General features: G+C 37.0%; 3 protein-coding genes, 1 long non-coding RNA gene and 2 other non-coding genes across 6 annotated transcripts; 5 read left to right on the top strand and 1 right to left on the bottom strand.

The window, feature by feature from the left end:
• The first annotated feature begins 1,242 nt into the window (after positions 1-1,242).
• Positions 1,243-1,349, top strand: LOC113750920. The gene has a single exon (XR_003464690.1). It is a non-coding gene; the product is annotated as a small nucleolar RNA R71 (small nucleolar RNA).
• A 9,212-nt stretch (positions 1,350-10,561) lies between these two features.
• Positions 10,562-10,668, top strand: LOC113750948. Its single transcript, XR_003464715.1, has one exon. It is a non-coding gene; the product is annotated as a small nucleolar RNA R71 (small nucleolar RNA).
• Positions 10,669-42,676: 32,008 nt separating this feature from the next.
• Positions 42,677-43,759, bottom strand: LOC113750449. Its single transcript, XM_027294421.1, has one exon. The coding sequence runs from the start codon at positions 43,757-43,759 to the stop codon at positions 42,677-42,679; it is 1,083 nt and encodes a 360-aa protein (XP_027150222.1).
• Positions 43,760-47,167: 3,408 nt separating this feature from the next.
• On the top strand, positions 47,168-47,778 carry LOC113750104. Its single transcript, XR_003464629.1, has 2 exons — positions 47,168-47,238; positions 47,406-47,778. It is a non-coding gene; the product is annotated as an uncharacterized LOC113750104 (long non-coding RNA).
• A 3,617-nt stretch (positions 47,779-51,395) lies between these two features.
• Positions 51,396-57,626, top strand: LOC113750900 (centriolin). The gene is made up of 4 exons (XM_027294843.1): positions 51,396-51,479; positions 51,563-51,750; positions 52,959-53,121; positions 57,183-57,626. The coding sequence occupies exons 1-4, from the start codon at positions 51,402-51,404 to the stop codon at positions 57,387-57,389; spliced, it is 636 nt and encodes a 211-aa protein (XP_027150644.1). The 5' UTR covers positions 51,396-51,401; the 3' UTR covers positions 57,390-57,626.
• A 10,627-nt stretch (positions 57,627-68,253) lies between these two features.
• Positions 68,254-71,469, top strand: LOC113750448 (protein FAR1-RELATED SEQUENCE 5-like). The gene is made up of 7 exons (XM_027294420.1): positions 68,254-68,734; positions 68,927-70,371; positions 70,495-70,575; positions 70,743-70,814; positions 70,980-71,087; positions 71,201-71,269; positions 71,398-71,469. Exons 1-7 carry the CDS (start codon positions 68,254-68,256, stop codon positions 71,467-71,469), a joined length of 2,328 nt encoding a protein of 775 aa, XP_027150221.1.
• Positions 71,470-72,089: the final 620 nt, after the last annotated feature.

Here is a 72,089-nt window from a genome sequence, read left to right as displayed (position 1 = left end):
TCCTAATTGGGGTACCTCCTATTTTACATGGAATTGTAAACATATCTGGGCCTCCACACTTTGGAAGGAGTTTCCTTTGGATAAAAGTCGACACATTTTCTTCTACCGCCACTCTTTCGTTACCCTTTAGCTTCCTCTTGTGGGTGCACAAATCTTTCAAGAATTTGACATATTTCGGTACTTGCTTCAGTGCATCCAACAGGGGGATTTGATCTCCACTTTTCGAAATACGTCTAGAATCTCTTTTTTCTTTTCTGCCTTCTTTGTCTTTTCCAACTTGCAAGAAAAAGGAGATAAATTAGATTTAATAAGAATTGAAGGAGTAAGTGTTACCTTAGGATCTTCGTGAATGTGCCCTTCTTTTTCAATCTCCTTTTCTATCTCTTCTTCACTTTTACTTTTCGAATTCGCCAACTTAGGTCTCTCCACTTCTTTCCCATTTCTCAGTGTCATGGCGCTTATATTTTTGGAATTTGCCTCAGGTTGTGATGGTAATTTTTCAAAAATGTGAGAATCCAGGCGATTAATGACAGTTGTCATTTGGCTCATTTGAGTCTCCATATCTTTCATACCCGATCTAGTTTCCTGTCGGAACTGAGTATTACTTGTGACCAATGATCTAGTTTCCTTTTAGAGCTGAGTAGTACTCGTGGCCAGGCTCTGACAATATCCTCCAAAGAGCCTCTTGAATTGGCGGACGAAAGTTGAGGCTTTGGTTGCCATGGTTGCTGAAATCCTGGTGGACGATTTGAGAATGAATTCTATGGCCTATTCCCATAGTTGAAGTTGGGGTGGTCTCTCCAACTGGGGTTATACGTGTTGGAGTACGGGTCATACTGCCTACGGGGTGTGGACACGCCTCCTGCCATGTTTACATGTTCAGCTCCACATTCTTGCAAGATAGGACATGCATCTGTGGGATAGTCCATACTTGTACAAACTTCACAGACATTCGCTCGCTGCGCATTCTCCATGGCTAATTGCCGAACAAAAAATGTCAGCTCCAATAGTTGTTGCTGAATGGATGACGTCCCCACCTCGTTGACCCTTCGGGTAGGTAGTGGAGGAGGGTTACTCTCACAGAAGCCAAATTACTGAGAGTTTTCTGTCATTGCTTCAATAAACTCCCACGCTTCCCCCGGTGTCTTGTTTGCCAGTGCTCCTCCACTCGTAGCGTCAATGATAATTCTGTCAGTTGATTGGAGCCCTTCATAGAAGTATTGGATCAATAGTTATTCACTAATTTGATGTTGAGGGCATTTAGTGCACAACTTATTAAACCTTTCCCAATAATCATACAAGGACTCCCTGGGGTACTGCTTGATGCTCCATATCTCCTTTCTCAAACTCGCAGCCCGGGATGCAGGGAAGAATTTTTCTAGAAATTTCTTTTTCAACTGTGCCCATGTGGTAATACTACCTGCAGGTAGGTAGTATAACCAATCTTTCGCTGCATCCTTGAGGGAGAAAGGGAATGCTCTAAGTCTGATTTGCTTTTCAGTGACCCCAGAAGGTTTCATGTTAGAACATACCATTTCGAACTCCTAGACATGTTTGTGGGGTTCTTCACCAGAGAGACCATAAAACGAGGGTAAGAGGTGAATTAACCCCAATTTTAGTTCGAAAGAAGTGTTCTCAACTAGAGTTGAGAATGTAATGCACAAAAGTTGGTGGGTCAATCCTGGGACAGCCAGCTCCCTTAGTGTTCGATTGTTGGCCATGCTAAGTTCGTTTTCTACTAACTAGTTTATAGTAGATAATTGCCGTTCTTTTCGTCTTTTGGTCTCTTGCTTTTGCCTACGCGCTGCCTTCTCAACCTCAGAGTCGTATATCAGTTCACCTGTGCGAGAAGAACGGGGCATAAACTAGCAAAAATATCAAGAAGAAACTGAACTCAAAAAGAAATAAATAATTCAAATGTCAGTCCCCGACAACTGTGCCAAAAATTGACAGGTGCCGAACCTGTGCAACAATAATAATGAAACCTAACTACCACAAAAAACAATCAATAATCAATTCTAAATACTGGAGTAGGGACTCTAGATATGCAATGGGTTACTTGATTCACCGTATTCCCGAAGAGTTTGTTTAATCCGATATACCAGAATTAATTATCTAATTAAATTCAATAACTAGTAGACAGTGGCAAGCAGGGTCGTCTCCTTAAGGATTAAGGAGAAATTTATTTCTTTTCGAATCAAGATAAATGGGGGATTTTAGGATTAAATGCTAATGAACTAAATAAATTAAATGCGAAAAATAATTAATTGACAGAAATACTTGGGGAAACTCTAGCCAAGAGTATACTTCAGAAATGGTTCATGCAACTGATCATCGATGTAGATATAATTCCAACAATTATTAATAGATTGGTTATAATTGTCATACACGCGATAAATAACCAGTCTTTCCTTAATTTCTCGATAGTTAATGTACGACTGTTAACTATTTCTCTAACTCGGAAACAATCCTAAGTACGACCGTAAGATTTAATTTCTAGATTGCATTAAACACTCTACGAGGGTTTGTTTAAGTTAGATCGTATGTTTTCCTGACATAAATCCAATTACGCCAGTTGCTACCGGGATAGAGATAATTGAACAATTACGGATCCAACTACCCCTAACTAGCAAAATAGCTTACGTGAATAATTAAGTATTGTGCACTATTCAATCATACACAAAAACTATAAACAATTAAAAGTTGAAAACATATAAATACCAATAAATGGAGAAAGCAATTAAAATAAATTCTATCTCACAGTAATTGTCGAACCAAATCTTTAGTTGTCCCCTTGACTAGAATTGGAGAGTTAGCTCTTCATTAATGGAGAACAAACCATGCGTAAGGAATTTGGGAAAAGTTGTCAATTTTTGCCCTTTCAATTGCGGTCAACCAAGAAAAAAGAGAATAAGGAATTTTTGTTGCTTTTACTCGTCTCCAACCCAAGACATACGAGAGAGTCTGATTGCTCTCTTCAATTTTGTCAAACAAAAGTAAAAAGCAAGAGCCAATAGTCAACAATGGCGGCTTCCTTGTTGCTCTCCTCCTAATAGTTTTTCAAAGCCAAAACGAAAGTCAAAAACAAGTCTTATGAAAGTCCAATCCCACTTTCCGTTGGTAGCCACCCAAAATTGAAGGAATTGATTTCCTCCTAATCGGCCAGGCCCCACCAGAGAGGAAAAACGTATCCTTCCTCGTTTTTCTCCTCTAAAATTGGTATTCAAATACCAAACTCCTAAAAAATAGAGATCCTATTACAAATTACTTTCTTCAGCTCCGGGGTGGCCGCACCGATCTCCAATTTTGTAGCCAACCTCTTTACTCCCTTTTTTAAGTTCCCCACGTGCGACGAATCACGAAAATTCGGTTCTGAGGGTTGGAGTTAGGCGTGGGCACGTCTAACTATTAGGAAGTCCTCTAAAATTTGATTTTCAACACTTTTTTTAGCATCAGTTCCTGCAGTTAACACCAAACACCACATCTGAGTCGAATCCACCCAATTAGTGCAATATTTAGTCAAACAATTATGCAATATTACCCAAAATATCCCACTAAAATGCAACATATCAATAAAGTTTTAAAAAGGTGAGAAAAATTGATTTTTACCCAACTAACAGCTATTAAGACTTCCTAGTTGTCACCCAAAAAGGAGCTGAAAAGTTTGCATCAAGTTGTGAAAGTTGTGCCACTTGGAAATTTTTTCTGCTCAAGTATACGACGCAGTATTCGAAGCAAATTTCACTATCCGATGCCATATATTGCTGAACATCCCTTCTTCTAAAATTCTCTGATGAGTATTTGGCACAATATCTGGCTTGACTTCTTTTATCTGGCATCGTATATTCTCTCTGAAACCAGGTATCTGACGCCGTATATCTTCTTTTCTTGCCACAACCTATTTAACAAATAAATCTTTTCATTTTCACACAATTTTTCATATTTTGCCTACTACATCAACTAATTATCACCTAATCATCAAAATAGTCATTCTTATCATTATTTTAAACCCAATTCTTCCACAATCCATCCAAAATATGTGCAAAATTTTAGGCAAAATATATACTTGTCAACTCCTCCACACTTGAATCATTATTTTTCCTCAAGCAATTCACAAAATTTATCACGCAATGATTCAAGGGTTGAGTTCGCACATATGCCCCATCTAAAATCCTTTCTCGAGTCACCAAAAGCCAACTGTCATGCAATTGCTCAATAACAACTCTAGTACTCATGCTATTATATGGAATAAAGGTACTCATACTTCAAAGTGGACGAACTCAGTTCAAAGATTCTTTTTTAAATGATCACATGAATGTGTGACCTTTATAACTAATGCATGCTTCAACTCCTCTACTCTTTGTTCCTTAGTTTTGTGCAACAAAATTACAAAGGGAAATTCAATCATTCCTTCTTAACGCATTGGAATTGCCTTTTTACGTAAAAATCAACATTTATAGATGCGGGTTCCCGGTTATTCAGCACTTCCTTACTCAAGTATCTTTTGACGCGAGAGCTAACACTTGTAAGTGCTAACGCCCAGTTACTCAATACTCAAGTTATATTTATTTTGCTTTCCCTCTTTGTAACACTTCTTATTTTTCTTTCTTTTTTCTTTTTTTCTTCTTTTTTTTCAAAAGAAGTTACATCTAAACTAAGGAACTACAAGTAGAGAAGTGATGCCCATACTCATCATGTTAATTCCACAATTTCATGTAATCATTTAAAGACAAATCTTCTAACTCAAGTATGAACTTTTAACATGAACACCCTTGTTTTATATAATATACTTTCTTAGATATAATATTTACACAATTGCATAACATTTTACTTCCAGTTCTTCCGGTCATGAATTTTTTTTCAAGAATATGTGCTAAATCAACCAACAAGGGAGTCATTTCCTAGTTTATAAACATAACCATCCCAAAAAAAAAATTCAGCAGTATTTCCCTTATACATGCACAAAAACACTCTACCAACAATTCAAAATATATATTTTATGCATATACAAACCAATCAAAAGTCCAATTACTTCACTCTACCCATCACAACTCACATAACGCACACAAAATTATCCCTCCCTCACTTAAAGTTCACATTGTCCACAATGTGAGGGAAGAAAAATAATAAAGAGAGATAAGGGAAGCAATACACCCCTTGCTTTGGCCGTAGAGTGAGTTGGATGAGTTTGAATCATACTTCCTAGTTTAAACACAATACAAACAAAGAAACACTGAAAGGAAATGAGTAAATTAGTTGGCACAAAAAAAGCATCAAAAGAAACTAGTAGAAAAACAACACAATACAAACAGAGGAACTAATTGAAAGCAAGTAAATATATTCATCATTACAACATCAACAGACATCACAAGCAAAAATGGTCAACATTGGTGGTGCTCGGTGAAATGCTGGATTGTGATTGCTGTGGAACTGAAATATTGAATTTCTCTTCATCCTATTCTATTACAAATTCCAACAGAACCACATGAATCTTATTCCAGAACACAATATTAGAAATTGTCAATCACAATATCACCACCTTCAATCAAATTACATGAAACCCATGAGAAATTCAGTCACTTCCCTTAACTATCCTACAGAGCCCAATAAAAATTTATCAAAAATTTGCAATATATAGGCAAAATTCATCTCACATGAAGTCATTATCACCAATAATATGCATAATACAACAAAAAGGAATCATCAAGCATCAATCTCATGAACCATCGCATGAACATAACATTTCAACTTCGCAACTTCATGAAATATTCTCTATTTAGCATAGGCGAAAATCAAAATTGAAGAATTTGTGAGATAATCATACCTAGAACAAGTGAGTGGATGATTTGTGATGCAAATTATGTGAAAACCCCTAAAAATTAACCACAAAATCTGTCCCAATTGTCGCGAATTCAAAACTGCAACTGCTACGATTCTTGAATGAATCCTCTGATTAAACCATGTTTGTGTGAGTTTGGATCTGTTGGTCTAGGTTAAAAATGCTTGGAATAGGGTTTGGAGGGAAAGGATTGAAGTTGGAATGGTTAAAATTGAAGAATCAAAAAGTGGGAATGGAATGGAGGTGTGGCTAGTGCGAAGAAGAGGAGAGAAGAATGAGATTTTGTTCGTGAAACTTTGTTATATCTAGTGCCCAAACAATATATGGCGTCGTATACTAAAATTCGCACCAAATATTGGAAACAGATACTTCAGTGAATGTACTCAATTTGATCCATGATAAGTATATATTTTAAGTATTTTTAGTGTGTTTTATTAGTTAGTTTTAGTATGTTTAACTACTTTTTTAGCAAATTAGCTAAGTTTCTAGTAAAAATATGCATTTTATGGTTTAAGTGGTAAAAAGTGCATTTCTATGGATTTTAATGGTGAAAACTTCATGTTTTTGTAGGTTTAATGATTCAATCATCAAATGGCATGAATTGAGAAGAGAATTAGATGATTGATAATGGTTTGAAGCGATAAAAAGACAATATGAAGTGCAAAAGAGGAAGTGCAATCAAGAATAAAAGGAAGCAAGTTTCGCAGCTTTGACACCTTATGGTATTCCGACTATAACTTGAGCTACAATGATCGGATTGAGGTGATTCTTGAACCATTTTGAAGTTAAGAGATAGATCTGCATGTGGTATGAAGACATTGAAGTCCAATTCAGTCATTTTCATTGTCAAAATGTCAAAATACAGAAGCGCAACTGTGTTGTCGAAAGCTGAAACAGAGTTCTGACCAGTCGAAGGTATTTTGGTCATTTCTCAGTCGACAGATCTCCAAATGGGATGATTCTTGAGGCATTGAAAACTAACGCAAAGCGCTACAACTTTCATGTTTTGCACAAGAGTTAGTTCGGCCTGCATCATTAAGAAAATATCAGTTGAAGTGGTGCTAAATTCACATAAGTGAAAACGCGACCCTTGAATACGTGGCTTGAAGCCGCATATTCCTCAATTTTGGCTGCAACTTGCTCTGCAACTTGTGTTTTGTTTACACAAGTTTTTTGACCCATTTTCCTGCAAGAATATCAATGGAAACAGCCCAAAACAGGTACAAAAGAAGCTTTACAACTCAAATCTAGCTTGTTTGTGGGCTCAAGATGAATCTTAACATGATTTAACACTTTGTCTTTTGCATGGAATTCCTCTATAAATAGTAGCTTTTGGAGGACATTTGAAAACTTTGGAAGGCTAGAGAACTCACCAAAAATATAGTCTTCACTAGAATTTCTTTAGTTCATTAGTTAGAATAGTATAATATAGGTAGTGCAGTTTATCCATCTTGTATTTGTAGCTAGATTTGGATGAAGATTGAGGAACAAAGATAGAGAGGTTGATCTCATGTGACAAGGGTGATATTTCTTCTACTACTTTCTCTCTTGTATTTGATTTTATGTTTAGTTATAATACAAGTATGGCTTTGTGTTTTTATCATATTTAGTTAAAGTTTATGCCTAAAGTTATGGATGAACTTTCTATATCTTGTTAGTGATGTTTACTTGGTTATTTGATTATATTATTTTGAGCAAGTTATTTATCATTTATGCTTTTCTAATCATGATTAACTGGCCATTTGTTGTGATTATCTAAAAGTGTTAAGTTTGCAATGAGAATTGGAGTTTAACACTAGTTCAATGAAGTGATAAACCTAGGGAGTTCACTCACGAGAGTAAATGTGCACCTATATGGCTTAAGTGACTTGTTTCATGTAATTTCATAGAAAAAATGAGTTTGTAGTTAATTTCAGAACCACGAGAGTATGTATGATTTAGCTACAAGTATAATTGATTTACTGCGAGAATAGGTTTTACATACATTAGGAAATTACGCCATAACTAGTCAAGATAATAGCATTCACTTGACCAGTAATCTTATTAGGGAGAGCAGTAAGAAATTCCATACCTCTAGGAGCTTTTGAGTGTTAATTTTATTACTTTTACTTCATGTTTATAGTCTAACTAATAAAGGAGTTCGAAAATCACCGGTAATTGAAAATCTTCTCTGTGGGATCGACCCTTAATACTCTATACTCATTCACGATCTGTATACTTGCAGAAAAAATCAAGTGTGGAGTATCTAGGATGTTATAAATGTAAATTTTGATTGTGGATAAACTAATTGTTATATGTATACCTCGCGTTCGTCAATCCACTATCTAAGACGGGTATATGGGACGATAACAACTATACGAGGTTGTGCGTTGAAATTTTTAAAAATTCTGAGAAATTGAAAAGTACAGAATCTAACCCCGTTTAGCAATGAAGTGCATCAGATATAAGCCCACCAGTTATTGCCCTGAGAATGTCTATATATTACACCACACCTATGTTGCATTAGCACTATGCTCTTTACTTTCAAAACATTATTTTCAAAAAGATCTCCCACAAAAATTAACACCACAACTCTTCTTTCCCATATATGAAACATGAAATAACTCATGAAACTGAATGGAACTTTCCTGTCTCCTTAACACATGCTACCATCTTTTGCTTTGATTCTTTGATTTGCAACCTACAAACACAAACAAAACTTTTATTAATAACTAAACTGCCATAAAATCTAAACTTCATTGGGCTGCATCCCAACCAGCGCTTTGTTTAAAGTCGTTAAACTTGACTTAATGATTAAACTTCTCAAGTAAAAGAAAGAGGATTAAATCCTTTCCAAGGGTTAAAGTTTCCAAACCATCTCTCCTTGTGATGAGCAGGCCATTGTTCTCCTTTATCTAACAATATCAAAGGCCTAGGATGATTGTTAGTTTGATCAAAATAATACTCATCAACATTGTATGGTTGGGAATTCGTACCCTTTTCAATTTCACTCAATGTTTCACCTTTGACTTTATCAAATGGAGGAAAGTTCTCAACTTCTTTTATAAAATTGTCATGCCTTGAGCCCTTCATGGCTTGATCATGCTTCTCATGATGACAAGGAGTACTTCCTTCTTCTTTTTGTTCCATTTCATGAGTGACCGTAGTCACCTGTGAATCCTCTAAACTGGAGTTAGTCGAGAGAATGCACTTTCCATTGGACAGATTAAAAATCACAGTTTCGCCATTCACTCCAAATAAAAGCTTACCTTCTTGTACATCAATTATTATACTGGCAGTGACAAGAAATGGCCTACCTAATAGTATAGGTATGTTTGCATCTTCCTCTATATTTAGGACAACAAAATCTATAGGTATAACAAAATTTTTAATTTTCATAAGCACATTTTCTAGTACACCTATGGGATATTTGATTGTCCCATCCATGAACTGCAATGTAATATTGGTAGTTTTTAATTCGGTTGACCCCAAGTTTCTAACAATAGATAAAGGGATCAAAGATACACTTGCACCTAAATCATATAAAATATTTGAGAAATCAATATTATCAATAGTGCTTGTTTTGAATGACTGTACTACATTCCTCCATTAATGCAATTACCTCATTATCCACAAGTTTCCTTTTCTTGGACATAAGATCCTTTAAAAATCAAGCATAGAAAGGAATCTGTATAATAGCATCAAGAAGAGGAATATTAATATGTAGTTGCTTGAAAATCTTTAAAAATTTATCAAACTCCCTTTCTTGCTTCTCTTGCTTAAACCTGTGAGGAAAGGGACTGAAAACATTAGTATTAATGCTAGGAGAAACTTTAGAAATAGGTAAATTCACATCAATAACTATATGATCTTTCTCCTTGTTAATTTCTCTTTTTTCACTCTTTCCATCTTCCTTATTCTCACAAGACGGACCAAGGTCAGGATCTTCTAATTGCTTGCCACTTTTAAGCTTATTGTATTAACTCGCTTTCTCGAATTTGTTTCAATTTTGCTAGGTAGTTCCCTTGAATTCCTAGGATTCAAAGAGCTAGCAATTTGATCAATTTGGACCTCAACATTTCTATACATTGTAGTAAGCTGGTCCAAACTTCCTTCAATCGTCTCAAATCTCTCGAAAGTTGCACTCGCTAACCTATCAATTTTGTCATTTGTAGTATTAGCTAGCTTCTCTATCGCAAGCTCCAAAGCAGACTTAGTCTCCATATTCATAGGTCTTGGTTGAAAATTCGGTGGATTTTGTGGTTTTGGTTGGTTGGCTTGGTCCCTCCATCCAAAATTTGGATGATTTCTCCATCCCAAATTGTATGTGTTCAAGTAAAGATTATTTTGTGAAAGCCAATTATAATTGCTAACCAATTGTACCTGTTCATTCGTACAACTAAAATCATCATAATTTCCTCCACTCATAGTACAACAAGCCTTATTAGCATTTGAATTCGAATTAGAACCAACATTCGGCACATGTGCATTTAACATCTTTACCACATTATCTATCTTGGCATTTAATAATTAAGGCTATCAAGTTCAAACATACCTACTGCCTTTCTAGTATTACCTCTTTTGTTAACCCATTAATAATTGTTCGCAGCCATTTCTTCAATCAATTCATGAGTTTGGACGGCTGATTTGCCCATCAATACTCCTCCAGTTACAGCATCCACTTGAGTCTTTGTAGTGAAATTCAATCCATTGTAGAATGTCTGCACAATGAACCAATCTGAAAAACCATGATGTGGACATCTTCGTTGTAACTCCCTAAATCGCTCTCATACCTCATACAAAGATTCTCCCTCTTGTTGACAAAAGTTAGTTATATCCATTCTTAATTTAGCAGTTTTTGTCGATGAAAAATATTTGTTTAAGAATGAGCGAGACAAATCTTCCCAACTTGTGAAAGTGTTAGGTGAATGTGAATTCAACCAAATTTTAGCTTTATCCCTCAATGAAAATGGAAACAACCTTAATCGAATTGCATCTTCACTAACACCATTCAACTTAATGGTATCACAAATTTCAATAAAAGTGTCTAAATGAGAGTTAGGGTCCTCGGTGATATTACGTCTGAATTGAGATTGTTGCACCATTTGTATTAATGCAGGTTTAATTTCAAAATTATTAGCATTTACCGTGGGTCATGTGATGCTTGTTTGTAGACCATTGCCTCCAGGTAATGCAAAATCTCTCAATGCTCTCTTATGAGTTTCTTCTGCTATTTGTTCTATTCGGGGAAGTTCAATATAAAGTGTCCCTCCTTGTTAATCTTCTGTGTCTCCTTGTAGTGCACACCTTGTTCTAACGACACAATTGTCCACAAGACTCGGTGCATACACTACCAACGATCAAAAAGAAAAATCAAGATAATATTTACCCAATATAGATGCAATAACTTCAATAAAAGTAATTTTTTACACCAAAAGTTATATACAAATCACACTACAATCAAAGTTTAGATTAATAAAGACCATTTGGTTCTAATATTGTCATTCTCCCCGGTAACGACGCCAAAAACTTGACGAGACTCCTCTGGCACTCTAGTTTTATTCAATAACTCTGTCGTTAATTGCAAGTATACAAGTCGCTTTGTAATACAAGTTATGGTCAATCCCTCGAGGAGCATCCAGAATTACTAGAATTTAATCCTACTCTATTATCTAGACAAACAACAACAATGAGAGATAAAATCTACTCTAGATGCTAATGTGTAATAGCTACAAGTTAATGCATGAACTCAACCAAAATACAAGCTTTGGGATATGGAATCAACCAAATATCCTTTTCTATAGCTCAAATGGGTGATAAATGTTACACTACTTGTCTTGCTAAGGGTTCATTTACATACGGAAGTCGAAACTCGCTTTCACAATTAATCGAGTGTTACCTATGTGACGACTGGAAAATTCGCTTGTATTTTCTTAAAATTCTCTCTTATTTTGATTAACTTACTTTATAACATCTTTACTACTCATTTACTCCCTCAATAGTTGTAATGAATAAGAGATTTAAGAGTTTTACCCTTAGTTTTATAGTTCGGGTAAACTAGGATTTTTACGTCTTTCGGTAGTGTGATTACTCGGTATGGAGTGTGTACTAAATTTGGTGGTTAAGAGTGAGTTTTAGATAAAAAAAAAAAGTGTGTGATTAGAAGTAATAATAATAAGTGAAAACCCTAGTACGTGCGAGTTAAGGAAAAACGGTGTGAACCGACTTGTACCGTTCACTACCGATTGAATACACCACTTGAACACTACTTTATTACCTTAATATCCTTACTTTTATTTCAGCTAATTAACCCTAAAATATCTCTTAAACCAGCCTCAATCTTTGACCAAAGAAAAGAGGAAAAAAAGAAAAAAATTGAGAGTTAATCCTATGGCAACACTTGATGGCCATCTACCTAACTTTGACCAACCAATTTCCTTTATTTTTATCAACAAATTCACTTCATTTCTGTACATTCTGGCCGAGCTTCAAGAGAGAGAAACACAAGAGAGAAACTAGCAACTTTCACCTTGAATCCATCCTTGTTTGAGTGCAAGCAACCGAACTCAACCGATTAACCTTTCCTTTTGTGCTTGGAAGACTTGGGGTGCTGAAAATTTGGGAAGAAAGTGGTGTGTTTCTCACTTACAAGGGACTTTTGGAAGGTATCACGGCTGCCTTTCCTTTTTCTCTTCCTTAATCTTGTTTAAGTTTCGATAGAATCTTATATTCTTGGCTTGAGATGATTAATTTGTTAGTTTGGCATGATATGTTGGATTGTTGAGCTAGGGTTTGAGATTTTCAGTGTGTTTATTGTTGTTTGCATAGTATATGATGTGGGGGAGCTTGGATAGGGACTTGGGTAGTGAATCAAGACATGAATGTCATTAGTAAGCATTGAATCATTAAATTTCCAGCTTTAGAGAGGAACCTGTCCTGTTTCTGACCTGTTTAATTCGTCCATGTTAGAGGCCGAATTAGGCCTAGGTCAAAACATAAAAGTTGTAGGGAATGGAGTTATATAGTTTTCGGTAAAATTTTAGCTCAATCTGAACACTGTATTATGTGAAATGACAAAATTACCCCTGACAGCCAAAATGCACTGTTTCGTGGACAGTTTTCTATTTTCTCTGAGATTGCACATTTTGACCTTGAAATGAATGAATTGGCTGTCAATGTCTTCATAAGACTTGTATTTTTCTGTCTTAGCTTTGAAATGGTATAAAGTGTACCCCAAACCGATAGGCGTAGCTTCAGTTGTGACCGATACGCCAAGAGATGTCAAACCTGCTATTTTGTTGTTTGTCCTTAAACTTGGTTTCCGGTCGCATTACTAGTATTGTTTTGTAATTGAATGACATTGAGCCTAATTGAAAGGCTATTGTGGTAACATTGCTTGTGTGTGACTTTGGGGCTAAATTGAGGAAAATAATGAAGTCATAAATTGCTGGAAAATAGCTAAATACAAAAGGCATGCCGCCCAAATTTTCACTCAAGAACTAGGCGTGTGTACTTGTGATTCGAGCGAAGAGTTGAGGTTGAATTGAACTTGAATTGTCTAGGTTATTCGAGTCCTCTTTCGTAGAGGTATATAAGCTAGAATTCGGCCGAAACTTGTACCCTTGAAAAAATGAAAGTAACGACTAATAGAAATACGTTTTCCTCGTCTCTTCGACTCAAATGGGGATTTCAAAGTTTAATCGCTTCAAAGTTTCAAAGTTTTAAGAGCGAGCATGAGTTTTCTAGAACATGATAAGTAATACGAATATTCCTCAAATTAGTTTCAATTACTTGATTTTCGTTAAACGAAACATTTAAGTGTCGAACCTTAGTTGATTTCCAAAACTCTTAAACGATTTTTTATCGTAGATTTGGACTCCCAGCAAGGAGTAATACCTGAACATGATCCGTAGAAGCACTACATCTTTGGTGAGTGCTTCCAAATACTTGATTGAACTTGATATTTGTTTTCCATACTTGACCAATGTGATTAAATGATATATGATTGGTTTAATCGGGTAAGAGTGTACTTTATCGCATTTGCCCTAATGTGATATATTCTTATTCATTGATTGCAATTGAATCGATATACATGCATATGATTCGTACCTTGTCTGGAATTCTAGAAATCCTGTGGCTAGTTACTCGAGTCGAGCCGGCAAGGGTTTGGTCGATTGAGCAACGAACTTGGGGTCTCTTGTTTTGTCAAGTGGAGTGATACCTTCTCGACTAATCGGTATACTCGAGTATTACCACCAGTGTTTATTGAGAATTTTGGGCCCAATAGGGGGTTTGGATGGTGGTCAGAGATTGTAGCTAAGTGGTGTTCTACTGAACTGATTACTTTACTTGAAAGTTGACGGAGTGTCAACTACTACTTGATCAAGTTCTGGTAAAGCAATGGGAACATGGCTCTTGAGAGTCACCTATATCCTTATACTTTGATTGTTATTCGTAGTGTTATTGTTTTTTTTAGAAAAGAATTTTACACTCGCTCATTTTGAGATTTGCTACTTGAAGTGTTATTGCTCGTTTTCTTGACTTGTTATGCTTGTCATTTTCCTATTCTGATACTTTCACTTTTAAATAATGGTCAACTTGCTATTTGGAACCTCACTGGGCTTTTAGATCATTCCATGCCATTTGTTTTCCTTACAGGGGGTACGAGCGAGGCGTGAGACTTATACAGACTAGCGTAGTCTAGTTTATTTTTTGAATTTTGTAATTGTACTCGCACTAATTGCTCAATTAGGGTTGAATATATTTAGAACTCCAATCTTTTGATATATTTGGGGTTGTATGGATGTTTGAAACAGAAATGAATGTAATTGTACTTGCCAAACTTGGTAACTGTTATTTCCTTTATTCTTGAGGTTATACCCTATTTTAGTTGAAGTGAGTGAGTGAGTCCTGGCGAGAGTTGGGTAGACGGTACGCTAAACCCTGGGGTACGCCCTAGGGGGAGGTGGGGTCATCACAACCGATACATGCATTTCTCTACTTTTGTGGTGAAATAACAAATACGGTGTCATTAAACTCAAGAATATACTAAGCCCACCTATTATCAACACTAGTTTCATGCGCTAAAATCCTAAGCTCCATCTAAGCCGGTTCCATCATCATCTACCAACTTTCATTGATAAACAACAACTAAAATAATTTGTAAATGATGATAAAGCATTCACAAATGTTCAAGCAAGTTTAAATGGATTAGCAAGTACAAAAGGCAACATGCATCTACTTATTCAAACCAAGATCAAGAAACACTAGACATTATCCACTCCTAGAACAAATATATTAGCTAGACATGAAGAATAAATACATAAAGCTTACATCTTTGATGAATCCCAACATATATCCAACAAAATAAAGAGAAAGGAGAAGAAAATACTTATCCAGTTGAAGGAACAAGGATTTCCAAGTTCCAAATTCTCCTTTGTCTTCAAAATGCCAAGATTACATCAAGAGTTCATCAAAAGTTTTGCTACAAGTCCTATTCTATTCTAGTGAGAGAAAGTGCAAGTTTTAGTCTAAGAAAGTTACTCCTATCTTCTATTCTCCTCTTCTTGATATCTCAACAAAAGTGTCTTTTATCTTTTTCAAGAAGTTTCTTTCCCCTCAAAAGTCTTCATCCACACTTTCTTGACATAAATTAGATATTGTAAAATGACATAAAGTTCCAAAAAGGTGAGAAAAATTGACGTTTTAGACTCAACTAGCAGCTATCAAGACATCCTAGTTGTTATCCGAAAAGGAGCTGAAAAGTTTGCATCAAGTTGTGCAAGTTGCACCACTTGAAATTTTTTTCCGCTCAAGTATACAACGCAGTATTCGAAGCAAATTTCACTATCCGTATACTGCTAAACATCCCTTCTTCTAAAATTCTTTGATGAGTATCTAGTACAGTATCTGGCTTGACCCCTTCTATTTGGCATCGCATATTTTCTCTGAAACCAGGTATCCGATGTAGTATATCTTGTCTTCCTATCACAACCAATTTAACAAATAAATCTTTCCATTTTCACACAATTTTTCATACTTTTTCTACTACATCAACTAGTTATTGCCTAATCATCAAAATAGTCATTCTCATCATCATTTTAAGCCCAATTCCACCACAATCCATCCAAAATATGTACAAAACATTAAGCAAAATATATACCAATGTTGTCTTCTTTTTGTCTGACAATTTCAGGGAGTTTTTATTCTAATGGGATAAAGAAAAGAAGAAGTAAAATATGCTTGATCAACACCAATGTTGTCTTCTTCTTTTCTGACAACTTCAAGGAGTTTTTGTTCTAATGGGATAAAGAAAATAAGAAGTAAAATAGTTTTCCCTCTTGATTGATCAGATAAATGATGATAATCCTTGTAACTATCCAACAACTTCCTCTCCATTTACTAACCCATTAATAAGTATGTTGCGTAGTTGAAAGTTTTTTTTAATGGATCACTATCTTATTTGTCCCTTAATATCTCATTACCCCAAATAACTTCCCTTGTATTTAGTATTTATCTTTACACTTTTACTGTTATGAAATTAATACCAATTAATGATTAGGAAAAATTAGTGGGTATTTTAGCAATATAGCGCTATATCCATAAAAATGCATTATGAATAACTAATACTATTGACTTCAACTAGGAGTACTTATTTCAAGACTTCAGAAATTAGGTTTTCATGAATGATGAGCCTGCATGCTGTAGGTGGGTGGCACATTCAAATAGTATAGGAAGTTGCCCAGTCGTAGGGTTACTGCGATGTACAAGTAGTAGCTACCAACCTGTTCTATATTGTGCATATCTTTCTCATCAGTACATGACATTGGAAACAATTAATGGAAAAAGGCAAACTAATCATTGTCACTTTACAGTTCAGCAAACGAATGGCAGTCTGAACACCAAGTTCACTAACTCCGGCGTAACACTGTAGCAGCAAACCAAACATCTCAAGATAATATAACAATCACATAATAATATTACAAACATATAGTACACAATTATGATGCTCTTAATATACAAATTCTCATGTAGAGGGCAACAAAGTGGTTCTAACTAGATTGCATGTAACTGATAAGTGTGTATTTTATATGTTTTAAGTGTGTTTTATTATTTAGTTTTGGTGTGTTTTAATTATTTTTATAGTTAATTAATTAGATTTCTATTGAAAATATGCATTTTATGGTTTAAATGTTAAAAATTGTATTGCTATGGATTTTAATAGTGAAAACTTCATGTTTTGTAAGTTTAATGATTCAATCAATAATTGGAGTGAATTGAGAGGATAATTGGATGATTGTTGATAATTTAAAGTGATTTAAAGAAGACATGAAGTGCAAACATGATCAAGGAATGAAATGCAAGTTAAGACAGATTTGATACCTTTTGGTATATCAGCTATATCTTGAGCTACACACATAGAATTGAGGTGATCCTTGATTCATTTTGAAGCTAACACATAGCTCTACATTTCTTATAGAGACATCGAAATCCAGTTCATGAGTTTTTCTTTTCAAAAAGTTGAAATACAGTCAGTCATATTTGTTGTCAAAAGCTGAAATGGAGTTTTGATCAGTCAAGGGTATTTTAGTTATTTCTCAATCTACAGCTCCAAATTAAATGATTCTTGATGCATTGAAAAGTTAACTCAAAGAGTTACAACTTTTATTTCAGGCTTTTATCATCAAGAAAATATCAGTTGAAGTGGTGCTAAAGTCACAGAAGTGAAAACGTGAGCTTTGAATATGTGGCACTAGGTTGCGTATTCAAAGCCTGCATATTCTCCCATGTTTTCTGCAACTTGTTTATTAACTTACCCTGCTTTCACAAAACTTTTATAACTCAATTCTGGTGACAAGTGTCGAACTTGTACAACAATAAATACCTACTCAAGAAAAAAATATAATTTTTGTATATAACGGTGAGCATGGTCGAATTCACAGCGACTGGAGATAATTCGTTTCTTCTAGAATTCAGAGAATGGGGGACTTTTATAAAAATAACTAATTAACTAAATAAAAGCAATTCACGAAAATAAATATGAATTAATCAACAATACATACGACTTTAGTCAAAGGTACAACTTTTTAGACATGGTTCATTCAACTAACCATCGATGCAGAGATAATTCAATTACTTATTAATAGATTGGTTATAGCCATCAACAAGATCTAATAGCCAACTTTTTCTTACTTTAACCCTAGGTACGACTGTAGGATTTTATTTCTCAATTGCATTAAATATTAGAAAAACCTAATCCTAACCAACAAACACGCTAGGAAGGTTTGTTTAAATTAGATCATACGTTTTCCTAACATGGGACCAATCACGCTAGTCACCACTGATATTAATCGATTAAACAATTACAGATTCAATCAATTAATCTAGCAATAGATTATTAGGTTAATTCAAATATCGGGTCCTTGACATTCAAATAACAAAACAATCATAAGAAATTAAACTAGAAAATGTACAAATATCAATGAATAAAAGAAATAAATAAAATTAATTCGATCTCACAGATGTTTGGAACCGCACCTTCAAGTTGACCATTGACTAGAAAAGAAAACTAGTTACTCTCCATTGAGAGTAACCCATGCAATTCCATTGAAAGAAATTGCATAAACGTTCAACAAAAGAAGAAAAACAAAGAAAAGAAAAGACGAAGAGAAAAGCCAACAGGCCGTTTCTCCTCTAACACGAGACTCGTAGTTTTTTTCTTGCCCAGTTGTTTTGCTTCTCGGAGTATTAATCAAGCGAACCAGCCGCTACCTCAATTTCCATCTTTTCCTACTTTTTAGCTTTCCAAATAAAATAAAACTTCCTAATTTCCCTAAGAAGAAGATATTCCCTAATAATCTAAATTGTCTCCTAATACAATTTGGAAACATACCCCTTAGGACTGACTTGAATTGGAAAACTGCCACGCACGAATCCCGTGTCTTCAGATTTAATAGCGATTCTTGGAAAATCACCTCTTTTTATTACTTTTTACTCTACCTCCCAACAATTAACACCAAATACCAAATATGAATAAAATCAATCCAATAATGCAATATTTGGCAAATATCAAGGGAAAAATAATTATAAATTTAGCAACAAATTGTAACATATCATCTAGCTAATAATTTTGGTTGTATGTACTCAAGAAGAGTGTAGAGATTTCACGAAACAACCTTTGGAGATTTCAAAAGCCAAATTTGCCAGCACTAAACAACTCATTTGTGGATTAAATTCCTCTATAAATAGGGACTTTAGAGAGCTAGTTTGATAACTTTGGAAGGCTAGAGACATTATCAAAATGTAGTATCCACTAGTTTTTCTTAGTTTATTAATTTAGTTCATTAGAGTAGTATAATAAGTATAGTTTTTCTTTTTATACTTGTAGCTAAACTTGGATGAAGATTAAGGAGCAAGATGGAGAGTTTGATCTCATGTGACAAAAGTGATATCTTTTCTATTACTTTCTTTTTTGTATTTGAGTTCATGTTTAATTATAATATAAGTTTGGATCTTTGGAAGGCGAGAAATAGAGCAATTTTTGAGGGAGTTCAGGTGCAGGGCCGAGATGTCTGCCAAGCGATCTTCAAGGATGTAAAAGCAGCATTCAAGATTGAGTTTCAACAGCTGTTGGATGCTCGCACGTTTCCGGAGATGTATGACACCATCGCCATGGCTGGCCCCCAGAGGTATGGTTTTCTCATTGTAAGATGGAAGCCTAGTTCAGCTGACTGATTGACGTTGAACACGGATGGATGCTCCAAAGGCAATTCGGGACTAAGCGGTGGTGGCGGAGTGCTTTGAAACTCCAACGGTGATTTCGTGGTGGGGTTCTCAGTTTTCCTAGGCAACCAGACTAGCTTACGGGCAGAGGCTTTAGCGTTGTTGGCAGGCCTCCGATTGTGCAAAGAAAGGGGGTGGTCTCACCCTTTATTCAGTCGGATTCTGCGACTTTAGTGGGCATCCTTCAGCGACGGTTCCAGTGTCCTTAGCATGTTCGAATGGAGGTTGAAGAGATATGGCAACTGGTGGCGGGAGAGCACTGTTTCTCACATTGCCTTCGAGAGACGAACAAAGTGGCGGACGCCTTGGCCAACGTGGGAGTCACACAGGCCCACGAATCGCTTCGAACCTATGACAGCCTTCCAACAACTCCTATGTTGGCGAGATGGGAAATTCGACTTGACAAATAGAGAATTCCTGCTATTAGGAGAGTGAAGAGGACATAAGAGGGCAAAATTTGTCATGTGCCTAGAAGATTGTGTTGCTTTTTCCTGTTCCTGGTTTTATTATGAATAAAAGTTGCAACTTTATCTAAAAAAAAAAATAAGTTTGGATCTTGTTTTCAGTTTTAATATGTTTTGCTAAAATTTATGTTTAAAGTTATGGATGAATTTTTGTATATCTTGTTTGTGATATTTATTTAGTTATTTAATAATATTATTTTTAGCAAGTTATTTATCACTTTTGTTTTTCTAATCATGATTAATCCGCCATTAATTGTGATAATGTTAAGGTATTAAGTTTGCAATAAAAATTGGGATTTAATACTAGTTCAAGAAAGTGATAAATTTAGGGAATTCAATCACGAAAATAAAGGTGCACCAATGTGACTTTAGTGACTTGTTTCATGTAATTTTATAGAAGAAATGAGTTTGTAACTAATTTCATAACCACGAGAGTAGGTATGATTTAGTTAGAAGTATAGTTAATTCACTACGAGAGTAGGTTTCATATACATGACAGGTGTCGAGCCTGTGCAATAATAAAAACCTAACTACCACCAAAATTGGTCAACAATCAATTCCAAGTACTGAAGTAGGGACTCTGGATGTGCAATGGGTTACATGATTCACCCTGGCTCCGAAAAGTTTACTTAATCCGATATACCAGAATTAATCAACTGACAAAATTTACTAACTAGTAGACAGTGGCAAGCAGGATTGTCTCATCAGGGACTAGGAAAAAGTTCGTTTCTTTTTAAGTCAAGACAAACAAAGGGTTTGAGAATTAAATGCTAATGAATTGTTAACTAAATAAACTAGCTGCAAAAAATAATTAATTGAGAGAAATAATTGGAAAAACTCTAGTCAAGGTTACACTTGAGAGATGGTTCATGCAACTGATCATTTATTCAAATATAATCTCAACATTCACTAATAAGCAGGTTTTTAACTGCCGATACGATCTGATAGTCAGTCTCTCCTTACTGTTTCGATAGTCAAGGTACGACCATTGACTATTTTCCTAATTTAGGAATAACCCTAAGTACGACCGTAGGATTTAATTCCTCAATTGCATTAGAAACTAGAGAAACCCTACTCTAATCAATAAACACGGTACAAGAATTTATTTAAATTAGATTGTACGACTCCCTAACATAAACCCAATTATGCCAGCTGCTACCGGGACGAGAGCAATAGAACAATTACAAATGCAACTACTCCTAATTAGCTAATAAACTACGTGAATAATTAAATATTGCGCAACTATTCAATCATACACAATAGCTATAACCACTAAAAATAGAAAACATACAAATACCAATATATGAAGGAAGCAATTAAAATAATTTAGATCTCACAGTTATTATTGAACCAAATCTTCAGTTGTCCCCTTAGATAGAAATAAGAAGTTAGTTCTCCATTGATGGAGAACAAACCATGCAGAAAAGCTATTCGAAGCTTACAATTGTTGTCTCCCAAAATCGGTCAAGAAAAAGAAAAAATAAAAACAAAAGCAATTGTCCTCTTGTTTCTCCAAAAGTCGGCCAAAGGAACAAAAAAGTCAAGACCAAGTACAATGCTCTGTTTGCCTCCCGTGAAAGAAGAAGAAAGATGTCCCCTCAATCCCTATTTTCTAGGAATAAATTAACTAATCTCAAGGAATGGTTTCCTATTACAAGTCAACTTCTTCAGCCTCTTCTTTTTCTTGAGGATGACGTGGACTACCCAAAAGGTAAGAAATCTCCATCAGTAGTCAATTGTTTTGGAATTTGATTTGAACTAGGAAATTGCCTAAACTTTTTCCCAATCTTCTGGCCCATGTGCAAATCACTAGAAATTCCTAATTTTAAGCACTTTCCATTCCAATCCCTGAAATTAACACCAAATGCCAATTTTGAGTAAAATCAATCAAGTAAAGCGATCTTTGGTATAAATAAAAAGGAAAAATATAGGCAAATATACTATCTAAATACACTCTATCAACTCCCCCACGCCTAAGTTATGCTTGTCCTCAAGCATAATCAACTCAGAAGTGAAATCAAGATACCAATCAATTCATAGCAGTTCATACCAATAAAGGCATCCCACATTCCCCAACAACTTCATCAAATTCAGAATATACCAAACTGATAATCCTCACATGTAATATGCACTCATTCACTCCAAAGTGTATAGGGTATACGACTACTCTCAAATCGAAACAATGAGATGACATTACCATAAGTTTGCTCATATATCATATCTCCACCACTTAACTACGAATTAAATACATAAATCAAAGGGACTTCACAAGGTTGTAATGGAGCTCGGGTAAAGAGGTAGGATAAAAAGGAATTTAAAAATGTAAAAATGTCAAAGAAAATATCTAAAAATTCATTGCACAGGTTCTTATAAATTTGCACAAAGCATAGCAACAACCTAACAAGTAAAAGTAATTGTCGGCACTTGTCACAGCATAAGAATTATGCACGAAAGCACATTGCAACATACTTTGTTTTCAGAATTTTTCTCTTTTTTTTTTCTTTTTCTCATCTCTCTTTTTTTTTCAATACCGACACCTTAGAAATCAACTTCACTTGTCATACTTGCATTTCTAATTTAATGCCTCTCAAATAATATCCCGAATTTTCATGCAATGAAATCAAAGCATTTCTTTAACACAAGATTCAAAGAGAAGATCTAAAAAGAAGTTTTTTCGGCTAACAATTGGGGCTATCAAACAAAGAAATTTGTTAAAGGCTCAGATTAGCTTACTAAAGGACAATGAAATAGGGCTAATTTGTTTTACAAAAGTCAAAACTGGTTAATCCTAAATGCTCTCGTCATTTTAATGCATCAAATTCAATTAAATGTGGCCTTGACATGTATAACCAAGCAAGTTCTAGAATGACAAACCATGTGCAATAACCACTCAACAAACGAAAAAAAATAAGCCCAAAAATCTCACTAGTGATCAAAATTATGTCAAGTTCAGCATATTCATCAATTAATTCCATCATCGAGAAAAATAGAAAATCCCATGGTGTGAACTCACTATTCGTACTCGTATCTCAATTGCATTCATCATTGTTTAAAACAAAGAAGTAATGAGGAAAAGAAAATGCAAAACAATCACTTAAAAGCATAGTTAACTCTCCCCCACACCTAAACCTTACATTGTCCTCAATGTAAGCAATAAAGAATAAGAAAAGAAGTAAAGAGAACAATGACACTTCCCTGAACATGGAGGAGAGTAGAAATGGACTAAGACTCGGGAGGAAAGGGTGGACGGAAGCCCACTTGATTGAAATACTAAATGAAATTATGTGCCATACAGGATACCTGGCGCTCGATCCGCTCCGCTCCAGTCAAAAATCCATCTGATGTAACTGGAAGCGGAAATCGGATGATTGCCTCTCTTCAGAAGATGATGGTAGTGGAGTGCTTTTTAGCATGCTTTTTTGCCATTTGTGGCAACAAGGGATCGAGAATAATCAGATAATCAAAAAATCAGTGTAACACCAAACTTAGAGAAGGTGAATAAGTATGGTTGTGGTGCTTAAGTGCACAACTTAGAACCCTATGTTGTCCTTATCACTCAAAATATGTCAATATCCAAATGTAACAACAAAGACCCCAATCACAATCAATATTGATATGAAATTAAACAGACAGTAAGGCAGAGCAAAACATAAATTCAGAGCATCCCAAATAGGCACAATTTATCTGTCATCTGCTAAGAAATAAATTGTCTGTTCCCAGCTAAGAAAAAGAGAAAAATTAAGGAAAGGAGTAACCGAAATTTGAGAACAGACAGTGAGACTGAGGATGGGACAAGGGGCAGCCGTGAGGAGAGAGAAGGCTCCGGCGAAGGACTACGGCACCGGCGGCGGCAACGGCAGTGGAGGTGGTAAGGACGGCTGGCGTGCAAGCGGTGGCGCGCAATTGGCGTGAGAGGAGGTCGACGACAGCACGCGAACGGAGAACGGCGGACGGTCGTGCGGTGATGCGGGCGGTGCAGTGGCACTCAACAATGAGAGGCTAGCGGCGTCGAAGGAGAAGGTAGCAGCCGGGGGGGAAGAAAAAAGAAGAAAGAAAGAAGAAAAAAGAAAGAAAAAGAAAGTAGGGCACCGCCCTTTTTTTGGATAAGAAGTAAGAAAGGACAATTTCATCCTTTCATTTTTTCTTCTTCTCTCTTTTTTTTTAATTATACGAAGGTACCCCTGTGTTAGGTTTGGGCACACCTAACTGCCTACGAATCTTCTGGCCAACTGCCCGAAATTAAGATCCTTAAGCGTGACCACTTGGCATAGGCACGCCTAACTACTAGAGAGTCTTCTGATCAATTTTCGAAAATTCAGTTCCTTAAGCATGTCCACGCTAGGTGTTAGGTTTGGGCACGCTAACTGCCTTCTAGTCTTCTGGCCAACTACTCGAAATTAAGATCCTTAAGTGTGACCACTTCGCATAGGCATGCCTAGCTATTAGAGAGTTTTTTGACCAATTTTCGAAAATTAAGTTCCTTAAGCGTGACCACCTAGCGTGGACACGCTTAACTAATGGAGAGTCTTCTACCCGCAGACGCGAATTACCTTCCTTAGGCGTGACCACCTAGCGTGGACACGTCTAACTACTAGGTAGTATTCTATCCGCCAAATTAAAACTTCCTTCCTTAGGCGTGACCACTTGGCGTGGGTACGTCTAACTGCCAGCTTCCTACCACAAAAATAACAAATCTCTAAATGCAACTAACATTTAACAAAAACTTCATAAACATAAGAAAACTAAAACAAATAGCTCTGGTTACCTCTCAAGCAGCGCCTATTTTTAACGTCTTTGGCTAGACGTTAAACACCACTCGTCAATCTAGATGTAATTCAAATTTTCTTGGATTCAATGATATTTTTCCGGGATCCCAATAGCTATTGAGTGAACCATCTTCTTTAATTTTCTACTCATTTTCACCTCATGAATTGCTTTCATTCTGGGATATTTGTTCGCAGCAATTTTGAATTTACCCCTACAAGCAAACTCAGAAAATTCTTGCATAGAGGAATTAGTAGCATGAACGGCAAACACAGAATGAGAGTTAATAGGATGTTTCATTGTATCAAAAATATCAAAGTGGACTATTTCTCTATCAAATTTCATTGTGAGAGCACCCTTACTAACATCAATCTTAATTTGGGCAGTACTCAAGAATCACCTTTCTAATATAATGGGTGATGGATTTGGAACACTTTTATCATCCATGTAAAACACATAAAAATCAGCAGGAAAAATTAATCTATCTACTTGCACTAAAACATCCTCAATTACCCCATTCGGGTAAGCAAATGTACGATCAGTTAATTGAATTATTATCCCTATTTTTTTCGAATGTCCTAAATTTAGGGAACCATAAATTGATTCAGGCATCACGTCAATAGAAGCCCCTAAATCTAGCATGGCATTTTTGATATTAGACTGGCCAATCTTACAGGGGATAGTAAATATATCTGGATCCCACATTTAGGTGGTAGTTTCCTTTGTAAGATCGCTGAAACGTTCTCACCTACAACAATCTGTTCGTCCCCCCTCAACTTCTTCTTGTTGATGCACAAATTTTTCAAGAATTTAGCATATTTCGGCACTTGTCTGATTGCTTTCAACAAAGGGATATTGATTGCCACCTTCCGGAACACGTCCAGGATCTCTTTTTCCTTCTCTGCCTTTTTTGTCTTTTCCAACCTGCAAGGAAAATGAGTTATATTAGATTTAATAGGAATTGGAGGAGTAAATGTTACTTTAGGGCTTTCGCAAATGCGTCATTCTTCTTCAATCTCGGGCCTGTTTGGAACCTGAGTTTTTTGGAAGTTTGTCTAAAACTTTACTGTAGTGCACTGTAGAAGTTGTTGAAAAAATTTTATAGAAGTTTTTGTAAGGTGAAAAATTTTTTTGTAGAAGTTTTTTGTAAGATAAAAAATTTTGTAAGGTGAATTTTTTTTTCCTTTTCTTTTTTTTCTTTCTTTCTTTTTTTCTTTCTCTTTCTTTTTCTTTTTTTCCTTTTTCTTTTCTTTCCTCTGTTTCTTCTTCTTCTTCTTCTTCTTCCTTTCCCCTCCCGCCACCCTCTCTTCTCCCTTTCCCCTTCTCCTCTCCTCTGCATTTCCCCCGCCACCCCCTTCCCCGCCAGCCCCCTCTCCCCGCTGCCACGCCACCCCCTCCCCCCGCCACCTTCTCTGCCCCTTCCCCCTCCCCTCTGCCCCGCCACCCCCTCCCCCCGCCAGCCCTTCCCTCGCTGTCCCGCCACCCCTCTGCCCTGCCCCTTCCCCCGCTGCCCGCCACCCCCTCCCCCCGCCATTTTCTCTGCCCCTTCCCCCTCCCCTCTGCACGCCACCCCCTCTGCCCCGCCACCCCTTCCCCTCTGCCCCTTCTCCCGCTACCCCGCCACCCCTCTCCCCCTGCCCCTTCCCCCTCTGGCCCACCACCCCTTCCCCCGCCACCCCCGCTGCCCCTTCCTCCTTCCCTCACCAGCTCAGAGGAAGACGTCCCATACGGATTGCGGGCGGATAGGCTCAGTGAATCAGCCCCGCCCGCCACCAGTGGAAGCAAGCTGCCCATTCCCCCTCTGCCCCGCCACCCCTTCCCCTCTGCCTAATTTCTTGGGAGAGAACCAGTTTGCTGATCTCCATGACTTATCCCCACCAACATCTGGCTATGTGAAGATATGGCATGCTCCAATTTTGCATTTGTTAACTTCTGGCCATGTGATGGAAGGGGCAACAGTGGTTATGGTAAGGCTTCTTGATCGGCAGTGGTTATTGAACAGGGTTTTTAAAAGAAGGGGAGGTTTTCAAGGAAGGAGAGACGGAGGGAGAAAGGAAGGGAAAAAAAAAGGAACGCCAGCGCCGGAATAGGTGGCCGGCGCCGGAAATGGCGGCGGAGTTGGTGGCCGGCGATGAAGGTATGGTGGATGGGGTGGGGGAGAAAGAAGAAGAAAAGATAGGTAGTTTTTTGTGTATTAAATATTTTGAAGTGTGTAGGTTAAAAAATTTGATAAGTTTTTTTGGGTTCCTGTAGCTAAAGTTGTTAAAAAACTAGTAGCTAAAAAACTTGGCCAAAAAACTCACTTCCAAACAGGCCCCTCCTTTTCTATCTTCTCCTCGCTTTTGCTTTTTGGATTCGTTAACTTAGGCCCCTCCACTTCCTTGCCACTTCTCAGTGTCATGGCACTTATATTTTTGAGATTTGCCTCAGGTTGCTATGACAATTTTTCAAAAACGTGAGACTCCAGTCGATTGATTGCAGCTGCCATGTGACTTATTTGAGCCTCCAGATTTTTCATGTGCGATCTAGTTTCCAACATGCCTGATCTAGTTTTTTTTTTTAAATTGAGTAGTACTTGTGGCCAGGTTCTTGACAATGTCTTCCAAAAAGTCTCCTGAATCTGCAGACGAAGGCTGAGGCTTTGCTTGCCATAGTTGATGAAATCCTGGAGGACGATTCACAAATGAATTCTGCGGCTTGTTCTCGTAGTTGAAGTTGGGATGGTCTCTCTGTAGACACCAAATTTTGGTGTAATTTCATTTACTATTTATTTTTTTAGTCTGTGCTTGTTTTTTCACTTTTTAGTTTTTAGTTTTTTAGTTTTTTGTGTTATTATTATTATTTTTAAGTTTTTAACATAGAATTTCTCGAAAAGAAAAAAAAGAATTCAAAAAGAACATGCTTTAATTGTTTTTGACTCAAATTCAATATTTTATTGAAAAAGAAAAAAAAGGAAAAATGATGAAAATGGAAAATAAAAAAGGGAAAAAGTGGAATTTGCATTTTTTTTTGTGGTTTCTAGTTCATTTACTTTTCCATCCAATGTTAATTAAGGTGTTGTCATTTTTTTTATTCTTATTATTTTAATTTTGTTTAAGTTTATTTAAAATAAAAAAAAAACGTGCTCGCGGCATTCAAGCTGCATTTTGCCGCAGCTTGCAAAGAAGCATCGGGCAGCTCCTTAGCTGCAAATATATCAGAAAGGGCTGGGGTTTAGGTTTTGGAAGTTCCCATATAAATAGCAAAAAGGATGGACAGCCGCAAGGAGAGCTAGGGCTGACGGGAGAGAAAAGAAAAAACAGCGAAAGAAAAGCTAAGGGTAACAGCTGAGGGATAGAAAGGAAACAGCGAGAGAAAGAGAGGGAAGCGGGATTGAGAAGGCAGAAACTAAGGGAGTCTGGGGAGTTGAGAGGGTCGGCTGTGAGAAGGGGCGACGGGAGAGATAGAGGGAGAGAGCAAGCTGACGGCTGGAAACAAAAAGAAAAAACAGAGAAGTTCTTGGAAGATACGGGAGAGAGGAGATTAGGGGGAGGAACGGCCAAAAGAAAAACCAGCAGGAGAAGGCAGAAAGTGTCCAAGAGAGAGCAAAGGGACCATCCATTAGAAGCGAGAGCGAGGGAGATTCTGGGATAAGAAAAGAAAGGAACCAGAGGAAAGCTTTGGAGGAAGAACTGAAAACAACTGAAAGGAAGCAGCCGACAGCAAGGGAGGAGACTTCGGGGCCAAAGCTTCGGGCTTCACAGCCCTGTGCTGAACTTTGTGACCTGGGTTCGGTGGATCTTGCTAACCCCAGCATCCCCCACGGTGATTCGTTTCCGAAAAGGCAGTAAAGGAGGTAGCTTTAAACCCCATTCTTGTTTGCCTCTTCTAAAACTGGATGCGGATTCCTTGTTGATTAGCACGGTAATCGTCTGAATGCTTTGTTTGTTGGCAGAATGCTTTGTTGGTTAGTATAATTTCGGTAGTTGTGTTTTGAATTTGTTTGAGTGAGAATTCCTGAACAAAAGTCACTAGTTCACGTTCCCTCGCGAAACAGGAAGGTCGTGACTGAAATTTTGCAGCAAGTGTTCATATCATTTAGTGGTGTTTTGTCCTTTCCCTCTCCCTTCCCCAAGTTTGTGCCTCTAGATTCTTGCATTTGGTTTGTCCTACCTGAATTCGTTTAGGCTGAGCAAGGGAGTTGCTGCAATAGAAAATTTCAGCAAGTTTCACTCTCGGTTTGCTGAAAATTTTCATTCATAGGCAATGGTTTCAGTTTTTGTTTATTCGTTGGAGTGTTAAAGGTTCTTGATTGGAGATGATTAGAAGGTTTTGCATGAATTTTGTTTGCCAAAAGATTGCATTTGATGGTCGAAGTTTGTGGACAAAAATGCAGCTGGCTGTTTTCTTTAAGTTGCAGAAGCAACATTGACCAGAAAATTGCAGAAATGCATGAGTTTCTTTGCATCTTTGGCATGAGGTTCCTTTATGTTTTTTGCTTGTTTAGGTGTTAAGATTCTATACTCGTTTGTTTGGTCTAGAGTTTGATGTTTGGTAGGTGAAGTTCTCCTCAAATTTGAACCTGTGAATGGAACTTTGTGTTTGGAATTTGAATTTGCAGCAGAAAAATGGAAATGAAATCTGTTTTGCCGAGAGCCTAGTCTGCATTCTTGTTTGCATGAAAATCTTCCTCACTTTGTTTTCTGCCATTTCCTTTTATGAATGATAAGTTTAACAAGAACATGAGGTTAGGTTTTAGTTTGAGATGATTGTGTGAATGTACGGGCAAGGTTTTTGAAGTTGAGAGTATAAGAATTGTTGCAGAAATCTGTCTTCCTGCGATACATTGCATTGCATGCATGAAATAACTTTTAAAATTTGCACTTTAGCCCCCCAAGTCCCCTTTTATTTCACTATGACCCAATCAATTAGAGAATTTCATCATTTTGGTCCTTGTTAATTTTAATTTGTGCAACTTCATTGCTTGTTTGTTTCAATTAACTACTATGCTTAGTTTAAATTGCACTTAAGTTATGACTTTAGGGACTTTATGGCTAAGTGCGCTTTGTTTTGCCCATTTCTTTTAATTTTTCTTAAATAAAGTGGTGCCTTGACCCTTTTATTATTTTGGAGGGTAATTGAATAATTTCACTTCATTGGGGCGTCAATTCAAGGGAGGTACACTCTATCCCTCATTTGCACTTCATTTGACCCTACGTGCTCCTACGTGTTATGTGAATATGCATGTCTACATCGCTTTCCTTACCTCCTTGCATCCATTTGCTTGTTTTTTTACTTTTATTTAAGTTTTATGGGGTATGTGTACACCTCTTGGCTTGTAATAGATAGGGCTCGGAGAGCATCTGGTCCATTTCCCCTTCCCCTTTATGTTTTATGGGGTATGTGTACACCTCTTGGCTTGTAATAGATAGGGCTCGGAGAGCATCTGGTCCACTTCCCCTTCCCCCTTGGTTGCTTGCTTTCGTTGCTACATGTTTAATTGCTTTATTAGGCTCTTGCATCTAGTCGAGCATGCTAAGTGTTACGTGCTATGTGTTTACGAGCGTTTTGGCATGTCTACTTGCTTTCATAACTATGGATGAATGGAATGGATGAATGTACGTTTCCGCTAGTCCAACGCTAGTCGGAATTCATAGAATGGGCTAGTCCAACGCTAGACCCTTAGGGATTTCCCCTCATTAGCATATCATTTGCTTGTTCACTACATATCATGCATTTTTCCTTAGTTTTATCATCTGGCATGCTCCTCGAGCCCCTTTTCCCCTCATTTTAGGATTTTTGCATCTCATACTAGTTATAGGGTACATTTGCGTGAGAGTCCCCTTCCGATAAGGGAAACGAGCGAGTGTGGCTACTCGATAGCCTTAGCACGCTAGTTTCGCCTTCTAATCAAAGGGAAAATCAAGTCACGATTTAGGTCCCCCCGTACCCAATATGCATGAATTCCCTAGACTCATGCATTCTCAATCCATTCTATCATTACACTTTCACTTTTGTCTCATTTGCACACATGCACCTTTTTATCACTTTCACTTGCACACGAACACTTTTTTATCTCCACTTGCACACGAACCATTTTATCTCCACTTGCACACGAACCCTTTTATCTTCACTTGCACACGAACAACTTTATCTTCACTCGCACACGAGTACTTTCATCTACATTTGCACACCTTCACTCTTACCTTATTACTTTTATCATTTTTTTACTTCACACAAACTCACACTTTCACATGGCATGCATCCCACTCATTTTTCACGTCATTTAGGTTTAGGTGTGACCTCTCCAAAAGGATCATTATTGGGCTTCACAATTAATGTGATTAGCACCACTCAACCTTTGAAGAGAAATTTCCCCCAATACCCCTAGGTCTAGGTTTTTGCATTCATATAGACATATCCAATATGCGATACATACCTTGGGTAGAAAACTAGGAAAGGTAAGGTTAAGTCGCGCAACTAGCCTTGGCTAGGTCAAAGGGGTGCCTTGGATTCTATCCTTGCCTTCCCCTTTGTCAAACGTGACCCCCGAACCTTTTTTTTTTGGTTTACGTGGACTAGGAGTCGTTCAAAAGGGGTTTCTTTCTATCTTTCCTTTAGAAAATTTCTTTTTTGGGTGACTTGGTACACCCTAACTCTATACCAAGTGGCGACTCCATTTTTCATTAAAAACCCCCTTTTGAACTTTGTTTGGCCAAATCGTCGCTTTCTCAAGTCCCATGGCCTTTTACGTTTCATTTACACACGTTCACACATTACACACCACACATCATCACACATTCACAATCGAAAAGTGGGGCGCGACAGTTGGCGACTCCACTGGGGACTTCCTAAGTGGGTCCGAGCATTTGATTTGGCCATTCTTTTCCCTTTTCTACCCTTTTTATGCATAGCGTTTGGATATTAGGGTTGCATTTTTTCTTTTTAGGACTTTTTGCCTCGCGCGCGTATCAAACTACTCTCTCACTCACGTATGTATGATTGATTGTTTTGATGTATGTTTACTTGTTGTCTCGCGCTTGCATTGCATTTGGGTGGGGGGACATATCCTAGAGCCTCGCGTTGGTTCTTGATCCCTCCCCTCCAAACGAGCACTAGCATACGCGCATACGCTTTAATTATTTTTACCCCTCATTTATTTTTCTTTTAGTGGCTTGTCACGCCACTCCACCCTATTAGGATTTTAGGCGACCCACTTGGACATGTGATCGTATCACGACGTGTGCGTAGCATGATCCGAGGGGTCACTCGATCTTCCGCTTTAAACTTTAGGTTGATAACCTATTAGTTTTTAGTCGAAGGTTGAGGATTTTTTTTAGATTCGCCCAGACGGGTAGCCGTAACACGACGTGTGCGTAGCAACGTCTGGGGAATCGCTCGAGCCACCGACAAGGAACCTTGGGAGTGATGACCCTTGGTTTCCAAGTCTGAAGGCTCGGGGACCTATGACTTATCGAGTCTAGATGCATTAGTGAACCCTAACCTCATGCATCCATTTTAGTTTTACCTAGGATAGCGTCTGCCTTATCCTATTAGGGATACTATTCACGAGGGGAGGGGTCCAACCCCTTTCTCCTTTTATCGCTTTATTTCTTTGTGCTGATTTCGTTGCCACAATGTGTTATGTGTATTTATCTGGCTGAGCTAACCTTTCTTGGTTTTGTGTCCCCATTGCATTCACAAACCCTAGCAAATAAGAGGTCTGGTATGACCTTCTTTTAGAACCTACCCTCGTAGATAGGTTATTGCACGTTTAAAGATTTTGGTATATTGCATTCATAGATTAATAATTGCATGGCATTTTAAGCCTACCTTGGCGTATAAAATGTCCTTTTAGGTCATGATTTCATTTCAAATTGCATGTTTTACTGCTTTAATAAATGGCATCATGCATAAACCATAGAAAGGGAATGCCACATAGGGAATCCCGTGTTTAGGAATAAGCCACCTTGTGTCTCGGATACTTAATCCAGTGAGACTTGCACGTTTACATTTTTGTACCATCCAAAGGGGTAGTGCACAAGGTAAGGTAGGATCCGATCATTTTCATAGAGTGATCTTTGGAATATGAGCATCTAATAATTACTTTTTGGCCATTTTATCAAAAATTGGTAAAAATCCCTTGCGTGAAGGACATTAATTTGAAGAAATTCACAAATTATTCCTCCTGTTGAGACGATAAATGAATTGAGGCCAAAATTTGATTTTTAGAAGGTCATAGACCAATGCACTTCAATAATTTTGGAATAACCAATGGCCGGACAATTCAACCAATCCATTTTGCCAATTCATTCAATAAGTCATCAATTCGTTTGACCAGGTTACCCTTTTTAGGGTTACCTGGTCGATTTTCAATAAATTATCAATTCAATTGACCAAATTACCCTTTTTAGGGTCTTTTGACCAATTTACCCTTTTAGGGTCATTCGGTCGCTTTTGAATAAATTAACAATTCAATTGACCAAATTACCCTTTTTAGGGTCTGTTGACCAATTTACCCTTTTTTAGGGTCATTCGGCCGATTTTTGAATAAATCCCTAATTCAATTTCATTCATTTGACCAATTTACCCTTTTAGGGCGATCTGGTCAATTTTGAATAAATTCTCGATTTCATTCAATTCATTTGATCAAGTTCCTTTTTAGGATGATCCGATCCATTTTTGAATAAAATTTTCAATTTCATTCGATCAAGTTCCTTTTTAGGGATGATTCGGTCAATTTTGAGTAAGTTTTTAAATTTTACTCAATTCATTTGACCCGTTTCCCTTTTTAGGGTAATGCGGTCGATTTTAAATAAATTTCATTCAACCCGTTTGACCAATTAGAGTTTCAATGTCGAATTCCAAATTAGGAAATCTAGTCGATTTTTTTTGAAAAAAACCATCCATTGCATCCAGCCATTTGATCAGTTGGGGTTTTGACCCGCGCTTTACTGAGGAAATTTTGTCAACGAATTCCAATCTCTTCGATAGGAAGTTCGTCAAGGTCAAACACGTGCGTCTTTGCAAATTCTTGTATCGATCAAAAGTGATCAATCCCTTCGGACGATGTCCTCATTTTGACAAACGTCTCTTCTCATTCCAATTGACCAAATTTTTCAAAATTATTTCTCACTCAATGAGTTGATCGGATCCGTCAGGTATGGTATAGTGCCTACCCTAGAGGATTGCATTTTCATGCTAGGCCTACCCTTGGCATAAAAGGGTTCCCCCATAGGACATGCATACCGATTTTATAATCTTGCTTGCTAATTCAGGGTATTTTTCTTTTGTTTTCCCCCTTCCCTGCATTCATAAAAATACTTCAATAAAGGGAAAATATTTTTCTATATCTGATGGCACTTCCGATCTAATAAAGTGTCAAAACTGCAAGTGTTATTTGATTCTTGGGCAGATCCTACAATGAAAACATAAATGATCTATCTGGAAGCTCTACGCTAAAGCCTCTGAGAGATTTTGTAATTGTTTCAAAGGAAAATTCTGTTTTGTTAATGCATTTTTCTTTCCAAAAGAGAAGGGAGTCAAAAGTGTATATATGTGGAGCTGTTAGAAGTTTTTATCTTCTCATTTGTATTGTATTTGAATGAGAAAGGTTGTTTTAAACTTTTTCACCAATAAAGTTTTGGACAGTTATTGTTTAGTATATTCATGTACATTTCATTCTTTATCCTTTACTCATTGGAGATTTCATGATGAATTTTAAGAAACAAGACTCAAATTGGGATTTTTTCAACCTTTCCGATCCTGTACAAGATTCACAATAAGAGTGTTCAGAGTTAAAAGAGGTCATTCAGAAGGCCCAATGAGATATCTTTTCTCCTTCACTGAACCCCAAAATAAAATCAGTCACATTGATTGATAAATCGCAAATTGGGGCAACTTTTGCTTGAAAATGTTCAAGGTGTCCAATCTGGTTCAATCACGTCTAAGTGAAAGCAAAAATGTGCATTGTTCTTATTTGTTTGGGAAATTTGGAATGATACTTTGAGCATTTGTTTCACTACCTATACAGATTTTTATCACTTGCTCTCCCATGAGCCTATGAAAGAATAATTTCGTTTCAGATAAAAGCCCTAATGATCACTACCCTTCATTGAAAAATTTTCAAATATCAAAAGAAGAATGGATTTTCAATAACCGTTTCGTTACTTTGGTTGTCATGAGGTGTAAGAATGATGCTTTGGCCGTCGTTTCTACAACCTAAACACTGATCACCCCTTGCATCCCCATTTTGAGCTAAAATTGGTGGTTCTTTTCTAATGCACTCATGGTCGTACCCCACATTGGGGAGGGAGATTGGAGAATTTTCAAAAAAAAACAAAAAAAGAAGGAAAAAAGGGAAAAAGCAAAAATGCTAGAATAAGGAGGGAACTGCAAATTGGGGAAATTTGATTCCACTTGGGTTCCAAGTTTGAAAAAAGAAAAGGAAGGGTTTTTGTCCATGTGAATCGCCTATGTTTCACAAATATGGATGAGCAAGGGTCTTCCTCAGTCAATTAATTCAGGTACATGCAAGAAATTTCGCATTAATGAAAGTTTCCTTTCAGAGTTATTGTAAGGAACGGAATACAAGTCGGGCCATCTTCTTTTCCAATCGAACATTTTATCCCTAGTTATCCTTTTTGAGCCTTCAGAATAAAATATTTCGTTTGGTAACCCCTGAGAATCGCAAACCCCACACTGAGGGCGAGTTTGAGTTGAAAAGAAAGTTTCAAAAGGTGAAAAGTGAAAAGCCACAAAATCAAAAGGCAAAGGAAGAAAAGAGAACCTCAGTTCAAAAGTAAACTGGGGCAAATTTTGTGAAATTTCAAAGAATGGCAAAAAGGCCGAAAAGTCAAAAGAAAAAAGGAAATGAAAGTGAAAAGCCTCAATTGAGCAAAAACTGAGGCAAATTCTGATTTTACCCTAAAATAGGGTTTGGCGCAACAATGCGATCTCAGATTCTTCAAACCACTTTTGAAATCCGTTTTCAAGCCTTAACTTTTCTAAGCACCCCACCTGACCCCATTACAAAGCTGAAAGTCCTGACTTCTGTTCTTTGCACTGGCCTTGTCAAGGAAATCTCTGATGTCGAAAATTTTAGCTGTATTTCTGAATTGATTAGGTGTGAGGTTGACACTGCTCTTCATGTGAAACCCCGCGAGGGTATTTTTGAAAAGGGGGAAAAAGAAGAGAAAAACGAGCAAAATGAATGCAAAAGAAAGATGCAAAAAGATTTGATGCTGAAAGACCCTGTTGGGTGATGATAAAAAGTCAAACAAAGTCCAAGAATCTGGAGTCCAGATGGGGGCAATGTTGAAATGCGATCTTCGGCGCAATGTCCTTTGGAAATTATTTCTTTAGCTATCGTTCTCAAGCCAAATTACAAGCTAATAAAGTCCATCGTTGACTTATTCATTCATGACAATCCAAAGTGAGGATTATGCTCATAAAAATCTATCATAAGGGTATAACCAGATTTCACATGTTTAGCTATCATTTCTACCCAAAATTTTGCAAGCCCATGAAGCTTATACGTCGACTAAGTTTTCTTAAGAAATAAGGGTGACAAACTCTTTGCTTTCACTAAGATGTGGTATTGAAGGGATTACATACCGTTTGGGCACAAAGAATAGGACAAATCTTTACCTCCCATTTCCAAATCAGACATAACACCCATTACCCAAAGCATCAATGCTAAAGTGAAGAAGGAATCGCTTGTAATTTGGCATTATTTTGAGAAATTCATCACGAAATTTTCTATGTGATTTTAAGCAAGACGTTCAGATTTCTTCACATTTTATAGGAAACACAGTTTCTTGCTTTGTTCAAATAAATGGAGGGGCATCCAAACCAATTTTTTACATTCAAATGGGCCCATGCTGGGGCAAAATTTTTATTGGCAAGATTTCGCAAAATAAGCCCACACTGGGGCAAAATTTTTTATAAGTTCATTTGAGGATTTCGTCAAAGAGCCAAGTAATATACTTTCAAATCAATCACACTGCTCTTTCTATGAATAGTAGTTGCAATATTTTGAAATTCAAGTGCATGTCATGCTTTGTTAAGCCCCCTGTGCAGGTATTCATGGGTCCAAACAATGGAGAAACGTCAATTGAGATGGAAGGCCGATGCCGGAAAAGTGAAGCAAGAAGAAAGAAGAAGAAAAGGGCCGACACTAAGGCAATGTATTTTTGGAAAAGATTCTCTCGAAAATAAAAAATCCAAAAGTCCAAAAAATCATCAATCAAAAATCAATCAGAAAAATCAAGGAAAATCAAATTCAATTTTTTTTGTTTCTTGAAAAATCAATTCTTGTTGGCGATGTCTTGGCATATGCCGCGCACTCTTCTATTTCCCCCTTTCCTTGACAATCACGCTTAATTTCTTGACCAATTGGATGGCAGGATTAGGTCTTATCCCACTGGCCATTCACTTTATCACGTTGGGCCTGGACTTGGTGCCGCCAACATCACTTTATCACGTTGGGCCTGGACTTGGTGCCGCCAACATCACTTTATCACGTTGGGACCGGGTTTTATCCCGCCAATCTCGGCAGGACCGGGTATAATCCCGCTGACCGTTTTTATCAAATTGGGACCGGGTTTTATCCCGCCAATCTCGGCAGGACCGGGTATAATCCCGCTGACCGTTTTTATCAAATTGGGACCGGGTTTTATCCCGCCAATCTCGGCAGGACCGGGTTTAATCCCGCTGACCGCTTTTATCACATTGGGACCGGGTTTTATCCCGCCAATCTCGGCAGGACCGGGTTTTATCCCGCTGACCGTCCACACCCCGTCAGGCTCAGATGTCGTCTCACTGACCAATTCATCATACTGGGGCAAATTTTGAAAAGGTTCCCTCAAAAAAAAATCAAAAAATCAAAAAATCAAAAAAATCCAAAAATCCAAAAATCCAAAAATCAAAAATCAAATCAAGTTCATCACGGCAGGCTCGGGTTTGATCCCACTGTCCGATTGTCGAGACATTTCATTTTCACAGCCACTGGAACGTGGATCAGTCCCATTAACACTTCATTTCGCTTCTTTCATTTGCATCACCAATAAACATGGGTCAACCCCACCAATACTCCATCTCACTTCAATTCATCCCATTTAAATTTCTGTTCGGGTCTATCCCGTGGGTCTATCCCAATTTTAAATTTCTGTCCGGGTTAATCCCTTGGGTCTATCCCAATTTTACATTTCTGTCCGGGTCTATCCCGTGGGTCTATCCCAATTTTAAATTTCTGTCCGGGTTAATCCCTTGGGTCTATCCCAATTTTAGATTTCTGTTCGGGTCTATCCCAATTTTAAATTTCTGTTCGGGTCTATCCCGTGGGTCTATCCCATTTATTTTACATTTCTGTCCGGGTCTATCCCGTGGGTCTATCCCAATTTTAGATTTCTGTTCGGGTCTATCCCGTGGGTCTATCCCAATTTTACATTTCTGTCCGGGTGGGGTCTATCCCAATTTTACGTTTCTGTTCGGGTCTATCCCGTGGGTCTATCCCAATTTTACATTTCTGTTCGGGTCTATCCCGTGGGTCTATCCCTATTCGGGTCTATCCCATTTTACATTTCTGTCCGGGTCTATCCCGTGGGTCTATCCCCGTTTTAAATTTCTGTTCGGGTCAATCCCGATTTTAAATTTTCTGTTTGGATCAATCCCATTTTAAATTTTTGTCAAAGGGGTCAGTCCCCATTTCTAAAGCGTCCATCGTTCGAGACGCTCGTAGCCGAATAACACAGGTGAGCATTTGGTGTCTACTTCTTTGTCTCAAGTTTTTCCAAAACTCAGACAAAGAGGGGCAAACTGTAGACACCAAATTTTGGTGTAATTTCATTTACTATTTATTTTTTTAGTCTGTGCTTGTTTTTTCACTTTTTAGTTTTTAGTTTTTTAGTTTTTTGTGTTATTATTATTATTTTTAAGTTTTTAACATAGAATTTCTCGAAAAGAAAAAAAAGAATTCAAAAAGAACATGCTTTAATTGTTTTTGACTCAAATTCAATATTTTATTGAAAAAGAAAAAAAAGGAAAAATGATGAAAATGGAAAATAAAAAAGGGAAAAAGTGGAATTTGCATTTTTTTTTGTGGTTTCTAGTTCATTTACTTTTCCATCCAATGTTAATTAAGGTGTTGTCATTTTTTTTATTCTTATTATTTTAATTTTGTTTAAGTTTATTTAAAATAAAAAAAAAACGTGCTCGCGGCATTCAAGCTGCATTTTGCCGCAGCTTGCAAAGAAGCATCGGGCAGCTCCTTAGCTGCAAATATATCAGAAAGGGCTGGGGTTTAGGTTTTGGAAGTTCCCATATAAATAGCAAAAAGGATGGACAGCCGCAAGGAGAGCTAGGGCTGACGGGAGAGAAAAGAAAAAACAGCGAAAGAAAAGCTAAGGGTAACAGCTGAGGGATAGAAAGGAAACAGCGAGAGAAAGAGAGGGAAGCGGGATTGAGAAGGCAGAAACTAAGGGAGTCTGGGGAGTTGAGAGGGTCGGCTGTGAGAAGGGGCGACGGGAGAGATAGAGGGAGAGAGCAAGCTGACGGCTGGAAACAAAAAGAAAAAACAGAGAAGTTCTTGGAAGATACGGGAGAGAGGAGATTAGGGGGAGGAACGGCCAAAAGAAAAACCAGCAGGAGAAGGCAGAAAGTGTCCAAGAGAGAGCAAAGGGACCATCCATTAGAAGCGAGAGCGAGGGAGATTCTGGGATAAGAAAAGAAAGGAACCAGAGGAAAGCTTTGGAGGAAGAACTGAAAACAACTGAAAGGAAGCAGCCGACAGCAAGGGAGGAGACTTCGGGGCCAAAGCTTCGGGCTTCACAGCCCTGTGCTGAACTTTGTGACCTGGGTTCGGTGGATCTTGCTAACCCCAGCATCCCCCACGGTGATTCGTTTCCGAAAAGGCAGTAAAGGAGGTAGCTTTAAACCCCATTCTTGTTTGCCTCTTCTAAAACTGGATGCGGATTCCTTGTTGATTAGCACGGTAATCGTCTGAATGCTTTGTTTGTTGGCAGAATGCTTTGTTGGTTAGTATAATTTCGGTAGTTGTGTTTTGAATTTGTTTGAGTGAGAATTCCTGAACAAAAGTCACTAGTTCACGTTCCCTCGCGAAACAGGAAGGTCGTGACTGAAATTTTGCAGCAAGTGTTCATATCATTTAGTGGTGTTTTGTCCTTTCCCTCTCCCTTCCCCAAGTTTGTGCCTCTAGATTCTTGCATTTGGTTTGTCCTACCTGAATTCGTTTAGGCTGAGCAAGGGAGTTGCTGCAATAGAAAATTTCAGCAAGTTTCACTCTCGGTTTGCTGAAAATTTTCATTCATAGGCAATGGTTTCAGTTTTTGTTTATTCGTTGGAGTGTTAAAGGTTCTTGATTGGAGATGATTAGAAGGTTTTGCATGAATTTTGTTTGCCAAAAGATTGCATTTGATGGTCGAAGTTTGTGGACAAAAATGCAGCTGGCTGTTTTCTTTAAGTTGCAGAAGCAACATTGACCAGAAAATTGCAGAAATGCATGAGTTTCTTTGCATCTTTGGCATGAGGTTCCTTTATGTTTTTTGCTTGTTTAGGTGTTAAGATTCTATACTCGTTTGTTTGGTCTAGAGTTTGATGTTTGGTAGGTGAAGTTCTCCTCAAATTTGAACCTGTGAATGGAACTTTGTGTTTGGAATTTGAATTTGCAGCAGAAAAATGGAAATGAAATCTGTTTTGCCGAGAGCCTAGTCTGCATTCTTGTTTGCATGAAAATCTTCCTCACTTTGTTTTCTGCCATTTCCTTTTATGAATGATAAGTTTAACAAGAACATGAGGTTAGGTTTTAGTTTGAGATGATTGTGTGAATGTACGGGCAAGGTTTTTGAAGTTGAGAGTATAAGAATTGTTGCAGAAATCTGTCTTCCTGCGATACATTGCATTGCATGCATGAAATAACTTTTAAAATTTGCACTTTAGCCCCCCAAGTCCCCTTTTATTTCACTATGACCCAATCAATTAGAGAATTTCATCATTTTGGTCCTTGTTAATTTTAATTTGTGCAACTTCATTGCTTGTTTGTTTCAATTAACTACTATGCTTAGTTTAAATTGCACTTAAGTTATGACTTTAGGGACTTTATGGCTAAGTGCGCTTTGTTTTGCCCATTTCTTTTAATTTTTCTTAAATAAAGTGGTGCCTTGACCCTTTTATTATTTTGGAGGGTAATTGAATAATTTCACTTCATTGGGGCGTCAATTCAAGGGAGGTACACTCTATCCCTCATTTGCACTTCATTTGACCCTACGTGCTCCTACGTGTTATGTGAATATGCATGTCTACATCGCTTTCCTTACCTCCTTGCATCCATTTGCTTGTTTTTTTACTTTTATTTAAGTTTTATGGGGTATGTGTACACCTCTTGGCTTGTAATAGATAGGGCTCGGAGAGCATCTGGTCCATTTCCCCTTCCCCTTTATGTTTTATGGGGTATGTGTACACCTCTTGGCTTGTAATAGATAGGGCTCGGAGAGCATCTGGTCCACTTCCCCTTCCCCCTTGGTTGCTTGCTTTCGTTGCTACATGTTTAATTGCTTTATTAGGCTCTTGCATCTAGTCGAGCATGCTAAGTGTTACGTGCTATGTGTTTACGAGCGTTTTGGCATGTCTACTTGCTTTCATAACTATGGATGAATGGAATGGATGAATGTACGTTTCCGCTAGTCCAACGCTAGTCGGAATACATAGAATGGGCTAGTCCAACGCTAGACCCTTAGGGATTTCCCCTCATTAGCATATCATTTGTTTGTTCACTACATATCATGCATTTTTCCTTAGTTTTATCATCTGGCATGCTCCTCGAGCCCCTTTTCCCCTCATTTTAGGATTTTTGCATCTCATACTAGTTATAGGGTACATTTGCGTGAGAGTCCCCTTCCGATAAGGGAAACGAGCGAGTGTGGCTACTCGATAGCCTTAGCACGCTAGTTTCGCCTTCTAATCAAAGGGAAAATCAAGTCACGATTTAGGTCCCCCCGTACCCAATATGCATGAATTCCCTAGACTCATGCATTCTCAATCCATTCTATCATTACACTTTCACTTTTGTCTCATTTGCACACATGCACCTTTTTATCACTTTCAATTGCACACGAACACTTTTTTATCTCCACTTGCACACGAACCCTTTTATCTCCACTTGCACACGAACCCTTTTATCTTCACTTGCACACGAACAACTTTATCTTCACTCGCACACGAGTACTTTCATCTACATTTGCACACCTTCACTCTTACCTTATTACTTTTATCATTTTTTTACTTCACACAAACTCACACTTTCACATGGCATGCATCCCACTCATTTTTCACGTCATTTAGGTTTAGGTGTGACCTCTCCAAAAGGATCATTATTGGGCTTCACAATTAATGTGATTAGCACCACTCAACCTTTGAAGAGAAATTTCCCCCAATACCCCTAGGTCTAGGTTTTTGCATTCATATAGACATATCCAATATGCGATACATACCTTGGGTAGAAAACTAGGAAAGGTAAGGTTAAGTCGCGCAACTAGCCTTGGCTAGGTCAAAGGGGTGCCTTGGATTCTATCCTTGCCTTCCCCTTTGTCAAACGTGACCCCCGAACCTTTTTTTTTTGGTTTACGTGGACTAGGAGTCGTTCAAAAGGGGTTTCTTTCTATCTTTCCTTTAGAAAATTTCTTTTTTGGGTGACTTGGTACACCCTAACTCTATACCAAGTGGCGACTCCATTTTTCATTAAAAACCCCCTTTTGAACTTTGTTTGGCCAAAACGTCGCTTTCTCAAGTCCCATGGCCTTTTACGTTTCATTTACACACGTTCACACATTACACACCACACATCATCACACATTCACAATCGAAAAGTGGGGCGCGACACTCTCCAACCAAGATTGTACGTGCTTGAGTACGGGTCATACTGCCTACGGGGTGCAGGCACGCCTCCAGCTATATTTATTTGTTCAGCTCCATCTTCTTGTAAAATGGGACATGCGTCTGTGGTGTGGTCCACATTTGTACAAATTTCACAGACCCTCGCTCGCTGCACATTCCCCACGGCTAGTTGCAGAACAAAAGATGTCAACTCCGACAGCTGTTGCTGAATGGATGACGACGTCTCCACCTCGTTGACCCTACGGGTAGGGTTACTCTCACGGAATCCAAATTGTTGAGAATTTTCTGCCATTACTTCAATAAGCTCACATGCTTCTCTCGGTATCTTATTTGCTAGTGCTCCTCCACTCGCAGCGTCGATAATACTTCTGTCAGATGACTGCAGCCCCTCATAGAAATACCGGATCAATAGTTGTTCACTAATTTGATGCTGCGGGCATCTAGTGCACAACTTATTGAATCTTTCCCAATAATCATATAAAGACTTCTCGAGGTATTGCTTGATGCTGCATATCTCTTTCCTCAGACTTATAGCCCGGGATGCAGGAAAGAATTTTTCTAAAAATTTCTTTTTCAACTGTGCCCATATCGTGATACTACCTGCGGGCAGGTAGTATAGCCAATCTTTCGCTGCATCCTTAAGAGAGAAAGAGAATGCTCTAAGTTTAATTTGCTCTTCAGTAACCACAAGAGGTTTCATACTAGAACATACCACTTCAAACTCCTGGATGTATTCATGGGGTTCCTCACTAGAAAGGCCATGGAATGAGGGTAAGAGGTGAATTAACCCTGATTTTAGCTCGAATGAAGTATTTTCAGCCAGAGTTGGGAATGTAATGCACAAAGGCTGGTGGGTCAATTTCGGGGCAGCCAACTCCCTTAGTGTTTGGTTGTTGGCCATGCTAATTTCGTCTTCTTCAGAATCGTTTGCAATAGATGACTGTCCCTCTTTGCATTTCTTGGTCTCTTGTCTTCGCCTACATGCTGCCTTCTCAACTTCAGGGTCGTATATGAATTTACCTGTGCGAGAAGAACGAGACATAAACAAGCAAAAATGTCAAAAATAAAATGAATTCAAAAATAAAAAAATAATTCAAGCACCAGTTCCCGGCAACGGCACCAAAAATCGACAAGTGTCGAGTCTGTACAATAATAAAAACCTAACTACTGCCAAAATTAGTTAACAATCAATTCCAGATATTGGAGTAGGGACTCTGGATGTGCAATAGGCTACTTGATTCACCCTAATTCCGAAGAGTTTGCTTAATTCGATATACCAGAATTAATCAACTGACAAAATTTACTAACTAGTAGACAGTGACAAGTAAGGTCATCTTCTCAGGAACTGGGGGAAAGTTCGTTTCTTTTTAAGTCAAGACAAATAGGGGGTTTGAGAATTAAATGCTAATGAATTGTTAACTAAATAAACTAATTGCGAAAATTAATTAATTGAGAGAAATAATTGGAAAAACTCTAGCCAGGGTTACACTTCAGAGATGGTTCATGCAACTGATCATTTATTCAAATATAATCCCAACATTCATTAATAAGCAAGTTTTTAACTGCCGATACGATCTGACAGTCAGTCTCTCCTTACTATTTCGATAGTCAAGGTACGACCATTGATTATTTCCCTAATTTAGAAATAACCCTAGGTACGACCGTAGGATTTAAATTTTCAATTGCATTAGAAACTAGAGAAATGCTACTCTAATCAATAAACACGCTACGAGAGTTTATTTAAATTAGATTGTACGTTTCCCTGACATAAATCCAATTATGCCAGTTGCTACTGGGATGAGAGCAATAGAACAATTAAGGATTCAACTACTCCCAATTAGCTAATAGATTATGTGAATAATTAAATATTGCGTAACTATTCAATCATACACAATAGTTATAACCATTGAAAACAGAAAATATACAAATACCAATAAATGACGGAAGCAATTAAAATAATTTAGATCTCACAGTTATTATTAAACCAAATCTTCAGTTGTCCCCTTGGCTAGAAATAAGAAGTTAGTTCTCCATTGATCGAGAACAAGCCATGCGATGCGGAAAAGCTATTCGAAGCTTACAATTGTTGTCTCCCAAAATCGGTCAAGAAAAAGAAAAAATGAAAACAAAAGCAATTGTCCTCTTGTTTCTCCAAAAGTCGGCCAAAGGAACAAAAAAGTCAAGACCAAGTACAATGCTCTTTTTGCCTCCCGTGAAAGAAGAAGAAAGATGTCCCCTCAATCCCTATTTTCTAGAAATAAATTAACTAATCTCAAGGGATGGTTTCCTATTACAAGTCAACTTCTTCAACCTATCCTTTTTCTTGAGGATGACGTGAACTGCCCAAAAGGTAGGAAATCTCCATCCGCAGTCAATTGTTTTGGAATTTGATTTGAACTAGGAAACTGCCTAAACTTTTTCCCAATCTTCTAGCCCATGTGCAAATCACTAGAAATTCCTAATTTTAAGCACTTTCCATTCCAATCCCTGAAAGAAACACCAAATACCAATTTTGAGTAAAATCAACCAAGTAAAGCGATATTTGGTATAAATAAAAAGGAAAAATATAGACAAATATACCATCTAAATGCACTCTATCAATACATTAGGAAATTACGCCATAACTAACCAAGATAATAGCATTCACTTAACCGATAATTTCATTTGCAAGAGTAGAAAGGAATTTCACACCTCTAGGAGATTTCTATTGTTATTTTTATTACTTTTATTTGATGTTTATAGTGTAGGTTTATTCTCTTGCATTTGTGATAGTTTAAATAGTAAAGGAGTTTAAAAAACCATCGGTAATTGGACAATTTTTCTTTTGGATTCAACCCTTAATACCCTATATTCAATCTCAATTTGTACACTTGCAAAAAATCGCATGTGAGGTACTTAAAAATTTATAAATATAAAACTTGATTGTTGAATGAGTTTAATTTTTATATGCATACCCCGCACTCGTCAATAACAATCACAAAACTGTTTGCCCAAGAACACGGTTTTAACCAATATACTAAGGATGACAAGAAATCAGTAAAAACCTTCTCATTGAAACAGTGTTTTCAAAGGCGAATTCCAGGCAAGTCTTGGGGTCGAGCAAGCCTCAAATCACCTAGGGCAATTGAATGGGGCATAAGTATTGTTAGGTGTTCACCTCATACTAGGGAGTGTATGCTGAGTGTTTAAAGCATTGGGCGTTCAAGCGTTTGGGGTATTTTTTTCTTTAAAATATGAACTTTGTTTTTGCCTTTCTTTTTTCCTATCTCATTATTGTTCTTTATTAATCCTGAAAAAAGATTTCATTTGTTTCCTCTTCAAAATTTGTTGGGAAAAAATATAAAGTAGAAGCAATTATGACTTTGTTTCTTATACCTTTTTTTTCCCTTTTCGGTGATGCCAAGATATATATAGTTATTTTCTACTAACCTGACTAGATGACTAAGGTATGGTTTAGACTTTAAATTTTGATATTTCATGATTTTGTTTTTGAAGAAACATAGGCTGTAGCTTCAAGCAAGCAATTGAGCATTAGCCTTATAATTTGAACACCCACTAAGGGAAAAAAAATTCGGTTTTCTAGAAAATTGTAGTTACAGTTTGATTCTTGGTTCGTTAATTAGGATTCCAAAATCGAACGGTAGCATATCTTACTATCCTAAGCTGCTATCGTACAAAATTGATAGCATCAAATTCTACGATTTTAAGTAGAATATTCTGCTTTAGAAGATTTGCACCAACTTATAATTGTCCCAGATTCAATGGTTTTAATAAACTCCCTCTTTTTTTTTTACTAGCTCTTTTTATTTTTTTAAAGTAAGTGAGGGTCTCAAATCCAAAATCTCTCACTTACACTTTTTCTTTTCATACTACCCAACCCATCCTTCCCCCAATAAACTTCCTCAATTAGTTTGTCTTAGATCAAATATAGAACAGTTTTAAGATTTTGTATAGCCATAAATCCAATTATGTTCTAACTTGCTTTTTTGTAGATTTGTAGATTATATTTTTACTAATGTGGCTTTCTTAGTTGTCTTTAGGTATGGCAAATATACGAAGACTTGCCATAGCATGGAAGGGGGTAACAAGCACAGTTGGGCAGCACAATACAACGTTACTCCCATCAAAATGTTTTTTTTTTTTTTTTTTGGTCAATCAATAACATCTATCTATCCTATTCTATAGAGAAGGGAGTTTGTCAATCAATAACATCTATCTATCCTATTCCATAGAGAAGGGAGAACCAAACTACGTTGCATTATGAATAACTGATACTATTGACTTCAACAAATTGAGTGCAGTTGCCAAAGTAGAAAAAAGTTAGTCTAGTCAACAAACGTGGCTTAAGAAAAAATAGCACCTAATAGCAATTCAGGCACGACTCTCACTGCTTACTCTTCTTCAGTCCCTATAAATACATGGGCATAAGCCTAAGCAGTTTCAAATCAAAGCAAGGTTTTGGAAGACAAGGAATCATGGCAATCAACAGGATGAATGGTGTAATGGCTATTCTTTTGTGCGGTATGTACAATTCTATTCTTTTACATACGAGTTAATTAAACTGTGGGGGCAATGTAAAAAAAAATATAAAAAAAAGGTGTATTCATCCCATCTAAACAAGTTCCAGCATTTTTCATCTATTACAAGGATGATATATATAAATAATGTGATTTGGTTATGGGAAACAGGAATGATTCTTCTGGGAGCAAATGTGGAGGTTGAGGCCTGCCCACAATATTGCTTAGATGTTGAGTAAATGACCTGCGGTAACTCGGGAACGAAGCAGTACCCCAGCTGCATCAATTGTTGCTTGGCCCCAAAAGGCTGCACTCTTCATCTTGCTGATGGAACTTCACAATATTGCGGCTAAATCAATTCCATGATTGGAGTTTGTACGCTAGACTGCTAATATCATGCTAGACTGGTACAATATAATTTCAGCTTCCACGAGGGTTGAAGATATCCATGTAGTATATCAGTGATTCAAGAGACAGTTGAGTCATATTCAATCACTGATCTTATACACTAAATAAAGGTATACAAATAGAGTAACTTTTGTTACTAGAGCGATCTGCCATATATAACCAAATTCGTGATAAATACCTGGAATTATTCATTATAGCTCAAAAAATTGTAATTCTCCACAAAAATATGTAATTAAATAGGAGGGGGAAAGAGAGAGTGTGTGTGAGATCAGTGCTAAAAGTTTCAAGTACTTCACGGTCGATTCTTTCTTCCTTTCTTTCTTTTTGGATCCATCAATTTCAGGTGTGTCATTTGTCCAATACTGGCTAGAGTAATATTATGGAGCCTTTGGAATATAGCCGTCATTGATAATGTTCAGATATGCCTTCATAAGATCAATATTCTAATCTCTTTCACTTGGACGCTACTTACTCCAAAAATCAACCCCAACAGATAAAGGTCACAATCTCTCACTTCAACCTTTCCACTTTGACCAATTCTCCAAGACCAAAAAAAAAAAAAAGATCTCATTTCGCATTGGATGTGGTTTTCAAATGAAAATCAAAAACCATTTATGGCTCTAAGTGAAATTTTACTTGATTTGTCTCTAAATTAACATTAGAAGAATATGAGGAAGAAAGTTAGCTTTCTTTAGTATAATAACCATATAGGAGGGGTTCATGCATAACTTTTTACTAAGTTAATTCCAAAAATGTAATTATTAAAAAAAAAAGAAAAATATATTTATTTATTTATACACAAATTTTTTAACCCCACCATTCCCACCCCCCCACCCCCTTCTCCCAACCAAAAGAAAACCAAAAAAAAATAGAGAGAAAGAGATACCCGCACAATTTGCTCTGTCTTAGGAAATCTACTGTCTATTTTATTTGGGAAGGCGATGGCCGGCAACAGATTCTTTTTTTTTTTTTTTTTTCCTCCCCCGTGACAAACTTGGACAGGGAAATATTATCACCATCAAACAGATAGTAACATTATTGTATTGACCAAGTAAGCCTAAGTAAAATTATTGGATTGACCAAGTAAGCCTAACCGTCTCTCTGGTGTAGGCAATTACTGGGAATTATTTGCCTAGAACAGAACCACTAATCGCCTATAAGTAATGCTACTTCACTTCGTGTTAGCATTAGGTTAACGTTAAGCAAAGGCAAGAACTCATGGCTTTCAACGAAATGGTAGCACTGCTTCTTCTCATCTGTGGTATGCTTAGTTTCTGTTTTCCAAACAAGCTAGTTTTCTTTCTTTGTCTACTTTTTTTTCCCTCCCTTTTATTAAAAAATAAAAAAATCAATTTTATTAACCTCATAAAAAGTATATCAATATGTGTTAAGATATTCTTTTTCCCTATTCTTCGTTAAAATTGGACCATGAATTGACCGGAGTTATAATTAGTTTTGGTCATTTGGCTCCGGCTTTGCGTTTCCTTGAAGGATTGGCCAATCTAGTACGTACCATTAAATTCTGTTTGGGTATCTATATCCATTTCCATGGTCCAATCAACAAACAGGAGAGGAATTCCCATCTAATACTTCTACCTGTTAATACTTGTTGCTCTAACTAACTAAATTAATTATGATCTCATAACAGCCGGTTGAATCATGAATGTGCAGGGATGTTTGTTCTTCAAGAAATGGAGATGATAAAAGTCAAAGCTTGTGAGCATATTTGCTTTGATGTGGCATACATGACTTGCAATGGTACATTTGTTAGTCCACCAAGTTGCAACTGTTGCCAAGCTTCCAGAGGCTGCAGACTTCACCTTGCCAACGGAGCGTCCTTGTATTGCGACTAAGGTTAATACTTGTGGCTAAATAAATTAGTAGAAATCATCTCAACCAAAGTTAATATTTGTGTGTCTATATATAATAGACACACACACACAGTTTGAGATCATATTTTGATAACGGTTTGCAACCATTTCATTTTGAATTTTATGAAATATATTTTTCTCAATATAAGTAACTAGACAATCATTCATCCAAGTGTGTCTTCCATTCTATTTCGTAACCGATTCTTCACTATATTCATAACTAAAAAAACCCTTTCTACAGTAGCTATAATAATAGGTAAAATCAAAGACAACTTTAGAAACATATAAACCAATAGATACACAAAACTCCAGGGGACACGCTTGAAATTATATCAAATTTTTATGGGTATTATAGAAATTTAAGGGGGACAGTGGGAGCCCGTGACCCCGGTGGCCCTAGTGTAAATCCGCCCCTGCTGGCAATAGACATGGATATGGTAATTCAAGGATGGCCCAAGCTTGGGTTGATGGATTATGCATGATTGAAGAATGCGCCAAACTTGGATTAAGACCCCATTTGATAACCCAATTCAACACTTAAACTAAATGGTTCCATATCTTAATATGTTCAGAGGCGTTTGATAACAAAAAATTGAACATCTGAATTAATTAAGTGGCGCTAAATTTTCTAAGCAAAACTTACTCATAAAAATAAGTGATAAGTTATTCACTTATCACTGAATGTGATATACACTTAAACGTATTTGATTTAATATTTAACAATTCAATAATTTAGTGGATTTGTCAGAATTCAGTTTTATCAAACGCACTCTAAGTTAGTGGATTCGGACCTGTGCTACGTATTTAAAACCTAAGCTATGACCCATTCTACATATTTAAAACCTAAAAGTTTTTTTTAATGACTAATTTTATACATTTTCCAAGACTTTTATGGAAATATTTACATCCAACTGAGAAAAATTTCTAATAGCAATTAACATTATTTTCATGTCAAATACTTAAACTTCTGGTTTGTTTAATTACTAGATTTATTTTTGTTAATATTTTTTTCTAGGTACAAATTAGTACTTCATTCTACGAAAACGTTACTATACTGATATCTCATATATCTGTTAAAAGATCAAATTACTAGTCTAAATCATATGGTGTAATGTAGGAATAGATGTAGACACTAATATTACAATATATAAAAAAATTTGAAACTCTTTAAAAATTTAAAAATTGTGTCCTACAATTAAGAAAAATTGCAGTTTTGGTACCAAATAATTGCAGCATCAGTGGTTTTAGTCCTTAAATTTGGTCAAAAGCAAATCTAGTTCTAAATGTTTCAATTTTTAAGTACATTTAGTCTCATTGACTGGTTTTGGTAAATTGTTACTAGAATTCGCTCACTTAAGTAGCACGTGCCAAAGGCTAAATTTTGAAAAAAATTAGAATAAAAAGAAAAAATGTTTGTAACTCATAATATGTAATTAAAGGAAACTAATTACTTGTATACACAGTGGTCATGTAGCTGCAAAGTAAAGATAACTACTCAACTTGCGACTAATTAGTGCCCTTTAATTACAAACTATGACCACCAACATTTTTTCCTTTTTTCAAATTTTTTTTTTTTCAAAATTTAGCTGCCGGAACTTACTACTGACATAACCGAACTTTAAGGACTAAAACTGCCAATGTCCCAAACATTTGGTACCAAAACTAATAATTTTCTCTACAATTAATTTCTTCCGTTCAATTTCAAATCAAACTCATTCTCACAATCAACTGCGCGTTACCCACTACGATCTAAACTGTGATTGTAAGAGCCCAATCCGGCCGAAAGGCCCAAAGCCCCTTTCACCTCAGTGCATAGGAAGCAGAAGCACCCCGTTATAAAACCCTGCATTTTGAATTTGTTCCCCCCCAGACCTTCCAGAATTCAAAAATGGCGCTTCAATCTGCATTTCGTGAAAGACTGGAGCATATGGAAGTCACCCGAAACCAACGACTCTCTCTCCTCCAGGTTCACTTTCTTGTTCTCTTGGATTGTAAATTTCGGTTTTTAACTTGATTTCCTGTGCCCTAAATTGCAATGTTTCTCTACAGTCGGAGAAAGAGCTTCAGACAATCAAATCTCGAGATTTAGCGTCAAAGTTGTCTAATATCAGATCAATGGAGCAGCGCTGCTTAAAGCTTGATTGTAAAATCGCTTCGCAACACCTGGCCATTTCCTCCCTCGAATCAGAGCTCCACCGCCTGGACTCCGTTTATGCTGAAATTCTTCAAAAAATTAGGTAGGTTTATTTTGTTCTACATTTTGGCTGTAATCTGGTTAATTTCTTATATATGTTTGACAGGTCGAATGAGGGAAAAATGGCAATTTGCACATAAAAATAATTAGGGGTATTGTTATTAGTACTCCCTTATTTGTTAATGGCGCTCCCCCCTGACTTTATTTGCCATGTTTAATTAGACAAAAATATTTCTATACTTCGTTGCATTCAAAACCACTCTGTTGTAATTGAGTTGTGAGTAAAATAAAACAAAGAGGTAGAAAAGCTTTATCTTTCGGTCTGTCTGATCAGTGGACACTCGTTAAGATGTAGTTCATGTGTTAAATTTTTGAAAAGGTAAAGGTAACTAGGAAGAGTGTATAAATGCAAGGGAGTGTAATAATTGTTAGTGTGTATTCACATGGCAGGTTAAATGTGATTTTGGTGTGTTAAAAAACCCTTTATTCTTTTTACATGAGTACAAAAGTCAAGGGGATTGGGATTTCCAAATGTGGGAGTGATAACAATAATTTCCAAATAATAATATCACAATCTTTACCACTTAAAGTAAAATCCTCAATTTTTATTTCTTGGTTTTTATAAAAAGCAGGTATATCTGAGACTGTCAAGAACAGAGAAGAAAGCCGGAAGGTTTTGAGTTTTGTTGGACAGTTTCCTTCAAAAGCAAGCGAAACTTGCCTTAAGTAGGAAAATTCTTTAGATATTAGTTTTTTTCAAAGATGTCATCAATAGTGGTGTTTGTCCATACTAATTTGTACTAATTTAGTTGCATTATTTGTATGCATGAGGTAAAGGAGTGGTTGCAACTGTCTCACATTTTAGATTTTTCTCTAAAAAGAGAAAAGTTCTTTCCTTTTTCGGTTTAGAAATTGAATTCAGTGTATTTGTAACTTTCTATAAAAGATTAGCTTCTAACTTTATGTTTCTCTTAAATTTTTATTTAGTCGATGGCATACTTTGGATTTCATGAGCTTCGACAAGTAATCGAAATGACTCGTATTGCTAAGTGGAAGCAACATTAACTTCATTATTTTCAATGATAAAAATATTTGCCTTTGTTTATATAGGTTCTGGTATTATAGGTAACTACGTGTTTGATATACATTTATTTTTGGGGACATTTGTAATTCCAGGTAACAGTCTTTGATCTTTAGCTTGTTTCCTTTGCTTTAACTAGAATAGTAAAACTTTTTTGATTGTACTCATAGAACCTTAAAACTTGAGGTGGAAGAGATGGAGGAGTTAGAGAAAGAGAAAGAAAGCTATTATAACTCACAAAGTCAGGAGCTGGAGGAGTTTAAGGCAGAAGTGGATAGTCACATAGGCAATTGTCAATTACAAATCCAGGAACTGAGAACTCAGGCTAATGAGGTGCAGAGATATCTGTCTTGATATTTCTTATTTTATATGTTGTTACTTCATCTGTTTGTTTTTTCTTGTTTGATGTGTGAGAAACACCATGCTCTTATTACTTGCAGTTAATGCAACTGATTTTAGTAAGTTATGATGTTCCTGTTGGATCACAGTATCTATTTCTTTTACACGGGGGAAAGCATTGTGTGTTTTCATGCTTGAAATAATGCCAGATTCAATCAAGTAATGAATCATTGGGTGTTCGTATACTTAAATGAATCGTGAACTCGATGTGAGCAGTGAAACTTGCAAATAGGCTAGCTTAAACTCAATACTTAGTCTAAACATGCCTCTATTGTTGCATTCTGGATAAACCTGCTTGCTTTGGCACATGGAAAATGTAGTAACATTTATTGATGTGTGTGTTCTTAACAGACAAATAACGATGCTAGCAAATAAGTGCTTCACAACAATCGTCATTTGATCAAGGTGGAAACTTATTCTGTGCTCTTTGTGTTGATCATATTGCATATTAGTGCTATAAGGGGATGGTGATAGGGTACAAACCTAGAATCTTTCCCCAGATGTGAAAATAATGTGTCATTGATCCTGGGAAAGTATCAGTGTGAGTTTACAAGCCAAATAACTGTAAAAGCTGGTGGTTGTTGTATTTACTTGACGTGACAATGCATTAATATCAATTGTAGAAGGAACCTCACAAGCTACTTTTATAGGATAATCTATGCAGTGTTTTATTTTTTGATAACTTTTTGGTAATAGGCACCTTATTAAGCAATTGTGGAGTCGGTTTTAACTACTATAACTATATAGTTGCAACAGAGTATCCACCAAGCTTGCATAGAGCTTTATACATCTCTATGAAGAGAAAAGTTTGATATGAATTATTTTACAAAATGAAAATGCCTTAAGGAGCATTATGTAACTAAGCCTGCAACTTTTATGTCTGTCCATCCTCAGCTTTTCTTAAAAGAAATTTGTTCTAATAAATTGCATGATGCACCAGTTGCTTCATTTAGTCCAATGCAAAGGAATACCTGAGAAAGTTTTGGGAAATGATGGTAGGGGAAAACTTGATTTCCAAATCCATTGAGGTCGTCTTTGGGAGTATTCTGATCTGGAAGTCCACAATTTGAAACTTAGCCTTCTTTTGCTGTTTTGACTATGTTCTATACTTAGGCTAGGAAGCAATTTTGTCCATTTTCTGCACCAAAGGTTTGCCGGGTAGTCTATCAAAGAGACTGCTTAACTATTCATTGAAGCCAAATGGAAGAAAATGCAAAAAGAGAACTTTTCCACACAAAGGCTCACAGATGGAGGAAGATAAGGTTTTACACATTCATGCTAATGGAAAAATGTGCAAAAGTTTACATCTTCTACAATGTTATAGTTGTTTAATGAATCTTTTCAGCAACAAAATTGAATTGAGTGATGTTGGTTATGTCTGACATCTTCCTTGTGCAATTTTACTTTTCCTCTGTCTGCATATCCATTTTGCACAACTATTAGGAAGATAAGCTAATAGTAACAATGAATCTTGTTCAGGGACATTATTTTCTTTTCTTTGCAACCTAACTATCCTTCCCCGTCCTTGGACTCCAGATTTAGGCGACCCAAAGTAATTATCTAAGATTCAGAATATTTTTTTAAAGAAAATGTATATATTAGGGTATATCTACTGCAGCGTTCTTTAGGGTTATGCATTTGAAGCCACAACCAGGCACAGGAAAGCATTACCTTTATTAAATGTCATCTCCAGGCCTCCAGTTTCAGATTGGGTCAACCTTAGATTGCAACATATCATTCCGTACAACGGTTGTCATGCTCTTAAGCATGATGTTAAATGGCACCCAGCCCCTTTCATGCTAGTGACAAACTTTGCGCCATCTCTTGTTAAACTCCAGATTTGTGGGTATTTGTAGATGAATTGTACCTCTTCTTTCAAGTTACTGCGCTCAAAATGTTATGACAAAGATGCCCGCTCCTAGCTATTTTCAAATCCTGAGAAGTACTACTGACATGTTATAGATAAACCTTCCTGAAGATACTCGATGCTAAGACATCCAAACTGCTCAATACTTGAAAATTGTCAGAACTATGAATGATAAAGTGGGCATTGACATTGTAAAACAGGATTCATCTTATTAGGAGAATCTGACTTGCAAATACAATTATACTTGCACAGTTATAGCTTGAGTATAAGGAATGGACTTAATCCGGAACACATCATAAATTAATAAAATCCCATAAAGTTCTATTGCTTTGTACAAGAGACATTAACCAGATATCATATTGTCAACTCTTGTGTGCTCATTTAGTAAAATGCATATTGCGCTGCTTGAAGTCTCATATGGTATGTCAGGTGATCCGCTAAAACAACCAATTATAACTATCACAGTTTGACTGAATGCAACCATGTTTTGTGGATATTGTTGAAGAAACTGTAAAACTATATATGATCTGCATGTCCAACAGTTCTTGAACTACTTTTTTGCGGTAAAGCTATACATGTTCTGCATCTCCAAGAGTTACTGAACAACTTTTTTGAACAGTAATGAGACCCTCATGGATGATAAAGAGTTTTTCAATTGAATTTGTTAAAGTTTGAAAGAGGGAATGATAAAGAAATTTTCATCTGTAGGAAAAAATGGAAGCTTGTAAACTATTAAAAGATCTGTAACAATGACACGCATTATTTTGATTGATGTCATTGATTGCTCTTTGTCCGTAACAAGTGGTTATTTGATTTATATAGGTGCAGAATTCCTTTCCATGGATAACTGTATAGCCACAGATATTAAGTTGGATTACAACTTGGCATTACTTTAACTATGCATGGCAATGATGCCTTAAATATGATATCTGATAGATAAACTTATCATGTCAATTTTTTTTAAGTACGGGTATGGCCATCTGCTATGTCATGTGACTTATGTTCTTCTTTTGCTGGAAAAACATTGGAGATTTTGAGCAATATCATTTTGGAAGCTTGGATTATGCTAAGGATATCTGTAACTAAGCAAAGTGATACGTGGCACATTCTGTAATTACAGAAGTAGAAGAGACAAAAGCTCTGTTTGCCTCTGCAAATTAACCTGAGAGAGGGAGGGGATTTGTGGAGTCCAATTATCTTGCAGTTTGTTTTTTCTAAGGCAGATAACTTGAATTAGTAAAGCCCAGTGAAATAGGGCGTAATAGTTCCAATACTGACTCTTCATAGTACCCATCCAACATTTTTCCTAGTGCCATATTTCCACAAACTAGTACCAATTTGTATTGAAAGTAAGAATTGGTTTTACTTAGCAGAAGCTGGTTTGACGTTTAAAAACTACATGGTTATGGACCTTTCAGTTATGTTGAAAATGTTCCAAGTATTCTAGGGTACTGATCTTAAGCAGTTCATGGTGTTCAGGCCAATATGATTGACACAAAGGACCAAGGTTAAAAGATTGTCAGAACCTATCAGGAGATGCTTCTTTAGGATCCCTATCCTCTTTGGCCTATATCTTGTCATCATTGACACAATCTCTTCATCTGGTGGGAAAAAAAAGAAATAAGAAAAGGAAAAGGAGACAAGTTTGGTGGATAGATTCAGATCTTAATTATCAAGCAGAAGACTGTTAGCTTTCCTTTTAATTCCACAATGCTACTAGCCCTGTCTACAGTGACTCACTGGGAGTATGTAACAAAAGAGTCATAGTACGTCTTAGCATTCTTGAACAGACAGAAGGACAAGAAAATGGAGAGATGATCGGAACTGGTGCAGTGACATGGTACTAAGGTCCATAATGCTTTCCAAAGTGTTTCAACCATGTCATTTGTTCAGACAGTTCGAAGTGTTCCCATCCTCTTTTTCTCCTAGTTTCTGCTGCGCCCTCATTGGCTATGCCTCATAATTGTGTTTTCCTTTCATAGAGGCACCTTATGTTACGAGTCTATAACAAAAGCCTACTTCTGGTGTTTGTGTATGGGGAAAAATGCCAAATGTAACTAAATCTGTTTCATTAGCAGTTCAATGTTGACAATGACGGAAATCTAATCCGTTGCTTGCTCTCTTTCAGCTGAAGTCAAGCTTCTCAAAACTTCAAGGCAGTCTTAACTATTCAACTAATTCAGAGATTTCCCAAGCTGAGACCAAGAAAGCTGAACTTTTGGGTGAGAAAGAGCGCTTGGACAAAATTTTGGCTTCAAATTATCCAGTAAGAGACCAGCTGAGGAAACAACTTCAGAACATATTGGCAGACCAAGAACAGAAGAGGAAGCCATGAATAAATCCATTTCGAAAGAACAATGTTATGGGAGTAAACTAGATATTCCAATTGTATATTCCAATCCCATCTACCATCATTTAGAAAAAGAGTGAGACATAAATAAATAGTTTATATAAGGATACAACTAAATGCTAACTAGAATAACATTGAAGGCAAAGAAATGGAAAGAATCAATAAGCCCTCTTTAATTACTTTTGTCTTGCTTGTGGTTCCCCTTAAATCCCCAACCACCATCCATCGTACACTTGTTAGTATTCAGTACACAGGAATCATTAAGTTTATCGTATTTATACGTAGACATTGGTGCTTCGCATCAAAAATTTCCCCTTTATTTTCTTTCGTCATGTTCACCATTGACCTTCTGTTCTTATATCTACAGAATTGTTTCCTTGGTTTTTTATTTTTCAATCCCTATGGAGAGTTTTCAGTACGTGAGTATTGGAGTTCAACAGGTAAAGGCGAAGGTATAAAAATTTTAGTAAACTTAATGTGGGAGTTTTGATGCTTTGATATTCAAAATTTTTTTAGTTCAGGATTGGAGTTTAATGTGGAAATATGACACATCATGAGTTCACATCTGCATTCCACGTTGGTGGAGATACATTGGTGAAAGGAATATCATTTCTACCTTTTTTTAAAAAAAAAAAATCATTGATGTTCAATATTTTGCTTATAACAATCGATCCTACCCCTTATTTGAGCGATACATGGAGCAATGCTATTAGCACTGTCACGAAATTAAGGAATGAGTCGTACCTTCTTTAAGAATCCAAAGAACTAAGAAGGATTAGAGTTTCTCTGGATACTAGTAATTGATTGAAGATAATTCAAAAGGTTAGACTATAATTTACTCAAACCATAGGATTTGTTTTCTCATTCAAACAAATCTCAAGCAAGGTAAATGTAATTAACCCTTTGCAATTGCTAAATATGTAAATCCAAGTAAACAATTGGTTACTTATTTGCAGTTCGATGTTTAATTGGTGATTGAGCACCAAATATGTAAATTGGTGATTTAGCATCTTTAATTGCTAAATATATAAATGCAAGCTAAGGCTTAAGAGTTGTTATGTGAAATACTAAAATCGAGCTGCTAAAGTTTTTTTATCCATTTTCTACAGTGGTTTTAAAGGACGAACTTCATAACAAATCTCAACGTTGGCGACCACAAGTAAGACTTCATGGTTTCATTGTTTCCATTACTTTGCTTAAGCCCATCTCTTTTAGTTTCAAACTCAGTAGGCTATGTTAACAGGAAGATAAGTGTTGGGTTACGCTGAGCAATAAATGCAAGAAACAATGCAAGGGACGTGGTTTAACCAATGCGGACTCTCGCGTAACGGTTGCGGGTTCCCTTGTCAACAAAAAATAAATAAATGCAAGAAACAATTTGAAGTTTGATTACAATTTTGAAAATCTCATATTTCTTGTCTCACTTGGGTCCTTAAACTCCAAAATCATTGATGGAAGCAAGACAAATTGTATCCCAATGTGAAACAAACTTTGCACGGTAAGGATTCAAGTGGGACAAATTTTATACATTGGAGACTAAAGTGAGACAAATTCTATACTTCAGGAACTATAGTGAGACGTATTTTATACTTTAAAGACTAAAGTGTCCTATTTTAAAAGTTAGGGACTAAGTTAAAAATTTAAGTATACTTGAAAGCCGCAATTAATCCATTATTATATGCAGACGACCTATGAGAGTTCAATACACACCTCTAAAGCATGCACATTTCAAAATCTTAGAGACTAAAGCTGCAATTAAAACTGCATGAGGCATAACTCTAAAATGCGTTGTTAAAACTTCATGGCCGCACAATAAGTAAATGGTAAATATGCTTAATGTTTATGTTTTTAGTTCGAAACTTGAAAAGAATGATGGGCCTGTTTGGAACCCTAGTTTTTTGGGAGTTTGTCTAAAACTTTACTGTAGTGCACTGTAGAAGTTTTTGAAAAAATTTTGTAGAAGTTTTTTGTAAAGAGAAAAATTTTGTAGAAGTTTTTGTAGGGTTAAAAACTTTTTTTTCTTTTCTTTTTTTTTTTCTTTCTTTTTCTTTTTCTTTTTCTTTCTTTCCTTTCTCTTTTCTTTCTTCTTCTTCTTCTTCTTCTTCCCCGTTACCTCTGCCTCCAGCAGTGCCACCTCCCGCTACCCCCTGCTTTGCTTCTCCCCTCCTGCCCTGCCACCCCCTTCCTCCGCCACCCCTCTGCCCGCCTTCCCCTTCCCGCCATCCCCTCACCCCGCTTCCCCCCTGCTTTCGGCCATCCCCTCTTCCCCCGCCACTCCCTCCCCCTCCTTCCCCCTGCTTTGCTTCTCCCCCTCTGCCGGCTTTCTCCCTCCCCCCGCCACCCCTTCCCTGCCCTCCCTCTGCCCTTCTCCGCCACCCCTCCCCCCCAACTTCCAAACAGGCCCACCTTCCCCCTCTACCCCGCCACCACTGCCCCACCCCCTCGCCACCTTCCCCTCCTCCCGTCACCCCCTTGGCCCCTTCCCCCTCCCCTATTCCCCTTCCCGTTTACCACCCCTGAATCCCGCACCCGTTAATTTTTTTTTTTTGGGCAAAGCCCCCCTTTCCCTCTGTCCTCCCCTTTCCCCGCCACCCTCACCCTCCCTCGGTGCGATCTGGTCTCGCGACCAGATCGGCCAGAGGGGAAGGGGAAGGGTGGTGGGGGAGAAGGGGGGGAGACGCAGAGAGAAAAAAAAACTTGCGGGGGAAGAGGGAAAAAAGAAAAAAAAAGGGGAGAGGGAAAAAGGAAAAAAAAAATTGGCACCGGAAAAGGTGATCGGCACTGGAACCGGTGGCGGAGGTGGTGGCCGGTGACGGAGCAGTTGACGGAGGTAGTGGTGGGGGAGGAAGAAGAAGAAAAGGGGAAGGGAGTTTTTTTTTTGTGTTTTGGATATTTTAAGTGTGTAGGTTAAAAAATTTTGATAAGTTTTTGAGGTTCCTGTAGCACAAGTTGTTAAAAAACTAGTATAATAAAAACTTGGTAAAAACTTGGACTTCCAAACAAGCCCATCATTTGTCATAAAAAAAAATGTGGATTGTGCCTTTATAGTTGCAAGGATTGGATCCTTCAGATTCTCAATCTTAGAGACTAAAGCTGTAATCTTTTTTTTTTTTTTTTGTCGACACAGGGGTGTCCAGGTCAATCCTTACGGAGCCCGACTAATCCCCTGCGGCCCGGGCTCGGCGCCCCAACCCGACCCGAACACGATAAGTGCGCGGAGGAATCCAGCAAAGCGGAGACTCGAACTTGGGACCTCAAGAGTCATCGATGAGAGGCGCTACCGCTGGACCATTCACGCGGGGCTGACTAAAGCTGTAATCACTAATCAGTTTGTTGAGGGGTGCAGAGAAATCGAGTAGCTTGAATCGAGCTCGCGAGTAGCTTGGTTAGCTACTCGACTCGAGCTCGATCTAATTCGAGTTCGAGTCGATCTCGATCTACTTGCTACAGTATATCGAGTCGATCTCGAGTAGTTAGGAGTAAGAAATTCGAGCTCGTCGAGTAGCTTGAGCTCGATAGCATATATATATTGTATTTTATTTTATATATCAATTTACTCTTTCAGGTTTGTTAGCTAGAATATTTACGGGCTTAACCAGTTATGTTGTAGTAATAATGAAGGGTGAATAAGTAATTTTGGCTTGGAAAATATGATGAAATGATGAAAACTAAAAACGAAAAATGAAAAAGCTTCCGTCGAATCTCGAATCCGTCATTCCATCCTTCATAGTTCATTCTTCTTCTTCGTTCGGTCGTTCCTCTTCAGTCTTCACTCTTCAACCTTGACTCTCAAATTTCAATCTCTTATTCTTTGGCTCATCTTCTCAACTGTCACAAGCCACAACTGACAAGGCAGTCGATCATCTAAAGCTTTAAACACTTCAGCAGTTTAGCTCAAAATGGAGTAGATAGCAGCGTGAGTAGCCGACCTTTGAGTGAGGGTTTGAAATCAAATCAAAACCCACCAATTTCAACAGCTGCATTTGACAAATTAAGGTACTTATTGTGCATTTGTGTAGTAAATATGTGCATTATGAGGTTCAATTTTATAAATGTAATATTAATTTTTAATCTCCAAACCCTAACCAAAAAAATTGGGGGCTGCAGCCTGCGATTCAATATATTCCATTTGCGTATCCCATTCCCTCTCCATTGCTATACTGGAACTTTGAGGAAATGGAGGGCAGCTCGATTCCTTCAACAAGTGATTCGGTGGTTGGCGCGACAGCTTCAAGAATTGGTAAGTTTCAGAAATTTGCTTTACATCTGAGTTGGATTATTAAATGTTAACTAGTTAGTATATTAATGAGATTAATGAGAATATTCAGTTATGTTCTTAAGTAGGTCAGGAATCTGGAGAATAATTTTGATGCTAGCTTATGCAGTTTTATTTAACGCAACAAATTATTCTAGGAATTAGAAAATTTAAAGACAATCTTCAATACTGTTGGTAGTTCCTTATTGTCACCCTTTTTCTTTCTTGTTTGCCACGAAGGTTGTTCCTTTGAAATATGCCTAAAAGTGCTGTACAAGTACTAATAATATAGCCATTCTAACAGAGTGTAATGCATATGGGATTTGTTTTACTGTCGTTCAGTTTTTTTTCCCTGTTTATGTTTTATTGCCATGCTCTTGAGATGAGACTATTTAGGGAAGATTAATTATAAATGTAAATGGTGGAGGCTTGGAGAGAAACTGATTTTAGCTGGAATTAAGACAAAGATGGATTTTGAGGGTTTAGATAATGGAAATTGTCTGTTATATGCATCAAAGTTGGGTATTGTCAATTGATTAGCTTGTGTTATTTTCTTTTTGGGTATTTGTACTCAAAATGGGCAAAAAGTGCGAAAGATGCTTATTTTGCTATAGTTAAATGGCTCAATCGAACTTTCTTATGATAGGACCATTTTCGTAGATAACTTTCTTTCACGGTGAGGACTTCCCATTTTGACATTAATTTCTTTTTAAATGGACAGAAATGCCTCATTTTTCAATTCAGGGTTTGTTCCCCTTTGCTTCATGTAGATGTCATATTTGTATGGCTAGGTGTTGTAGATTGTACACCAAAGTTTGAAGATGCATAAGGAGCAAACAAGCTGTTTCATTTACCAGATTACAAACAAGAGCTTCTAAATGCTCATTAGACTCCAGAAAATTTCCCTAAATTGTTCCTTTCAATTGGTTGCACTCCTTTTTGTATTTTCATGAAATTCTGATGAGGTTGAGAACAGGTTGTTGCTTATGTATATTGCTGAAATGTTAATGTGGATCATGGCCACTTAGTTTCTGCATGCATATGGTGTTTCTTTAATCTGCCGGTCCTTTTGTTTCTCATTGGTTTCTCTTTTGCGGAATTTCTGAATTTTAGAAGCTAGAATTCTTGAATCTTGAATCCTTATTAATCTTATTGATTCCCCTGGGCATGTTGATTTCTCATCTGAGGTGACTGCTGCCCTTCGTATTACTGATGGTGCATTGGTGGTGGTTGATTGTATTGAGGGTGTGTGTCCAAACAGAAACTGTCATTCGACAGGCTCTGGGAGAAAGGATTCGTCCTATCTTAAGTCTTAAAATCTCAACAACATGGACAGGTGTGGACAGGTGTTTCCTGAGGGACTTCTTATGCTTTATGTATCCAAGATGATTCCAGCATCTGACAAAGGTAGATTCTTTGCTTTTGGCCGTGTGTTTTCTAGAAAAAATTGTCATTGGCATGAAGGTTAGAATCATGGGTCCCAACTATGTTCCGGGAGAGAAAAAGGACTTGTATGTTAAGAATGTCCAAAGAACAGTTATTTGGATGGGTAAGAAGCAGGAAACAGTTGAGGATGTGCCATGTGATGTGGTAACACAGTTGCTATGGTTGGTTTGGATCAATTCATCACCAAGAATGCAACCTTGACCAATGAAAAGGAAGTTGATGCTCATCCAATTAAAGCAATGAAGTTCACTGTCTCCCCTGTCGTGCATATTGCTCTGTCTCCCCTTCTAAGTCTTGTCCATGTGGCTCCAGGACTTTAATTGGCTTCTAAGTTTTGTTTCTTTGCATTGCAATTAATCTTGTTCAATTGATATTAATGTACTTTAATTCGAATGTTTAGTGCAACTTAGTTTATTGTTTAGTACAAATTAGTAGTATTGCATTTAAGATACAGAGACTAGATTCTTTAGATTATTCGAGCTCATTCGAGCTCGAGTACTCGACTTGATATCGAGCTCGAATGACATGTCGAGCTCGATCGAGTCGAGTTCGAGCCTGCATATGCTTTTCTCGAGTCGAGCTCGATCTTTATTTCTCGAGCTCGAGTCGAGCTCGAGTCGAGCTCGAGCTCTGGTGGTCTGAGTCGAGCTCGAGCTCGAGTACGCCACTACTCGAGCTCGACTCGGCTCGATTTCACCCCTAGTTGAGATTGTTGTGAGTTTGTCAATATGGCTTGGCTACTCCATCTCTCAAATAAGATAATGCTACAAATGCCAAAAGTTAACCTTGCCATGTTGACGTAGTTATGCCCGGATGATTATTGGCAAAAACAGCTGATGGGGTACATAATTAGGAAATTTCTACCTAAAATTTGACGGTCTAGATGAGTTGTAGACTTGATAAAAATATATAACAAGCTACATTTATTGATTTCCGCTTTTATAGTTCAAGAATTGTACGAATTTTAGTACGAACTGCACATTAATTTGAAAGACTGTGACTTGTAAGAAAATTAATCCACCCTCTTGTCCCCCACAATTGAATATATCACGAACTTTCCTTGTCTGAAAATTATGGGTCAATGGGCCAAAGGCACAAAAGTTGATTCTGCGCTTATTTACAAGAGTAAAACACATTTGTACGTGGACAAACTTCTTGCAGCTACTCAAAAATAATTCAGTAATAAATTATATAAAAACAAATGCAGTATTTTCTTCTTGTTGAAATATTCTTTACACGTAGGATTATGTGATTTACATGCAATAATTATCTTGCAATTACAAGTTTTCCCCAAAGGATGTACATGCAGATGTGTTTGGATAAACAAATTATTTCAAATATTATTTTGTTTACATCATAAATATATTTTTGAACAACATTTTTATATTTTAACTATTTTTTTATTTCACATACATCACATCACAAAAGTAATATGATATGTTATTTTAAATTGGAAGAATTACAATTTTGGTCCTTAATATTTGGCCTATGTGCCAAATTGGTCCCCAATATTTCGATCAAAACAAATCTAGTCCCCAAAATTTGTGATTTTAGACAAATTTAGGATAACTAACGGAAATGGAACAATGATTATTAATGGTCAATATCAAATTGCCATTAGTTAACAACTTTGATTTTGCACATTTGGTCCCCAATATTTTGATTTTGAATCATTATATTTTTTAATTTTTAAATAGTGATATTAAGAGTTTTAATATGAATTGAGAAGCAAATTAGAATGAATAGTATTAAATGAGTAATAATAATTCTAATTAAACTTCTTTTTCTTCTTTTTTTATTTCATCTACTCATATTAATAATATATTACATGTTTTTTTTTTTGCATAGTAAGTCTCAAATTTGATATAACATATGTATATTATTGTTTCTCATTATTAATTATAACACTTTATATTGTCGCAACATGATCATAGCTTAAATTGTATATCTTGGTTAAATAAGTTATAAATGGATGATAATATACCAATAATAAATCAAACATAAAATAGTAGAAGAAAAAGAGAATTCTAGATTTATAATATATGTTTATTATAGTTACTACTACAAGAATAGTTGCATGTCTTGTGTACTTAGGCTTCAAACACTTTTAGTTAGCCATTGTGCTTATAAAAACAAGCGACAGTAAGTATCAATGTGAAGTAATTTTAGAAATTCTTTAAAAAACTATCTTTTAGTTTTTGTTGTCATTCCTATCAGTTGAAAACTAATGTTCCAATATTATAGTTTTAAATCATTTATTTTAATATTTGTAATCTTGATAATCATTTAGTGGTTTATGTAATGTGCATGAAATACTAACTTCATTTCAAATTCAATTAATAACCTATTAAAATGCCAAAAAAAAGATCAACTTAATTTACAAAGTACATATTCCTTATATTTTAAAGAGATATTTAATTAAGTTTTTAATTACAATTAGAAATAAAAATAATAAATCTCATTATCAGCTAATTATTTGAGACTAACTATGCAAAAGAGAAGAAACATATGATATATTATTAGCATGAATAAATGAAATAAAAAAAGAAGAAAAAAGTTTAATTAGAATTATTATTACCCATATAATACTATTTCATTTTAATTTGCATCTCAATTCATGCTAAAATCCTTAATATCACTATTTAAAAATTAAGAAAATATAATAATTCAAAAGCAAAACATTGGGAGACCAAAAGTGCAAGGTTAAAGTTGTTGACTAACTGTAATTTGATGTTGACCATTAATTATTGTTCCATTTCCGTTACTTAACCTAAATTTGGGGACTAGATTTATTTTAGCCGAAACATTGGGGATCAATTTGATACACAGAACAAATATTATGAACCAAAAGTCACAATTCATCCTTTTAGATAATATTCTAAACAATCTTTATCCAAACGCTTATGTACAATTAGTGTCATGTGGTGTTCACACGATCCCAACTTTGCAATGACAATTTTTCTTAGCACACGATTTTGCTGAATTTCGGCACCTGGATTCTCCACCATTCAGCAACCGGTGCAACTGTTGATAAAGTAGGCCGGTTCGAAACGCTGTAAAAGTCAAATGACACAAGACATAAAATCGAAAAGAAAGAACTTAGGTGGCTGGCCAAGTCAACTATCGACCATGTCTGACAGCCACGGATTTAAGCGATACGGGGCAGGAGCGGTCCTCAGGCGACCGCTCCTGAACGGTCTCCTCACAATAAAAAACGTGAGGAGACAAATGAGCCAAGTCAGCAAGGCTGAAGCAGGGCACAAAAACGATGCCGTTCCAAATAAAAAAATGTTGACTTCCAAACGGGAGCAGACGGAGCAAACGGAAGAGAATTGGTTTTTGAAATTCAAGTTGAAATTTTGAATTAGTCGCAGAAAACAAAACTGAGGGAAGCCAAATAATTAAATTGTGAAGGTAATCTACTCTGACCAACCACTCACTGAAGGCAGAAAGCTGAAGTTCAGGTGGGATTCAACCTACTGGGTGTTTCTAGGTGAAGTGGGTGTAGTCTACTCTGATGAAGGTAGCAATTGACAGAAAAGTGGGTGGAGAGGCAGGCGGCATGGAAGAAGCAAACAGAGATGAAGCCAAAGTTTGTCCGTAAAACTGAATAGCAGAAGCAGTTGTGGTCTCCAATTGGGTATAAGAGTGTTGTATGTATTCTGAATGCGTGCAAGAGCGGCGGTAAGGTAGAAGTAAATAGAGGAAATTCAGCATCTCACGAAACCAGATTTTGTCCTTCAACTTAATAGCAGAAGCAGCTACGTCTCCGACTTCGGTGAAACGTGAAGCGTATTAGCAGACCAAGGTAACATGACTGAACCATGTCAGTAATTGTGGCCAATAATTTGTCACCCAAATGCACATCTGTTAAAGGAAGGATGAAATTAGAGTCACTGAAGACATAATATGAAGATGATAGAAGAATAGTGAAGTTGTACTGTATTTGTATGTGTGTACCGTATCTGTGTGTGTGTGAGCATTCAGCTTTTCAGTGATGGACTATAATGGGATAGTAGTTTTTGGAAGACCTAGGGTTATGTATTCAAGTAAACCGTCGACTGGAATTAGGGAAAGATGAGAGAAACAAAATCACATTTAACAAGTGAATGAATATACATCCTGTTGTAAATTAGTTACATGTTATAGCCACCGTATTACAATTGATATGAATCATTGTGCATTTAGTAATTGGTCCATGCTCATGGAGCAATATTAGTTTGCCCCTTTCCTGACCATATAGTGTGTGTAAAATGGAGGCGTAGAGTTGAATGAGGTGAAGCAGAGGAAAAGACACATATGTGAATAATAAATGGGTGAACCTTGTGTTGTAAGTCAATTACATGATGTAAGAAATATATTACAATGAGTAGAAAGTAGGGTTATGTATTCAAGTAAACCATCGACTGGAATTAGGGAAAGATGAGAGAAACAAAGTCACATTTAACAAGTGAATGAATATACATCTTGTTGTAAATTAGTTACATGTTATAGCCACCGTATTACAATTGATATGAATTATTGTGCATCTAGTAATTGGTCCATGCTCATGGAGCAATATTAGTTTGCCCCTCTCCTGACCATACAGTGTGTATAAAATAGAGGCGTAGAGTTGAATGGGGTGAAACAGAGGAAAAGACACATATGTGAATAATAAATGGGTGAACCTTGTGTTGTAAGTCAATTACATGATGTAAGAAATACATTACAATGAGTAGAAAGTACTTGTTTGGCCCTCAAAATGTAGAAAATGTAGAAAATGTGGAGTTGGTTTATGCGGTTGTCATTAACGAATGACATAAGGTCCAATAAGCTAAAGAATCTAGAATCAAAATATAATCACCAGCGTGGATGTACATACAGTTAAAATAGACTTACATCGTGTGACCAATACATTACAGTCCGTATAAGTTAGTGTACATGGAGTTAGTGTACATAGATAATGCCGTTGTCTTAGAGTAAAAGTAAGGTGATGTGAATCATTAATCATATTGATAAGCGTAATAATAGGATTTGGTATACGAGTAATGTGTGATTCATAACACATTATAAATGGCAATATACATTTATATTGTCGTTTATGTACATACTATTCATGAAATGTTGCAAATTAGGGTGTTTGATGCATAATTGGCAGGAGTAGAAGTAATGGATTGCAGCAAATTGGCAGAAAATGGGACCCCTGAATTAGGAATGGAGTTCAACAGTGAAGAGGATGCGTACAAGTTTTACAACAAGTATGCCTTTAAAATGGGTTTCAGTGTACGTAAAGACTATCTGAATAAAGACAAAGACGGCGTGACCACGTCTAGGAGATATAGTTGCTGCAAGGAAGGTGTGAAACGCAAGTACGAAGGTGATGTGATGCCAAAGAGGACACGAGCGCCGACGAAAACAGGGTGTGGAGCTAAGATGGTTATCGTGTTGTTTAGAGGGACAATGAAGTACCGTGTGCATGACCTTGTCTTAGAGCATAATCATGAGTTGCACATTGCTCAATGTGCTCACATGATGCCATCACAAAGAAAAGTGAGTGTGGCTCAAGGATTCCAAGCTGAAATAAGCGAGGATGCTGGGCTTTCATTGAAACAGAGCCATGAGCTTATGGGAACAGAAGCAGGTGGGATGGGTAATGTGGGATATACTCGGGATGATCTTAAATGATATCTTCGAACGAGACGGGAAAGGAGCTTGAAATATGGAGAAGCAGGTAGCATGCTGAATTATTTTCAAGAGCAAACACTCGAGAATCCATCCTTTTTTCATGCCGTACAGCTGGACTGTGAAGAACAAATAACGAATATCTTTTGGGCTGATGCAGGAATGTTAATTGACTACAACTTTTTTGGAAACGTAGTCACATTCGACACAACCTACAAAACAAATAAAGAATACCGGCCACTTGGAGTATTTGTGGGTTTTAACCAGCATAGGCAAATTGTGATATTCGGTGCTGCCCTTATGTATGATGAGACGATAGATTCTTTCAAATGGGTGTTTGGTACATTTTTAGAAGCAATGTGCGGAAAACATCCAAGTACCATACTAACCGACCAAGATCACGCCATGACAGCCGCTCTTTCAATTGTCATGCCTGAAACATTTCACGGTCTATGTACGTTTCACATAAGGCGTAATTTTATGAAACATCTTGGCAATCACTACAAGGAAAATAGTGATCTTCCATACATGTTTGGTGCCTGCATGTATGAGTTTGAAGAAGTGGAACAATTCAATAGGGTGTGGGAGGCGATGGTGAAGAAACACAATCTTGAAAATAATGAATGGCTCTCGGGGTTGTACAAAATTCGTGATAAATGGGCAAGGTGCATGATGAAAGAAAGATGGACCGCGGGAATGCGAAGCACCCAACTCAGCGAAAGCCTAAATGCAGCAATTAAAAATCATTTGAAACTGGATCATGACCTTGTGCAGTTCTTTAGACATTTCAATCGGGTGGTTGATGAAAAGAGACATAATGAACTGATCGCAGAATATGAAATGAGGCAAAAGCTCCCCATGGTAGGGTTAAGGCAAACACCTATGCTTGTGCATGCATCAGAGACGTATTCACCAACCGTATTTGTTGCATTCCAAAATGAATATGGCGAGTCAACAGCTATGGTTATATTGAGACAACAAGATGCAGCGATGTTTGTGGAGTTTGCGGTCATGAGGTATGATGGAGGACCTGAAAGAACAGTAGTATTCAATCGGAATGATCTAAGTGTACGTTGCAGTTGCAAAAAATACGAGAATGAAGGCATTTTATGTGGGCACGCGTTGAAGGTGTTTGATACCGTGGGCATAAAAATAATTCCTCCTGAATACATTAAGAGGCGATGGACAAAAAGAGCTCGGGCTGGAGACTGTTTTGATCGGCGAGGACAGGAAGTTGTGGCTGATCCTAAAGTCATGATTTCAACTCGTTATCGGGAGCTCGCTCCGGCCATGATTAAGGTCGCAACTCGAGCAGCAATGTCGGAGGACACCAGCAAAGTAGCAATCACTGTCATATCCGATTTGTCAAAGAGAGTTGAGCTCCTCCTCTCAGAAAGCGAAGAGCAACCTTTGCAAAATCAAAAAAATCTGAATATGGAGGAACGAGATAAAATTGAAATTGTAAATGAAATGGGGGAGGCAGTAGTCGCAAGAGGCATTAAAAAACGAGGCGGTGGGAAGAAAAGTAGAGTGATGCGAAGTTGGGTCGATAAATTTGACAGAGTAAAAAGAAAATCTAGATTATCAAGAACTACACAGACTACGGTATGGATCAAATTTTGGTACATGGGGAACATTTATGCTAAAACTAAGTTATTGTTATACTATTAACTAAAGTTTAGGTAACATTCATTATGAAATAATATTATTGCCGTGTCAATACTGTAGGTCTCAGAATCGGAGCCGACATCGATTTCATTTGAGGAATACATGTTTATGGGATGCCGTTCATCTACTGACTCTGTTTCGGTTAGTATAAAATGGACATGACTCTTGCTTTTATTTGGATGTTTCTAACAGCATAAATAGTTACATTGATGTTACATTGTGTGATAATGTTGTTACGGCCGTCATCCCTCCTGATATACGTATTTTGTTTGTCTCATACAATGATTTTGCCCATACGAAACTTGTAGACGCATTCAATGAGTCAGACAGTGAATGGCCCTCCAAATGCTGTTGCTCCCGATATCGATGAAAGTCAAACGGTATGCATACATTTAGTAGTTAAAATAAAACCTTCTTGTTCATGTAGTAGAGCTACCTTTTTTTCTTTAATTGTAACGGTGAGCTCCCGAAGGCTGTCAAATCATGCAAATTATGTAGTTAACGTATGCTCGCTTTAATAACGTATTATTTTTTATTATTTCAAGGTCCACCGTTTGGCTAATCAGGGGCCTCCTGCAAGTGTCCCTACAGAATGGATGCATCCCAGATTTTCTATTTTTTCCAAGCATAACTCCGTCAGAGATGTCTTAATGGTCTGATATATCATTTTTGTTATAATGTCTAGTCCAATTTAACTTTATAAGTGAGCAATATAGGCACTGGTAATGATTTGTTGACAGTCGATTACTTATACTATATAATGTAGGAGGAGCGTGGGGCAATTTCAACACACTGTGATGTTGATGCATATCATGTATTTGCACCATCACCTCAGGTGACAAATTTTTATCGTTACAGCACATATTTATGTAATGTTATTAATTGGAGACTTGGACATCGTATATCATTAATCGTATGTTTTATTAATAATATTTGCTGATTTGCCATCGTTACGCATTTCAGGGAAGAAATAACACACAGGGATTGCAACTACGCGTTGACGTCGCCTCCCCCCAAAATGAGGTTGATGAATGATGTGTAACTATACATTTTGAACGAGACATTAAGTGGTTATCCCAACTTGAGAATGCTGCATATGTACGTTACAAGCAGTTAATAAGCTGTTACAACTTATTGACGAGGTTATACAGGCACCATTGATGTTTCACTCTTTTCAAATTTAGACAAGTGGATTACAATTGTAATCGCATCTAGTGTTAGTAGTCATCAATAGTTTGTATTGGGTTGTATAAAATTGTTAGAAAATTATAAAGTTGGTAGAAAATTGAAGTAACAATTTTACAATAGAATTGAACGTGTTTTTTGTGATCGGGTATTTTTCACTAAATCGACCATAACAGTTGAATGGTTATCGTGATATGTATACCATTCTACTACATTCAATTGCATACCTTAATAACATATTTATTGGCATAGATCGCACCGCCAAAGGTACGATATATAGGATAACACAATCTAAAGTCTAAATTGTCTTGATTTTGTTATGATGATAAATTCGAATTATTATTGGGCTATTTTTATAAAACATTATCATTTAGGCCATTTGTTTTGCATCGCTTGACGAATTTAGTGCACCATTGACATGATATATCACAGGCACATCAATTGGTATTAAAAGTTTTTAGATTAATTAA

The sequence above is a fragment of the Coffea eugenioides genome, chromosome 10 (genome assembly GCF_003713205.1).
Source record: "Coffea eugenioides isolate CCC68of chromosome 10, Ceug_1.0, whole genome shotgun sequence".
Lineage (NCBI taxonomy): Eukaryota > Viridiplantae > Streptophyta > Magnoliopsida > Gentianales > Rubiaceae > Coffea > Coffea eugenioides.
The sequence above is the reverse complement of the archived record's forward strand: the minus strand, read 5'-3'. Positions and strand labels throughout refer to the sequence as shown.

What these genes read in the sequence shown, in the direction of transcription:
- LOC113750449 (XM_027294421.1), bottom strand. Translation starts at nt 43,759, where the DNA reads ATGTCTCGTTCTTCTCGCACAGGTAAATTCATATACGACCCTGAAGTT.
- LOC113750900 (XM_027294843.1), top strand. Translation starts at nt 51,402, where the DNA reads ATGGCGCTTCAATCTGCATTTCGTGAAAGACTGGAGCATATGGAAGTC. An exon ending in AACGACTCTCTCTCCTCCAG is followed by an intron (nt 51,480 to 51,562) that starts GTTCACTTTCTT and finishes GTTTCTCTACAG; the next exon opens with TCGGAGAAAGAGCTTCAGAC. An exon ending in GAAATTCTTCAAAAAATTAG is followed by an intron (nt 51,751 to 52,958) that starts GTAGGTTTATTT and finishes TTGTACTCATAG; the next exon opens with AACCTTAAAACTTGAGGTGG.
- LOC113750448 (XM_027294420.1), top strand. Translation starts at nt 68,254, where the DNA reads ATGGATTGCAGCAAATTGGCAGAAAATGGGACCCCTGAATTAGGAATG. An exon ending in ATATCGATGAAAGTCAAACG is followed by an intron (nt 70,815 to 70,979) that starts GTATGCATACAT and finishes TATTATTTCAAG; the next exon opens with GTCCACCGTTTGGCTAATCA. An exon ending in CCGTCAGAGATGTCTTAATG is followed by an intron (nt 71,088 to 71,200) that starts GTCTGATATATC and finishes TATATAATGTAG; the next exon opens with GAGGAGCGTGGGGCAATTTC.